Source organism: Diadema setosum, chromosome 21, assembly GCF_964275005.1.
Source record: "Diadema setosum chromosome 21, eeDiaSeto1, whole genome shotgun sequence".
NCBI classification, from domain to species: domain Eukaryota; kingdom Metazoa; phylum Echinodermata; class Echinoidea; order Diadematoida; family Diadematidae; genus Diadema; species Diadema setosum.
This window is the reverse complement of record NC_092705.1, coordinates 25,489,522-25,554,831: the sequence shown is the minus strand read 5'-3', so window position 1 is coordinate 25,554,831 and position 65,310 is coordinate 25,489,522. Positions and strand designations below refer to the sequence as shown.

General features: G+C 39.1%; 3 protein-coding genes across 3 annotated transcripts; 2 read left to right on the top strand and 1 right to left on the bottom strand.

Annotated features, from left to right (window-relative positions):
* Positions 1–4,762: 4,762 nt before the first annotated feature.
* Positions 4,763–23,791, bottom strand: LOC140244560 (cullin-4A-like). Its single transcript, XM_072324186.1, has 19 exons — positions 23,411–23,791; positions 22,226–22,445; positions 19,431–19,500; positions 18,805–18,878; positions 17,799–17,961; positions 16,825–16,914; positions 14,820–14,970; positions 13,343–13,461; positions 12,763–12,955; positions 11,667–11,771; positions 10,838–10,948; positions 10,250–10,335; positions 9,738–9,845; positions 9,082–9,198; positions 8,242–8,353; positions 7,143–7,216; positions 6,716–6,814; positions 6,172–6,324; positions 4,763–5,269 (listed from the first exon to the last, which is right to left on the bottom strand). Exons 1-19 carry the CDS (start codon positions 23,700–23,702, stop codon positions 5,174–5,176), a joined length of 2,433 nt encoding a protein of 810 aa, XP_072180287.1. The 5' UTR covers positions 23,703–23,791; the 3' UTR covers positions 4,763–5,173.
* A 3,215-nt stretch (positions 23,792–27,006) lies between these two features.
* Positions 27,007–50,466, top strand: LOC140244559 (peroxisomal ATPase PEX1-like). The gene is made up of 21 exons (XM_072324185.1): positions 27,007–27,108; positions 27,605–27,763; positions 28,611–28,694; positions 29,489–29,603; positions 30,063–31,396; positions 32,228–32,354; positions 33,647–33,872; positions 34,173–34,405; positions 35,244–35,414; positions 36,174–36,328; positions 37,480–37,667; positions 38,548–38,767; positions 41,272–41,406; positions 41,961–42,085; positions 44,264–44,346; positions 44,996–45,099; positions 46,147–46,720; positions 47,313–47,554; positions 48,168–48,218; positions 48,828–48,958; positions 49,958–50,466. The coding sequence occupies exons 1-21, from the start codon at positions 27,007–27,009 to the stop codon at positions 50,040–50,042; spliced, it is 4,644 nt and encodes a 1,547-aa protein (XP_072180286.1). The 3' UTR covers positions 50,043–50,466.
* A 9,258-nt stretch (positions 50,467–59,724) lies between these two features.
* Positions 59,725–63,158, top strand: LOC140244435 (ribonuclease P protein subunit p38-like). The gene is made up of 5 exons (XM_072324075.1): positions 59,725–59,874; positions 60,469–60,519; positions 61,386–61,514; positions 61,927–62,146; positions 62,651–63,158. Exons 1-5 carry the CDS (start codon positions 59,750–59,752, stop codon positions 63,119–63,121), a joined length of 996 nt encoding a protein of 331 aa, XP_072180176.1. The 5' UTR covers positions 59,725–59,749; the 3' UTR covers positions 63,122–63,158.
* The last annotated feature ends 2,152 nt before the right edge of the window (positions 63,159–65,310 follow it).

Here is a 65,310-nt window from a genome sequence, read left to right as displayed (position 1 = left end):
CATACACACTGGTTTGAAACTAGCCAACATGTGACTACACCATAAACTTTGGAAATATTACTCCGCTTTTGAAAGTATGCCCAGCAAACGCCAAAGTGTGAGTTGGTGAATACGATTATGGTGTCTTCTTTATCATATTGTATAAAATGGTCTCTGAAGAAGAAGAAAAAAAGGGCTGCCCATAGAAATGTATAATACAGACATGAATAAAGAGGAACCTTAAAAATATGACAATTGTCATATCAGATTCCTCACTATAACAGTGCAGAAAAAACAAATATGAAGAGCTGGGACTTGCAAAATCACCTTGTTATCAGAGGATTTAGTTAGATCAAACCTCTTGAAAACAAGGTTCCACGGTTTAATGACTTGAGGGAAGGCAGGAGATGATTACTGTAAATGTGGACGCTTTTGTGTGAGTAATTTTTTTCACTTGGCTGGGCACGGACCAATTTTGCTTGTTTTTTAATCCCGAAGAATCTATATATGAAATAGTTTTACATATAACAAGCGAGAAATTTGTGTGCTTTTATTTTCACACAAGTTTCCTGTCGCATTAAATGTGCAAAAACTGTCACTTTTGCAGTAAGCGAGTTTGATCCGTAGAAAATTTTGGATGATACGCCTACGACATGTCTTCTTGTAAACCAAACAGAACAGGAGATCGAGTTCTGAGAACGGCATCATATCACAATCTGTAAGCTTTGTGGGCAGGTACAACAGACTTGTTTGGACTTTCAATTGCATGTTCATTTATTCGGTCATGGATACACAAAAACCTGACACACATAGGTTTCTATTTGTCTCAGAGAGAGAAAGAGCATCGTTAACAAGTCATTTGTACAAGATGGCATCAACAATTTTTCTTTGAAAAGTGACCAGTGTTTCCGCAGAATACTTGTTACCACTGAGACATGCAAGATGCTTGAGTTATATCTTTGGGTTTATATGTGACAAAAACAGAGCAGATATAAGTCCATGCACTCATATCGAGCATAAATGAAGAAGTGAAGAGGGAACTAAAGATAAATGAGAACATTCCTGGTGCAGAACTTGTCAGTCAAGCTGCTGTTTTGCAGGTCTAAAAACGGTTTCATAATTTACAGATCGGGCTAGGGGTTCTCTACCAGAACAATCACAAGAAATTCACCTTGGATGTGGGATGTGCCTTAGAAGTGCTTCAGAATCACGTACGTATCCATTAGAAATGGCGTACCCGTTAGGCATCCACATTGTTGACAATGATAGATACGAAGTACGCGAGTATAGATGTTTATATCATCATTGCGAACATATTTGTTAATCTACGGGACAAAAATAAATTTTCGGGTTTCCCTCTTAAACATCACGCAAGGAGTTTGCAAAGTTATCGACGAGTGCTACATTAGTGAACTGTTTGATCGACACAAAAACTTTTATATCCGTTTTCATGTAGCACAAATGACCAGGCTAAACTGCCCTCAAAATAGGACAAAGGGGGATCTTGTTTATTATGTTTAAATAGATCAATATGCTGCTGCATAGCCTGTACAGGCTTGCGAATAATGCCTCGTGATTACTGCAATAATATTTGTCAAAGACAGTAATATACTGCAAGACCAGAAATTTTTGTGTGCATGAAACTTTCGTGACTTTTGCGAGCCAATATTCGCAAAAGTTAAGTGGAAGTGAAAATTTTTGTCTACACAATTCACTGAATACCAGTACAATGCTGTACACTCATAATTTTGTTTCTTTTTCACGGTTGGCAATTTGCAGAGTTTCGTGCCAGGAAAAAGGCTGTCGGCTCCAAATAGTGAAAGTTTCATACTGTGAATGTTTCTGGTTTTCTTCTTTTTTTTTGGGGGGGGGGGGCAAGGGAAGGGTCATATGAGTCTTTCTTTTTTGGTGACATAGCATTTGCTTCTGTGACAATTGCTCCAGTCTCATTTTCTCCTTTAAGGACTTAGGGTTAGGGTTGTGATAGGATTTGGGGTTTAGTTAGATGTGAGGATTAGGATAAGGGTTAGCGTTATGTTTGTGGGTAGAATTTATGTTTGGCTTAGCGTGCAGGTGTTTCATGGGAGCAATTGTTGCAGGAGCAAATGTCATGGAATCTTTTTTTATCCCATACATGATATAATGAACATATCATAGTTGCTTGCTCACACATGGACACAAAAGTTTTATGCAGAGTATTGACGTTACATGTATGACGTTACATGGCATGCACAAATTCACCCCTCTAGGAAATGATCCTGTTGTTGTTTTTTTTCTTTCTTCCTTTCTTACACCAGATCATTACAAGAATGTATGAATGTAGAATGGTAGCTTGACATAAAAATATACATGAGGAAATCATCAACATCCCCACCCACCCTTGACGTACTTAGCAACATTACAGATTGCAATATGAAGCCTTTTTAAAGTGTTTGGACACATATGATCCATCCTGTGTCATTTTCCACTTTTGCAGCTCATGAAGAAGTCTGCAGGCACTGGTCACATGATCACATAATGGAACTACATATTTCCCGAGTCTACAGCGACTCTTTTTTTTATCATATTTTGTCGGTTACTGTACCCCTAACATTTTCCTTTAGCAAGACTGCAATGCGTGACTTGTGGCATTTCTTTTGTAAACATACACTTTCCAAGAAACTGTCAAAGATACAATATACTGTATATTCTTAATTTTGCAAGAATTCCATGTATCTTGAGACATGTTAACCATCTGTAAGACTTGACACAGAATATCTGCTAGAAGACCATGTCTGCTATAAAACCACCAACATCAATGTGAGTATGTGGGACTAATATTTCGATTACAAGTTCCATTTGATCACACACACCAAAGTCCAGTCAATGACCGATTTTTGGTGGTTGTTCTGGACTATCGGTATATCTGCCCTTTGAATACTTTTCTCTTAGTCTGCAATAAGTGAAACTGCCCAGCCTGACATTAAGGTTGACTGTGGAAGCAATTATTTGAAGTGCATCGGTTGACATAGCAAGCTAATCTCCCATTTATTCATCAGAAAATGTGACACCCCCTAGCCCATTGCATAAGAACTTGAGTTGCGATTGATTGCAACTTGATACACACATCCAACAGCAGCCAGGGTGCAATGTTAGTGTAGTAACAAAGGTTTACGCATAGTTCTACGACCATTTCTCCTGATAATCTAAGAAAGTGATATACTGGTTGTCTGATACAGGACAGTCCTGTTACAATGAATATGGTTAAATAGCAAACTATCCTTACAACAAAGAAAAATTCCAGGTCCAAAACTTACACTCACTAAAGTCTGTGGCATTAAATTCCCTTCTGTTATGACTAAATTTTGATATACAGTAAACCCTACATAAGTTGAATCTATTTGGACTGAAGAAATATCTTTGACTAAAAGAAAATGTGACTTCTGAGGGATTTAAATCAATAGAATATAAAGAAAAGAGGACTTAAAAAGACCTTCAACTCAGGTGATTATTTGACATAAGCAAGGTTGACTGTGATGAAAGGAAACTGTCAACCTCATGGACTTTGTTACAACTGGAGTTGCTTGTACTATTAAATATGATTCATGATAAAAGCCCAAGATTCAACTGTGGATGGTTGCCACAGAATCAGGTAGAACTAAGGTAGGTTCCGCAGGTGCAAATATTGATAACAGTATATAATGATACCAATCATTATAATAATCAAAGTAGTTATAACAATGATAATATATGAAATGAGTACCTGTAAGGTGAGAACTACAGCCAGTGTTTTAAGGAGAAAGGGGCTCAGTGTCATTGCAGTTATATCAAATAGAATTAAAAAAAATTGTTTCCTAAACAAATATTTTGGATTATTTTTGTATACTGACCCTCTCAGGAATTGGTTGGCTCCCATCTTGGATTGGTTAAAGTGATACATCATCGTAACGAGGACCTAAAAACCATGACAACTACCTTGCTATATCAGGCTTCTTACTACATCAGGGTACCAAAGAAATATAAAGAGTTGAGACCTGCAAAAATCACCTTGTTATAACACACTTTGTAATATGCAACCACTTTGAGGGTGGTAACATATGCCCTTCTTGCAACAATGAAAATGGACATGTTCACCTGGACAGAAAAGAGCAACTTTGAGCCACCTTTTAGATCATCATAACATCTCTGCCTGATATCAATATCAATCATAAATTAGGATTGATGCAAAACCTAACTCGTCAATGCAACAGATTTGCAAATCAACTCAAAGTTATGTTAAAGGCAGAGGACTCGACGTTTGATTTTGGGAGTTGAAACTGAACCTAAGTCTTTGTGCAACAAGTTCCAGGAGATGTAGAAATTTCCAGTGATCAAAAATGCAACTGATGAATCGTGTGGTACACATTTTTCACATATCCACCGCTATGTATATCAACCTAATATCGCAATCTGCAAACTTTTTCCACGTGCTTGGAAATGAGTCGGAATAGGACCAGTATGCATGAGGACAACAGGTAAACATCGTCAACTAGTCGTAAGGAGATATACGCATATAAGGGGGATAGCTATACACATATCTCCCTCATGCTTCCATCCACTATTACTGCCTCTCTGTAGGTTGCCATAGAAAAGAGAATGCCTATACTTGTATGTTTACCGTGATTAATATGTTCCTGTTTCTTTTATCATACGCAGTTGAGCTTCATACTAGTAGAACAAACCCAAATGAAGTGAGGCATACAAAAAAAATAAAGACAAACACGATACTGATAGGATCAGTCAGAATTCTGCAACAAAAAATAAAGGAAAGAAAAAAAATAACAGCACATGTTGTAGGGCCCCTTTTCCAGGTAGCTGCAGGGGAGATGGTCGGTGGTGCAGATACAAATACCAACCATCGATCCTACACTGACGGCTGGACGTCATCGTTCGACGGAGCGGTCGGACTATGCAGTGATTTTATCTTAAATTTTAACTTCCTTGGCGCAAGGCGCCAGCAAAACAAGCGAGCAGGTTTACGCACGAGAGATTTTCGACATCCACTGTCCCCGCCTGACATCCCCGGTCGTTCTCTCCTTTCCACATGGTAGCAAACATTCGCAGAAACCCTCTGCAAACCATACGCACTGTTCCTTGTTTGTCTGTTTTATGAAATCCTCTTCCATTTACAGAAAGATGTCCTTAACATCGTCCCACGTCCGAGCCGCAGTGAGGCTCACGCGACATAGTGGTACTGGTTCGGGTTGTCCTTGTCTCGCTCCATGTAATCCCGATCAATGAGACTCTCTATCCTCTTCTTGAGATCTGAAGGCTGTCGACGAGTTTATTGGAGGTAAGGGGGGGGGGGGGAAGAGAGAAGGGTTATACAAGGAGATAAGTTACACTAATTACAACAAGACATTCAATAATGCAATGATCATTCCTCTGCATAGGTAATGAGCTAAATTTACAGTTAAGGTATAAAATAAATGAAGTGAAAACAAAATGAGCATGAAACACAAACTACATATAAACAATAAACTGAATGGCCCGAATTCTCAAAGGTGGAATAACTTTATTACACCGCTTATTCCGCCGATTTATTACGCCTCTTATGCAAATCAGGCAATCGTGACGTACAATGATGCGATTCATTCCCCGGAATCTATTATCAAAGGTGGAATAACTTATTCCCCAGAATAACTATTCCTCGGAATAGTTATTCCAGCTTTGAGAATTCGGGCCAATGGGGATAAAAATATCCTGTAAACCCAGAAACATTTGCGCCATGAGTCTTTTGCGGAGAGGAGCCAACAGCTTTTATTGCAGCATAAAACGTTCGCCAATTGGCGACTGGCATTCAATGCACTGTATTGACAAAAACTTTTGCATGCATTTTACTTTCACGAATCTTGGTTCCTTGTGAAAATTGCGAAAGTTTTGCTCACACAAAAGTATTTGGCTCTATACAGTGGACTCCCATTATAACAAAATCCTCGGGACTGGCAGTTTTCTTTCCTTCTATCAAAATTTTACTATATTAGAAGAAATAAGCAATAATAATAATGATTTAAAAAAAAACAGCCCGTAATGTTGCAGCCTGAATTTTTATTTTGTTGTAACTGGAATTTCGTTATGACCGTGTTTGTTATAAAAGGGAGTGCATTGCAATAAATCAAAGGGTGGGATAGATCAAAGACCAACTGCGGAAAAGCAACCGCTGGTAAAACCTACCTTGACAGGGAAACGGATCTGATTGTAGAGCTCGGAGACGAGCAGGTTGTGGCTGAGTGTCTTGCGCATCTTCATGATGCGGACGATGGCGGCGTCGATCTGGTACTGACGGTCCTGGAAGACCCTCTCCTGTGTGTTGGCTTGCTCCTCCACCTGGCCAATGATACAATAGGACAATAAATATAACGCATGGCATTCACGCACACATCTATCATGCTCACATTGAAGTACTGCTGTCATTAGACAGGCCCATAGTCACCTATTAGTTGCATATTGGCAGCTTCCTTGTCACACTTACTTAATCTTACACCTTAAGCCTGGCTAACTCTAGCTAAATGTCTGTAGTGATTGAAAGTACTCATTCAACATAAAGAATCTTTATGTTGACATCCTTAAATTTGAAAATGATAGTAAACTGTTAGGTCCTCATCATAACAAGATTCTCCTGCACCATGATACCTGCTAAAGTTTCTATGTAGCTTTCCATGACATTTAACTATGAGCCATCACATGAGCAGACTCTGAGGCGTCTCCCCTCACTTACCGTCTCTTTCATCTGGACCTGGTTGATTTTGATGCGGAACAGTTTATGCTTGAAGTCCTTGGCGAAGGAAAACTTGTCACCCTCATTGATGTCACGACCCTGCAGGACAGAAAAAAAATAGCAGTCACACAAAATGATGATTGAAAACAATATGTATGTGTATATTCATTTTGCAAGCAGCAAAGAGCATTCTCGACATACAAGACAGAGAGTTAAAAAGTACATTTTGAAGCAACATTTCACTTCTCACATCCCAATAACTTCTACTAGACATGAATACCTACCACATTTCTTTCAAAATAAAAGAAAAAGAAAGACATAAATAATAAATGGTAATGGAAGAAATAGTAGCAGTAACAATGATGGAAACCACAACAACAACAGTGTAAATCATTATCATTACAGAAAAAACTAAGAAAAAGATTACCTTTGGATCTTTGTGCACTACCCTGGCTTTCCCACATGCTAATGACTGAAGTGTCCTCTTCAGTTCACTGTCCTCTGCAAGACAAGAATAAGACAGACCACAAAGTAGAGACACCATCTCTGCAGTCCAGTATCTCTCTCTCTCTCTCTCTCTCTCTTTGACTTTCCATGACAAATGAAGATAGTTGAAATGCCATGTCTATTCTCTCAAAAGCCTATACACTCTGTCTCACACATTTGTAATACTACACTTTGTAACAAGAACTTGTACAAGTTATCATTTTTCAAATACATTAAGCGTGACACGCTTAACTGAAATCTCTGTCTGCCATATTTCAAAATTCAGTGTAATGTACGTATCATACTGAAATATGGTGCGAGAAATATGCCTACCCACTGTTGCACAATGCAACTCTTATCATCATCATCATCATCATCATCATTATCATCACCTTCCATCATCACCATCATTACCATCACCATCATCATCACCATCACCATCACCATCACCATCATCACCACCATCATCATCATCATCCTCATCCTCATCATCCTCATCATCATCATTATCATCAACATTGCCTTCACCAAGTCTCAGTTTATAGAATCACAAGTATTAGACTAATCATCACCGTTCAAGTGCTACATTGTTTGTAAGTACAGATTCACTGTCAGAGCCACCTCACACAGGCTTTGGCAAGAGTGTGCTGTGCTTGCAAAGACGACTAGGTCTTTTAATTTCCTTTCCGTTTTCCAACTTACTGACACTGGGAGAGCACAGCAAGTCTTGACCACAAGAAAGGCAAAAAATTCCATGCAGATATCTTAGGCAACTCTCAACTTATTTAACTATCAACCAAGCAAGCGTAATTGTTCATAGAGAGCAAAAAAGGTCCTAACATTTCACATTAATAAACTGCACGCAACTCATCTTTGTATTACACAGATTTTTTTTTTTTCTTTTTTGAAAAATAGAAAGCTCTCAGTCATTATTTCACTGGACTAATCAACATTTAATTATGGATCACAACACACATTCAATACCCAATCCTGAATTGAAAGAGGAAGTTGATGCCACTTCCGGGTCAAAGTTCACTCACCAATATTTGTGGCCTGAGCGATTTCCTCCAGCGAGAAGACGTCGCCCTCGTTGAACATGAGGAGGACAAGGGTCTGGTAGAGGGAGACTTGGAGCTCCTTGACCGATGACCCCTGGGATGGGCAAGGAGTGACAAATTCAGACAGTCAACGTCCATCACACTAAAGGACATACAGTACACTTTAAGAAGAATTATCAATCCACAGTGAAACTTATCTCAAACACGCACACAAAGCAACACACACACAGACACAAACACACACACAAAATATGGATATCTCTGAAAAAATTACCTCAAGGATCTAGTTGTGCTTTATTATTTTTGGGTTTTTTGTTGTTGTTGTTGTTGCTCTGTATGTTTGTTTACTCATATATCACATGGGAAAGAGGTTGGGGGTGGAGTGAGAAGGCAGGTGTTTGGATTGAACAGATGTCTAAGGAAATGGACACACACACACACAAAAAAAAACAACAACAAACCCCAACAACCTAGTTTTGGGTGCACTTGTAAGATACTTGACTCCATGATGGAAGGGCACACAAAAAGAAACAGCCATCATTGTCTTTTATTATTTATGTGTGGAAAAATAGGACGAGGATTTTATTTTGGGGCAGGCAGGGGGAGACACACATATGAATTGAAAAGATGTTTACTGGCATTCAAAGAAAAGAAATAGATTCGAGTGCTCTTTTGAGATACGTACCACCAAAACATGAAAGTAAGGAGTTATATGAGAAAACACTTACTCTTTTCATAATCATCTATGCTTATAAGAAAAAAGAAAAGAAAGAAAGTTGATGAGGTTAGGGTGGGGGAGTGGTCTTCATCTGGGGTACTCACCTCTTCCTTAAACTGAGCCTTGACCAGGCAGTGTCCTAGACTAGGCTGCCATTGTAACTTCCTCCCGCTGTGCTTGCTGAGATAGAATCGCTTGAACTGCTCCTGAAGGTTCACCATCTGCGGGGAAGTAAGAGAGAAGTCATGTAAGTCTCAGTAATGACACGCCAAGAATTTCTATCATGTAGGGGAACAATGTAACACAGTTTTGTTACAATGCCATGCTTCCAATGCTGTCCTTTTTCTTTTAAAATCAAATCATCAGTGAAACCCCTTAAATTCTCTGTTCATGATAGAGGAAAATATAACAACAGAAACAGTGATTTCACTGGTACTGGTGCTTGCTGCAATATAAATGGAGAATGGTCCCACTGAATAGATGTAAACACGACAAAATGGTAATAGACGTGCCATCAAAGAGCAGTGAAGACTTGCAATATAAAATATTGTTTGCATTGATACAGATATGCATATTATATACTCACAGACTTGGCACCAACACTGCAGTCACAAACAGTCACAAACAGTCACAAAGTGTCAGTGGCATACCCACTGCCCCGTTTAGCAGAAATGATAGCAGTACATAAATTGTCATTAAAGTGGGGCAATATGTTTTCTTTGGGTCAAATGTCAAGACTTGCTCCACAAGCCCTACTTACATCGGGCGGTAGATGAATTTCAACTGGAGTGTAGGTGGGCCAGTACCCCATGGTTAGAATGTTCACTGTCAGGTCCATCGGGCCGGCGTTGTTCTGATGTTGTACATGCTGAAAAAAGGTGCAAGATTGTGGGAAAAAAATGAGTCAATTCTGACATGACCCGGAAGAATACATATATGTTCTCATCAAGTGAATTCATCCAAACATGTTCTCAAATTATATTGATAATTTCAGTTTTGATTTTACATGTGCCAGTCTTGGTAAATCAAGAGGGAGCCAATTGATTCTGAATGTTGAAAATGGTGAGTAAACACATTTCCTAACTTAAAATAAATCAGCCGTATGGAGTCCAAAGATTACATTAATGACAATCCACATCAAAATGGAAAGGACCAACATCACATTCAAATTGGGCAAGAAGAGATGGAAATTATTCTTTATATACTTTTGTATATATTTCTTGTTGTTCCTCCATTTCAGTGCTAATAACAAGAAATGGAACTGGGACTCACCTGCTTGAATGCTACCATGATGTCCTTGGATAGTTCCATGTCTTTGAACATCCCCTCCAGTTTGGATGTGAAGGCACCACCACACTCTGTGTTTGAGACAATGCAAAAAAACGAAGCCCCGTTCACATTCCTGCATTGTTTGTTCTTGTTGAATACTATAAACACAAGCATATCCACTGACTAATGAGGAGAGGCAGAGAAGCAGATCTTTTGCATTGAAAAAAAAAAATGAAAATGAGGTGTTGCAAACTGCATCTGTGTTGCAAACTGCATCTCATTCACATGTACACTCTTTAAAAGCTGTCGTTGTTAATGCATTCAATGCAAAACAGTGAAATGGATGCTTCCGTATGTGCTAATTGACAAACCATTCTGGTCACCAAGGAGACATACGTTCGTTCTTATTTGAACATGAATTCCATAAATTGTTATATTGGGCAGGCTTATGCATTGCTGCTTTTGAAAATGAGTTACATACCCAACTGAAAAGAAACAAAGGTCTTTTGTACAAATGCACACATGAGGTAATTATGAACTCACTTATACAGTGTACATCATATGACCTTATAAGTCGCGTGACTTTCCTACCTTGCTTGAGCTTGGACAGCATCGACTTCTCGGCGTCGACGGACGCGCTCTTTCCGACCAGCAATCTCTTCGCCAGGTCCTTCTTGTAGAAAGCCTCAAACACGTCCTTGCCTGTTGGTGATACATGGAAAGCATGAATATCGCTAGACTTGGTAAACTCTTTCCTCAATATTCTCAGACGCAAAACTGAAAGTGAACCTTGGAAAAATGCTGGTGTCATATGATTTGTATAAGCTGCTCTGCATTCTTTTTGTTGACGTTTTTTAAATACATTTTGTACTGTTTTACGTTCTCTTTCAAAGTATACAGTGTCAAGTCTTCATTAAAAGCTAAGATTATAATCAATGTTTATTATAGAATACAATACTGCCACTTTCTTATATGGTGTCCTATTTGGGGCAATTTTGACTGTGGTTAATAAAGTTACGTAATCGACAATTCCACCTCTTACTTTGTTAGCATACTTTGCATTTTATTTGTTACTTGATGAAAATATGATACAGAAATAATACCAAACCAAACTCAACAAATATGTTGCTTCAATTCATGCAAAAGTAAGTTTTTGTTATAACTAGCATAGATAGATAATCCACAAATGTTTGCAGTTTCATCTCAATATGCTCAAGCCATTGAATGCTATGCAAATATGTATCAATATTGACCACAATATTGGTGGTCAATATTGTGGTCATGAGGATCATATTATCATGAGGATCATATTATCTCCTCAGCTTATCTGGAAATCCCTTTTCTTTGCCAAACTAAATGGGGGCATTATGGTCCATATCTGCCCCAGCAACTTCACTGTATGTTTACTACTGGAACTCACCATGAATGAATCTGAATAAAACCATGATTTTGTCCAGCAGCCTTTCTAACTCCTCCTCCGTAGCCTCCTTGTTTCCTGCCCTTAGCTTGTTGTCAACGTACTTGGCTGGAATAAAAGAAAGGCCAATACAAAATGAGGTAATTACAGTATACACCATACATTTAACAAGTCTCATTTTTTGAGAATCAGGACTTTCAAACATTTTGCGAGTTGTTAAATTCGCAGTAATAGAGTACAGTAATGAATTGAGGAATGTACCCCAAAACACATCCGATTCATATTGAGACTAGAGTTTATAATTTCGTGTGTTGTTAAATTTGCCAATAGCATCCGACTCGCAAAATTTTGGAAAAAAATAATCTCGCGAAATACCTGATGTTTACAGTATATATCAGACACTCTGGACTGAACTCACAAAGATGGGCATGCACACACAATTCCATTCAAACATCAATTGATCGGGAATATCCAAACTTTTGTAGGAAGTGTGCCAGAAGAGTGCCAGAATATTGCAGGAGTGTTAGCATGGATGCAGGAAGTGAAAAAAACAACTAAGGATTCTCCTGCTGTACATCTGCAATTGTACTGCACATTAAAACCACCGGCCAAGCTCACTGCATTTTAAAAACTACTAAGAGTAGCAACACTTGTGGTTTGCCATGGCAGATGAAGTACACAATTATGTTTGAACATGAAATGCAAACTTGACATGTCCCTGGATGAGTTTAACGCATGAAAGTGGGAAAGAATGAGTGCATACCTTTGAATCCATTTGTGATGACAACAATCATGATGCACAGTGATATATTTGTTGTAAATCTTGGTGAATTAAAACGCAATCTGATATATCTGCTACATAGCATGATTTCAAAACCACACACACTGGGTTCTATTTCCATAGTACGAGAGATTCTCTGCAACAATTGACAATGTGACATTCTTTTCAAAATCACATTACTTTGGTTTGATACCACTCAGCCATAACTAGCTTTATCATGCCATGGATAGTAAAATAAGCTGCCACTAATGAAAAGGTCATTGTCTAATCTTGCAGTGTAGCCACCCATCCCCTGGGAAATGAAAGAACCCTACTCACCAACAAGCTCTGCAGGCTTGTTGAGACGCTTGTTGATGAAGTTCTCGAAGGCGTCCTTGAGGGCGATGGAGAACTTCTGCTTCTTGCCGAAGCACGTCTCCAGGATGTTGTCGAGCTTGTCCTTGAAATCCAGGAGCTCCTGTACCATCGTCTTGTCCTTCTCCGAGTCGATCACAATGGTGGTGCCCGTTTTCTGTATGCGGACAAGACAGGGAAGATAGTGAGAAGATGAAATGCACTACAGAACACATGAAGGAAGCTATCAATTTTGATGGATCATCTTTCCTGTATATTATCATGATGAATGCTGGTGTGTCAGACGGGAGGATGTGAGAAAATAAAGTGCATCACAAAACACAAGAAGGAACCATCTATGCTGATGGGTAATCTTTGCTGTGGTTTAAGACAGCAAAAACAGAAGTTTAGATGTACACTTCACATTACGGTAAGAAGTCCTATAGTCATATGACTAACTGTGCGAGACTCTATGCACAGGAATAGGAGTATCTTTCCAAAGGGGCCTAATGCTGCAGACAGCTGTGATGCATGAGACTCAAGGGGGGTGGGGGTACCATCTCACCTTGATGTAAGCGCTGAAGTACTGACAGAGTTCTGAGAGTCCGTTCTTGGTTCTCTGCAGGAGTTTGAACAGGAGGGAGAGGTCGTCCACACGGTTGGCGTCCAGTAGACTGTCCAGGCCTAGCATTGATAGGAAAGAGAGAAAAATAGGTTGAGCCAATCAACAGAATGCGGGGTACTGCCAACCAACATGCCTGCTTGCAAACTTGCCCACAGAAAATAATACTGTAAGGCAAGATATATTCACGGCATGACTCTTTTTGCGAATTGGAGATGACGTCCTTTTTTGTGGCATGAAATTTCAACGAACTGCCACTGGTATTCAATGCATATAGTGTAAACAAGACCTTTCACATGCATTTTAATTTTGTGAATCATGGCTCTCGTGAAATTTGCAAAATTTGAATTCATGCAAACATACCTCATTTTACAATACTCACTACTGAATATGGCATATATTTTGCAAGATTTTTATCTTCCATTAATTTTTTGTGTCGATTGCTTTTCGCGAATTTGACAACATGAGAAAATATCACTCTGATCCTGACTGAAAACTGAGTCTGGAAGGAGCAACACGAAGCAAATCTTGGCAAATTCAACAGAGTTTAGAATGAGCTCCTATTGCCTGATATAGGCATGTAAGAGTGATAACGAGCCTTCTCTCTTAGGTAGAAGCAAAGAAGGCATAATAGCGTTCACTCTGATTCAATCTCCTTTCTGTTTTCCAACTTTCTAGCACGGACAAACAGCTAGAAAGTCTTGACCACGAGAAAGGATTCTAGTCTGGACTGAAAATAAAGCAGTCATAAAATGTTTTAGCAGATTAAGAATCTACAGATTTTTCAGAATTTTTTCTGAATTTGACTGCCTCATCAAAGTGCTCTGTAAACTAACATAATACTCTTGAGGATATGATAGGAGCTAGTTCCACTTTCCTCACATATTTTCAACATTTCTTCCATGCTGTGATCCATGATGATTATCATGACTTAGAGGTCAGTATTACCTGTTTTATATTCTGACCAAGATGAATATCAATAAGACAAAAACCAATGATTTAACACCTTTCTGCCTCTAAATTCCCATTATTCTCACATCTACTGTAAAAGTGGAAATGTTCGCAAATTTCATATGACCAGAAACTGGCACAAAAAAAGCACGCAAATATTTTTGCTTGTTATTGTACTACTATAAATGCCTTGATTCCACAGAATTAAAAACATGCGAAATTCATCTTACTTCATACTTGGCAAAGTGCGAAAAAATCAACTTTTGCAGTATTCAAAATCTGATTTCTTCCTCCACAAATCAACAAAAATTACTGCTTCAAAACAAACAAACAAACATACATATATACATACAAACAAACAAACAAACCAAAGAACCAGGCTTCACTGAACTGAAGGAGAAAGATTCAGAAAATGATGATTACTCAAGTTTCATCACACGATAAAAGTATGGAATACACTGGCGTTTACCTTTCTGTAGTATAGTGCCAATGTGGACTTCCAGTAGCTGCTTCTCAACACATGCTATGAGTGACTTGCGGGTGGTATGGTCTAGGTAGTGCAAGATCCTCTGTGACTCCTCCTCCAGCCGCTTGTCAACGTGCACAAGGTACTCAGGAACCTGATGGAGGATTGAGAGAATAGGAAGAGTTACCATGGCAACCACACCAAATTCTTTCGTATGGTATCAAAATGTGACTGTCCAGCTAAAAAAACCCACACAAAGTAGGCCAAAGTGAATTTTCATTTTTCTACTTCTAACATGATCTATCTCGCTTTTGGTTCTGTTTAAAACCGCAAAATTTTGACAGCAGGTAGAAAAAAGAAAAAAAATCACTCTCCCAGGGAAGAAAAATTTTAAAAAATTTGAGCCGGTCAACCCTAATGACATATTTTGGTCCGTCACAGAAAATCCTAATCTGCAACATTTTAATGGGTTTTGAACTAGGCAGTCACACATGGAGTTTACTGTCACATTACTTCTTATTCTATCTGCTTTATTACAGCCAAAACAAGAACTGAAAACCAATCTACAGGCACATAAAAAGAATGAATCCAAAAACAAGAAAGAAGCTAATTATCTTTCATTCATCATCACAAGATATGGGGGGCATTTCATGAAGTGTTTTGCCTGACATGCACATAAATTTTGCGGACAAATTTGCTGTCAGCCAATCACATGCAAGGATTTCAGTAGCTTATAACAGTTTCCGGGAAAAAAAAATCTGACAAAAAGCTTCATGAAATGCCCCCATAAAATAACATCATAGACTGCCTAGGCCGAGTATGTGTTGATTTGAGAAAGCCTACAAAAAGAACACCCCCCCCCCCCAAGAAATGATGGTACACCAACGTAGGAAACTCAATAGACATGGGACAGCCAGCAACACCTACACTCCTTCACTAAACTTGAAATCAGTAGCCTGGAAATTAGTTTCACTCCCGGGTCTCCTTCACACAATGCACAAGTGCTTTTGCATCAGCGAGCACATCTGGGCACAAGGGGCAGTGTTGACCAATCGGATAAGACCTTCTTTTACACCACAACCAAAGGAATAGGTAGCAACCAAGTGTACTGTAATCATACAGTGTGATGTGGCCTTGACATGCTGCAGCGCACAGAATCACTTCAGACCATAATATCTACAGGTACAATGGTTACACAATGTACGAGAGACCATGACATACACTGTACAACGGGAATATGTACAGTTTATTGTGCATAGTCTTTCATTTCCTTTCCTTTCTGTTTTCCAACTTGCAACCACCAGACACAAAATAGCAAGTCTTGACCACGAGAAAGGACACATCCTTGTAATGTATAATTTATCTCATATAACTTTTTTGTTTCTATACATTCACATGATGGCTTACTCCACTTGAATGTTACCTTTCAGGGTAACAGACATACACAGATGTAAAACACACACATATGTGTGCACACACACACACACACACACACACACACACACAAACAAGCAAACACACAAATCCCAAACTTATGTTCCAATGTATGTCAGAAATAAACACACACACACACACACACACACAAACACACATATTTTTACATGCACAAATGTGCCTACAGGTGTATTGATATCACTATGCTGCCTATCCAAACCAAATTGAAGATCTTAGATTTGCTGGATATAAAGTCCCATAGAAATAATATAACACTAATGAAAACACAATGCAGAATATGATATTTTTCATTTCCTCTTCCCCTAAAACCCTCAAAATATACAAAATTATCAAATAAGGAAGTATGATTGTTCATTCTTTACAAGAGCTAGCAAACTGATCATTCCCTAAGCTTAATTGAGAAACACTTTGAACAAACATCCTTCACACACATAACAGCTTTATCACACACACACACATATTACATAGAACCACTCTTGTACTGGCTGTACAGTTGGTCTAGTATCAAGACTAACTGGCGCTCTGCTGCTCAATGTACGTGTACCGTACTCACCTCTCTTTCGTGGACTAGTCTCTGTCCTTCAGCCGCATACAGACTCTTTGTTGCATCCAGGAACTTCTTCTCAAATGCCTCCTCGTAGATCTGACATCACAAACAATCAAAAGAATGGCTGTGACATCACACCAATTTTCACACTAATTTTACAAAGGCAATATTCTCTTTCAGGCATGAAACACTTTGTATCAAGCTATATCGTCTGAGGAAAACTAACCTGAATATTCAATGGAACTAACCTAGTTGGAAAACTACTGCTTTGATGATCTTCCTGTAATGCTCCACAAATTTGAAAAGCACATTTAAGACTTCAAGGATGTGCAGACTGCGTAGAATAAATATCATAATCAGGTTGTGAAGAGGTCCTGAACACTTATTCAGATTCATATATTCACATATTCAGATTCCATGCATACCGTTAGTATATGGTTCAAACCATATATTTTGCAGGGTTTTTATTTTCCTGAATGTCGTAAAATATCCTGAGGTGAGTGCTATTCGCCAATTTCAAAACACACAAACATATTAGTTCTGATCCCGACGTGAATGCAGCATGCACACACACATTGCTCCTTTCATAACTGCACTCAAATATCCTGAATTTAACCACTTGCAAAATTGTTGGGTAGTCCCATTTCACAAAAAAAAATAAAGACTCGCTAAATACATGCCATATACAGTGGCTTAACACAAAAAACAAGAAAGCTTACTTTCTTGCCAAACATATCAACAGCCAAAGCAAGCGAAACTGGATCTCATGTTTCAAAATGTATTCTGATGAATAGAAGAGTTCTTTTACAATGTTCACATGGATTTTTTTTTTTTTCATAATTTGAATACATTAGTAAACTCCCTTTTTCCATCAACACACACACAACATGGCAAAACTGCAACAGACGCCACAGGAAAATTTTTCGCTCAGGGTTGAACTTAGCAACGTCTTTTCATCTTTTCATCTTTTTCTCTCCTACCTGCAGGTCAGACAGCATCCGCAGCAAACTCTTCAGCAGACTGTGCTCCACAAAGTCTCCCGTTCTCTCCATCTCGATGAGGGTCAGCAAGCCCGCTACCGTTCGGTTCTGGACAACCCTATTGCTGATGATGTGCGAGCGAAACAGGTCGAGACCCATGTCCCTGCAGGAGACAAAGAATGGGGGAAAAGGGGAGGGGGAACCAGTAATAATGAATTGTGTAAGAATGCTTAAAATCATTATGATTTAGAATTCTTCAGAGTGTCCCATGTGTCTATTACATAGTCTGTCAACATGTGAGAATTGGACATCGAAATGGGCTAACAACAATGCCAAGTGCTGCACAAATGGGATGAGACATCTGTATATTCACTGTAAAGCGAGGAATGTTCGCGTGCATTTTAATTTCACGAATTTCGCGAGCAGCAACATTCGCGAAATTGAAATGCACGTGAAAGTTCTTGCCTACACAGTATGCTTTGGATGCCAGTGGCAAGTCACGAAAATTTCATGCTATGAGAAAGTCCATCGGCTCCAATTCGCAAAATTTTCATGCCGCAAATATATCATGTTTTACAGTATTTTCAAATACAAGATGCAAATACCATGTATTCACATTATCACTCACATACATCTGTATACTAATGTAAATTATGCAAGACATTTGAAATCAAATTAAAGTGAATGCTCTTCAAACACTAAATGCATGTGATTAATTTCTGACAAAGTTCATATTCTACGCCATTAGCATTTCTATCTATCATAATCATAATTGTTGATAATCTAACGTTTATACGGCGCCTTTTCCACTGGATACAAAGCGCTTTGAGGTGTAATCCCTGTGGTAGCATTAAAATCAAACTATGTAAAAACAACTCATCTCTCAGCCTATTTATAAAATTGAACCTCAAATTGGCTGGCAGTCATAGCAAACAAATGACTTACTCAAATTCATTTTTTCCACATAAGAACGCTACTTATTTATTTTTGCCAACACCATACTTACCAAAGTGAAGAAACTAATGAATTCTGGAGTACGTACGTCCTATCCAGAAACAAGAATATACTCCTAATCATAATCTGTTAACAGAGAGAGGAGAGTGAGCAAATAAAAATAGATGATTAGATGATCCACAGGATTCACAAAACACAATACGCGAAAATATAAGAATTTGAAAATAAAAATCTAAAATGAAGCAGCATGTCTCATTTGAGGAATTTTAAATCTAGTGAACGTCACTTTTACATCTTTGGTCCAATAAGACACCTCAAATACTCATGATTATCTGAAATCACTGCCACATGTTTTCTTTGCATGGAATGAACACATCTTTTAATTCAACTTCTTCTTTTAAACTTTAACTTGTAATTATACCTTTATCTTACCCGCCATATCAACACCATTAATAATAATGTAACAAAATTCTACACAAAGGTAGAACATTAAATATTTATATTGTAAATGAGCCTTGATTAAGATATTCATCATTTCTTAAGTTTGTCAATCATTTCCAACTGAATGAAAAATTGATACATGAAAAAGTTGTCTCCTCTTCCCCCCCCCCCCCTCTCTCTCTTGTCAGTTCTTGCTCCCTCTCTTCTGCTAGAAGTTGTCCTGTTACAGTTGCTTACCATTTGTCTACAGTGATCTTGCCAACATCTGTCCAGCTGTTTCAGATAAGACAGACTGTCCGTCATTTCAGTGCAGGGAAGTCAAGGTTACAACACTGTTGATCATCAACTTGAAAAAGGCAGAACTGCTGCAACTTATTGCAATCTCTTTGTTGTCCACGGAAACAGTTTCTACCCCACAGTTGCTTTCACATTTCAAATTACTTCAATGATATCCCTTGAAACGGAATTTTGCAACATCATTATAAAGAAATTGCATGTGGATATAATTCTACACACATGAATGACAAGCCCTATCCATACACTACTTGTTCTTACCTCCCTCTAACAGAGTGACAACTGCTATACCAGGGGCAATATTGAGGTTTGTTGACAAAATCAGAAATCAACAATTTTCAGGTGATTTTGATAAATGAAAAAAAAGCAAAATGTGTATAGATTTGAGAAAAAAAATGAAATCAGATTTAAATCTACAAAATATCATGCCTGTATATAAAAACAACAACAAAAATCTTAAAATTTCAAGGTTTTTTTTTCCTCCAAATGCAGTAATGCCCCAGTCTCAAGCATGATACATCAGACTGATTATCATTTTGAAGTTATTCAGCCAGGAATTACATCATATCTTACACTTTCATGGTAGAAGAATTGAAATTTCATAATCTTTTTCTTGTTGTATAAAATTATTTAAAAAAAAATTGGGAGTTGATGACATCATCACTTCACTCAATTGCTTATTCAATCAACTGTCCAAGAAATATTTTGCAAGCATTAGCAAATCTGTAAGATTTCATTTTTTTTTTTTTTTTTTTTTTACTGTTAATTGATAGTTTGATCAATTTTTCACTGTTGTGCTTGTAAAACTGTACTCCTCCTTTGAGGCTGGAATTAGACACCACTGCTCTACAAACACCAAAACACAAAAAAAAAAAAAAAACTATAGCTCAAGTACATTGGTTATAAGCTTGTCATCTAGAAATGCTAAAGATCAGGTCAGTTATCCCTTTTCCATCATCTCAACAGCTGCAACAAGAATATCAAGTTCACTGTACCACCATTCCTGGTGTCAGTCAAAAGATAATGGCCCATCATAAACAGCAGCTAATGCCCAGGCAAAAATCACTTCTGCCAAGGTTGCACTTCCATTTATTTGAAAAACAACTCTCAAATGTCAGCACACACACATGCACCAGTCTTTGACAATCAAAGTCAGACGGTGTTCATCAAGTCAGTTTCACTCAACTTTTTACTTCCATAAGGTCTATATAATGGTCTCAGGGTGGTCCCCAACTTGAAAGTTGAGCATGTTGAAAGAGCACCTCTCTGAATGTGACAATACTGCGGAAGTTGTACGTGCATAGAATGCAAATCATGAGCACCTACGGTGTAGCGCACAATATTTTGCAACTTATTCCTCATTGTGCTGCTTGTGTTTGATTTTTTTTGTCTCATGTTTTGTGCGCAAATTTTCTAAGCAGTTTGATATTTCTCAAGTTTTGCACATGTTTTTCACATCAAGTATGTTTGAATACATCTCATTTTGAGCATGTTGTCAATTGTTGAGGATGTTGTATATAGATAGCATGTTGCTGGCTTTTGAGGATGTTGCATAAGAATTTGAGCATATGTTGCAGTGATATGCTCAAACCCCTCATGGACCACCCTGGCTGTCTACACAAAGTAGAGTAACTGCGTCAGTAAGCGGCCGTGCAGCCGTTCGCGGCAGGTACAACATACACGGTAATATACAGCTAAACACAGCATTGCACTGTTACATGCACACCACACATATACTAACACACTAGCAATCAACAAAAACCAACCAATAAAATGGGCACAATCTCTGACGAAAGTGAAATTTTCTCACCTAAATGACAACATATCGCATCCAAAATGAAATTTTCGGTACTTCTTAACATAACAGTTAAGAAACAATGGTCCAAGAAACTGGATTTTTTGTCGTTTTCTTGATGTTCATGGATTTTGAAAACATATCCTCACGTAAAATAGAATTTTCGCGAGCCGATGTGGGCCGCCATTTTTTTTGGAAAGTGGGATGTTACCACCGAAAAAAATGAGAAAAACACGAGAAAGACATCAACAACACCGCCAGAATTGCGATCTTGTTTGCGGCCAATGCAAGTGCGCACGCTATTTTCACGTACTTTCGCAATGGGAATTGGCGCTTACGCAATGTTCGCGAGACATGTAAAGGCGTTCAGCTAAAGATCGCGGAGCACGCGCGTATTGCGTAGGGATTGTACATCGTGCCGCAAGCAGAAATACTACGTCGCATATCGCCCTTATCGGCGAAAATTGTGCCGGGTTTTGCCCTCGTAAATCATGAAAACTGCGTTGGTCAATGGTAAATTTCTTTCATGAAAACAATTGCGTTAATGAATAATCTTGCCTATGATATATGAAATGGTTGAAAATAATTTGCCTGATTTGTTTACAAGTTGGAAAAACCCTTAACAATGCTTAAACTGCCGCAAACGGGATATTTTACTCTAGTCCACAAGACAGCATGTGAATGCTGAGACTTATAAGAGGTATACATTAATGACTTGGGGAGGGTCTTACAGTCTGCACATTACACATAAAAACAAACAAACACACAAACAAACAAACAAAACAAAACAAAAACCCCGTCTTACGCACAAAATCAAGTGGGAAGTCACTGAACATCTCTCTTCAATCCAGCAGTGCCTCTGAAACAGTGATACGAAGCTACATCGAAACATATAAGACTGCGGCCTTCAGAGCGACCTACTACGATAGTATGACAAGGATATCTTGAGAACTGTCCAGTTTGCGATTCTACATGCCGCTCGCAGACCTCTTTGAGCTGGTCGTAGAGGGAGGCAGACATCTTGTGCGAGCACATGTTCTCCACGGCCTGGTAGAGCTCCTCCTGGCTGTACTTGATTGGGCGGCTTTTGTGGATGGCTTGGACGGCTTCCTTTAATCTCTCCCATGTCTGCTGCTGGTAGTTGGCTGGGAGCTCTGGCTTGACTGCAAAACACACAGAGAAAGATTAAAAGTAGTGCATCACAATTAAAAAAAAAATCTGAAGAAAATACACCAATGGTAGATTATCTCTATCAATATTTTCATGACCCTAAATTTCAAAGTTAAAACCTGCAATATTATTGCCAATAACAGAATATCAATAGTAAATACTGTGATTATTTACCAGTGGCGAAGCCAAGAGGGGGTGCATCGGGCGTGCATCGCCTTTATTTTTTCTTTTAAACAAAAGAAATAAAAAGAAAAAATGGGGGATGTGTATGCCCCCTTTAATTTTGTAAAGGCGCCCCCCTCTAGACCCCCTCTATGGATTTCCTGGATCCGCCCCGCCCCCGTTTACTGCGAGTCATAATCCATAAAAAGCTGCTGCTTGACGTCACTCTTCTAAAAAGTCCTCACCGTGATCGATTGAGTGAACTGATAAAGTTCCTTACAAATATGAATCAAGGAATCAAACTGCATTAATTTCTTGACCGAAAGATCATATCTGGTCGTCGGGGATGTGTTCTGCAGAGGCTGTGTCTGGCTTCATGGAGGAGAGCCGATAAAGTCAAAAAATGACAGAACACTCCTCCGGACGAACAGATTTTTCTGTCTACTGAACTTCCTACTTTTTTTAGGCCCCTACCCTACCGCTTTGAAAGTAAGAACTGCTGTGCCATTTTAATTCGTTTGTAGAGTCTATTACACTGCGACTGCAAGATTTACTGCGCCTTGAATGAATTAACCGGTTCGACTATGATTTGTTTGGTCTCTCTGAGCTGAACCGCATGTAAGTTCATACACGATCATGAGATAAATCAAGAGTGGAGTGTGTAAGCATGGCATGCAGCATGCACCTTGTCCTCAGCAGCCTCATGCGGGTGATTGAAATTATCACTGATCACTGATTATGAAACAGCTCAGCAGTTTCAATAGCAACATTTTTACTAATTGTTGGAAAACCATACCTTTGAAATTCTTGATCACAAGCTTTTTGGAACCACCCGGTTTATTATTAACAAGGGGAGAAGACCTGCTTGTGAAGCCGTTATTTGACGGGTTTAGAGCAGAAAAGTTTTGTCTTTTGGGCGTCGCTTCGCCCATGTTTTTGCCGTCTGTCTGTCTGTTTTCGCCGGTAGTCAGATCGTCCCTGGCTCGCTTCGAATGAAGGTGATTATTATCAGACGCTCTACGCTTTCGCGTGTTCGTCTCCAGGGTGGTCTTGCATGAGGAAATCTTGTCTTTGCTTGAGAGAGGCATGCATCACCTTGATATTGTCGAATTTGCGACGAAAGTTTTAAGATTCGGACCTTGTTATCACTTCGCAAACACAAAGTTTCACCTGTGCACTGGCAATATGGCAGCACGTACGGAACTCTGGGAAGACATGTCAAATGTCGATTGCATGTCACGTACAGAAACGCGTGCGAGAATAAACTCACTTCACCATTCTTTGTGCAGTCGATACCACTGACACACTGTGCGAGAAAATTAGTACCAGCTCAAAGAAAAAGGTTGTTGAACCGGATAGAGTTAATACCACTGTTTTGCAAGAGAACTCGTATTGAAATTCACCTTCTCCGAACTGTATGTATAATTATTGTATCTTATATCGGAATATTTATTGAGATTAAACATATGTGCCAACATATGTTTAGGGAATGTGATCTTGGAAGATGATGCTGGTATTTTGTGTTATCATGGTTATTTATTGAAAAACACCGGTACTAGTAGTAGTAATAGCACCACCGATTGTTGTGAAATTCCTTATGTAGTCCCACACGTTGGGATGTATGTAAGCTGATATGCTTCAGTTGATGTTGTTGATGCATGGATGCTGGTGATTTATTTATATTGTATAGAAGGTAGAACCAAGCACAAGACGTAGATAAGCGGTTTTTCACCCATTGTTGTTATTGTTGTTGTTGTTGTTTTTGCCGCTGCTGCTGCTTATTCAAGGTTGAATACAGTGTGTAATGGGCACAATGGCCAATTCGCACTGATTCGGCAATTGACATATAGTGAATTGATTCACATGCAAACAGCTATTTTTAAAAAAGAAAAAGAAAAAGAATCACAGTGAAATAATATTCTGGCACTAGAGAGAGCAAGAGCACCCCATGTAGAAAAGGAAAAGAGGGTCTGCCTGGCTCGGTATGCTGAGCTTGAGCAGGCTTCTCGCATCTCCATGATCTCGGTTGCCAATACGCAATAGTGACCTGACGCATCAGACACATGTATAATAATGTATGTCATAGTGTAAATGCATAGACCATTCATTTGTCAATGCAATGGTAATGCACTCTCCTCAAGACATACTAAGACAATGACATTATATGGTGAAGCAGATTCTGACAATTAAAACACCAAAACAAATTTATGTTCATTCTTTTTTCAACAAAAATATTCATATGAACTTTTCTAGGCTAGCGGATGTTCATCAATTATAATTTCAATTTTCATTAATCAGATATTGCTTCATAAATGACAGGAATGCACAGTGTTAGTTTGACCTCATTTGCCTGTGAATTCCAGAGTTATGAAACCATTTGTGTCAATATCTTGTAAAAATATACATAAAAATAAATATGTCTTTAAGTTTCAACAACAGCTAATAAAAGTTGATTTTGTTTCACATTTTTAAAGTACAGTTTGTAGAACAAGTTTGTCATTAGGAATATGAGTTAAAGACATTACTCAATATTTTGATACCCACACAGCATTAGCCGGATACATGTATGTCAGCAATTAAGGCAATGATTAAAGGACAAGTTCACCTTCATTAACATAAGAATTGAGAGAATGTAGCAATATTAGTAGAACACATCATTGAAAGTTTGAGGAAAATCGGACAATCTGTTCAAAAGTTATGAATTTTTGGAAGTTTTTGTGCCGTCTCCGCTGGATGAGAAGACTACTGCAGTGTATGATGTCACATGCGTACAGCAATATAAGGAAAATATAAAGAGAATTTCACAAAATTTCATCTTTTGAAAAAAGTACACATTCCCTTGACTCGTTACTGACATATGTTATGGGTAATATTATTCCCATTGCCTTTAGAAAGAGGCAAGTCAAGTGCTCTTTTATTATGCGAAAAAAGTGAAAATATGTTGAATTTTCTTAATATTTTCTTTATACTGTTGTACTCATATGACATCACGAGCCTTAGTAGTCTCCTCATCCAGCAGTTCCAACACAAAAATTTTAAAAATTCATAACTTTTGCATCGATTGTCCAATTTTCCTCAAACTTTCACTGATGTGTTCTACTAATATTGCTGCATTCTCTCGATCCTTATGTTAATGAAGGTGAACTTGTCCTTTAATGATGAATATGCCATTGTGATGAATTTTCAGAGTGTTGAATGTTGCATTAAATTATTTTCTATCAGTTTAGACAGGTAGAGCTCTAAAGGTCTAGTCCAGCTACATAGACACACAAAATAGTAAATAGCTGCAATGTTACATCAATGCACTGCTAGTTTTTATACTTTAGACCTAAACCTAGTTTGTCTTTGGCTAGGCAAGTGCTATGACGATATCATTATGATAAAATTGTTGTACATTTGTAGTGATATGGCATTCATTATTTAAAGGACAAGTCCACCTTCATATACATGTGGATTGAGTGAATGCAGCAATATTAGTAGAACACATCAGTGAAAGTTGGGGAAAATCGGACATTCCGTTCAAAAGTTATGAATTTTTAAAGTATCTGCACAGTCACTGCTGGATGAGAAGACTACTACAGTGTATGATGTCACATGCGTGCAACAATATAAGGAAAATATAAAGAGAATTTCACAAAATTTTGCTTTTTGAAAAAAATGCACATTTCCTTGACTCGTCCCTGACGTATGTTAAGGGTAATGTTATTCCCTCTTGCCTTCTGAAAGAGGGAAGTCAAGTGTTCTTTTATTATGCAAGAAAAGTGAAAATATCTTGAATTTTCTTTAATTTTCTGTATATCGTTGTACACATACACTGTATGACATCACAAGCTGTAGTAGTCTTCTCATCCAGCAGTGACTAAGCAGAAACTTAAAAAAAAATCATAACTTTTAAATGGCTTGTCCGATTTTCCTCAAACTGTAGCTAATGTGTTCTATTGATATTGCTGCATTCACTCAATCCACATGTCTATGAAGGTGAACTTGTCCTTTAAGCTTTTAAAATTATGAACATTTGAGTCAGACGTTGTTATACTTGTTGATATCACTTTAATGCAGTGTATTCAGTATTTAATGCAGTGTTTTTATGCAGTGTATTCAGCCACATGCGTGTGTCTTTGCCATCCAGCCACATGCATGTTGTAATCCATAATGTTATGAAAATTATTGGTGCAAAAGGAAAAGTAATCATGAATTGAAAAAGAATAATAAAGACATTGAATTACCATTGTTACCCTCACCATCCAGACCACGACATGAGATGAGAAGAGCCATTACTGGAGCAAGTTTTCTCACAGTCCTTGCGGGACCGTTCTGTGAGGGATGATCTACACTAGGCAAATGATGATGCTCTGACAGTGTAAATGCGGTACATGAAAGACTGGGGGAAAGATGTTTGGCACAACGAAGATAGCAACGGTGGACTTTGGTTCTGCCAAGAACTGTTTCATGAGTCTTCCCAGCTCATGGGCGCACGAGTACAGACGGAAAGAGGCAAGTGCATTTTTATAGCTTGGTCCTTATGAGTCTTTCTTCTTCTAAAGTCTTCTTTCTCCCCCGTCTCTCTTTCTCTTGCTTTGGTGGGGAAGGGGGTAGGCATAACAATGTATTCCTAGCAAAGAGATCAAACCATTGCATTAGAGATTGAATAAAGTTATCTGTAGTACAAACATTGAATTCTTTCTTTTTTTTGTGACAGTTTATTTTCAATTATGTTAAGTTTTGTCCTTTTTATGGAGCTTGCCTAAAGTTCTTTTCCTTTTAAATCAATGTGTTATACATTTTAGTATGTATACAAAAAAGAAAGGAAGGAGAAGAAGACATGTGAGGAGCCCTTTTCAATTTCTAAGTGAGGGATTGTAAAATGTCATTTTGATGTATTGATAGTGTTGTAGTTATCTTAGAAATTATGCCTGTAGACAAAGTTTTGTTGTTCATAAATGGCAGATATACCATAAATCTAAGTAACTACCATCAATCACCATCACAGGTGTCTACCTTCGAGATCCAATGGGGGGAGAATGGCAAGGGGTACCTGAGCTGGGCTGGAGAGGTCAGCCGCTCCCCACCAGGGGCATCTCATGGCGATGTCGCGATCCAGATCAACGGCCTGCTGGGAGCCAAACTTGGTCTCAGACACGGACAGGAGGTAATTTTGGTGTTCATTTTTTTCGCTCAAACTTCTGTCACGTGGGTCCTCAGTGGAACATCTCGCTTTTCTAACATTGCCCCAGTCCTTACAAGTCTTCACTGGCTACCAGTTTCTAAAAGAAAAATGATAAATTTCTGCTCCGCGCATGGAAAGTTATACATTGTTTGACTCCACAATACTTGCAAAACCTTGTCTCAAAATATGTTCCTGGCAGAAATCTCTGCTCTTGTAAGCAATATAAAACAGTCCAGAGAACTATGACTCTTGGAGAAAAGACTCCTCTTACTGCAGCCCTGTCTCTCTGGAATGCTCTTCTACTGAGGATCCAATATGATAGACTCCATAGAAACATTTAAAAAGAATCTGAAGTCATATGGGTTTGCATCTTGTTTTGGTTGAATATTGGTAAACACTGGTAAAGATTTTATTGTGGTTTGTCTGTGTTAATTGCATTTATAAGACTTTGGAAAACATGCATTGTGTCTTCCAACCAAGTGTTTGAAGGTATGTCACTCATCTGTCACTCAGTCTCTCAGTGGCTGGAGTGAGTGAATATAATCTCTACAAATTTCAATTTACTTGATTAGCATAGTGTCCTCCATGTTGCTTATTGTGAACGATATTAATATTTCTTCACCCTAGAACCTGAAATGTACCTTTTCTGATTTGTCAGTTTTGTTTCTGCAATGTATGTTTTGAATTTACATCAAACCCCAATTTACCTTGGCATTTTACTTGCGATTCTAGACCATTTGGTTGTCAGAAGTGTTGCTCCAAGCCACATATTATATGCATTATACCAATGTTTATTGTTTTTGTTAATTTTTTTTTGTTCTTTTGTTAGGTCCTGATGAAGCCTGTAACTTCAGTTTGGTCTTGCTACAAGTTGACTGTTGAACCTGCCTCTGTGGATGACTGGGAAATACTGGTATGTTGCACTTACATTGTAACTCTTCATGAATGTGTTATAAAAAAAAAAAAAAAAAAAAATGGTTTCACAGCAATTTGACAGTCAGATGGCTCTTCGAGTATGACTATGAGCATGATTGTTAGATGCATGTTTACAATTAGGTAATCATTATATCCATTTTAATCATTTCATCAGTCAGTTGATTGGAGATTTGTATAAACATGTATTTGTATCATCACCCAACTTCTACTAGACTGTAAAACTGAAGTGTCCCTGTCAAGTTCTGTTTATGCTCAATGAGTAGCAATTCAGATTTGATCTTCTTCAGAAGCTGCAAACTAAGCAGCTTTTCTCATCTGTTGCAAACCAAAATACACACATGTCACTCCCTCTCATTGATGCATAATGGAGCAGCTAGTGGACCAACATATTTATTTGGCAAAAACATACGCAACTTTAAAATTCTGTACTTTCTGTATTTTGATTTTAATGTCTGAATTTGATGGAACTTCTGTTGTTGTGTTTTTCCAATGTACTCTATTCATAGTTGAACGAGAAGCAGAATAGCAGTTTGAGTTTATCTTCTTTCTTTCAACACCTCACTTTCTGAATAGTTATTTTGTATTTCTGGTGATTACTAGAATATAACCAGTCATCACATTTCATTTGAGAGAGATGACGTGAGCTAAAACTTTTTTTTTTTTTTTTGGTCATGACACCAGCACAGATTTTCTTGACATGTGCATCAGAATTATACATTTCTTTTCAGGTGAAGCATTTCATTTTGTTTATGTCCTTTGTTTTCCCTTCAGGAACTGAATTCTTCTTATGTAGAGTCACATTTATTGGATCAGATCAGAGTTGTATGGGCGGGGCAGGTACTTCCTGTGTGGATAGACAAGAAGATGTGCATATTCATCAAAGTTGGTAAGACTTACCAAAGTTGTTGGTGCGCTATTAAGCAACATATTTAACCAGATGCTGAGTACAGATTTGTTGGAAGATAATCTTTGTAGAAATGCCTAGCCTTTGGTGGTATTATGATGTACTTTCTGTATATTTGCATGTTTAATGATTTGTTATTATTTTTCCATTGTCAAATTTCAGTAAAAGATGGTAGAGTGTTGTGTTGTAAATATGGGGATTATTGTGAAATGAGAAACTCAGTGGTACTTGAGATTGATAGATACTATAATATGCAATAAAACTTTTGAATTTCAATCAAACATTCAGGAAATTTGTAACCTAACTCAAAGTGTATTGTTAAAGATGTTTTTGTGCCCAATAAACCATGTAGGACAACCTAAAATGTGGAATCATGTCATATATAAGCTAAGAGCTATTCTTCTGTGATGTTATCTTACTTTAATGATCTTTCCCCTTCAGCTTCCATTGAACCAGATGCGCCATGTGTTCGGCTGGAACAGAACACAGAGATGATTGTGACACCAAAGAATCGCCTCTCCTCAGTCAGATCAGCTTCACCTGTCAGGGGTGACATCCGGCCGGGTGTGGGGGCACTGCAGACAAAAGCCCGCTCAGACTCCGGTTCCTGCAGCTCATCCTCCGACGGAAGTGGGAGCTCCTCCGTGTCGGGCTACATCAGCGACTTCGATTCGATGAACTCCATCTCCAGCAGCTTTGAGCACGTGTGGAGCCACAACACGGGTCAGGTGACTGGCGAGGCGGAAGCCGGCAGCACTCCCAGCATGCCTTGGGAAGTGGATCCCCTGGTCCTGGACGATGCTATTCCTTGGTCCTACAGGATGTGGAGGAAGCTTCTGTCCCTTGTTGTCAAGGAGGAGGATGTGAAGAGACTCCGGGAGGACTGCGCGAATGAGGAAGATGCTCGGCTCAAGATGGCAGCGAGATTTTGGAAGGAAGTTCGCATCGTGGCGCGAGTCCAGCCCATGTTCAACCACCGGAGGAGCCGGAAGGCACCCGGAATACCTCGCAATATGTCATCCAGCTCCATCAGCGAGGCCAGCGACATGTTGCAGAAACGGAGCGCATCTCCAGAGACGACGCACCGGAAGACCAGCAATCGCTTCACCCGCCAGATGTCCCTGAACTCCCACGTGGTAAAACCTCGAGATGCAGGCGGCTCCTCGAATAGCTCCACTGTGATGAGCCCGGACGACTCGTTGACACATCTCATGCAACCCACCACTGTCTACCTCAGCTCAATGGGAGACTCCAAGTTCCTGTGGCAGTACGCTGCCAACATGGACGATGACAATGTACCCTCATCGGAATACGTCACCTTCCTTGCCAGGATGACAAAGCAGCCATCCCCAAAAGAGATCAATGAGGACCTCAAGAAGAAGCTGATTCAAGAGGCGAAGAAGGAGGCCGAGGCCGTGAGAGAGGTTGCCCAGGGCGCTGGGAACAGGACTGGTGTCAGAGCAAACACCGAGGGGAAGCCCCCTGAGGGTGATGCGAGTAGCCCTGCAGAAAGTGAGAAGCAGCAGGGACTGACCTCTTGTGTCGTCAGAATCATAGTCCATTGCCACGAGCTGAAGTCCCACTGCAAGAAGGACTCCAGGAACCCTTACTCCTCCACCGTCTTCCAGGAGAGGCCCACCGAGTGGTATATCCAGATCCCGGACCTGTTGCGCAGGCAGATGGGACTGGAGCTCTCCGCCCGGGTCCAGCTCAAGCCGGTTGTCAATCCACCCCTTCCCATCCAGGATCTGACCCTGTCTCCCGCCTTTGACCTGGTAAGGCCACCTACAGCCTCCAGAAGGGAACTCATTGTTAGTAATACCAGTGGAATTGATGCAGTCATTCTTGTAATTGGTCATTAGCAATTCTCTTTAGCAACTGACAAAATGTGCTCAAATTCTACCCATGTGCTGTAAAAAATATCTCCATTATGTGATTGCAGCTGGCATGAGAAAATCCTACTTGGGAGAGAAATATGTTAATAAAGGCAGATTAGTGCTAAAGTAGTCATGACTATCCAGGGCCATGTTACATAAATAGATGCAATCAAACATAGTCAGAAAATCAAACATAAAGTAAAATCAGCTACCAGCCAATCAGAATTTGAGTAATCACAGAGTTACACCAGGTATTCGATTTTCTGACTTAAATTTGATCTCAACTTTATTGCATCAGGGCCCTGGTCTACTTGTGAAGCTCTCATGTGGAATGTCGTGCAGAATTTTGAACGGTACTTTATTTTCCAAACGAATCACTTACTAGCTTTAGGTCAATAGTTTTGTTGTTAATGTTGTGCTACCAAATCTGTTGATACCAGGGCACCGTCTCATGAAAGTTGTCAGCCCTGACAAGTTGTCAGTCTCTGACAAGTTCAGTAAAATCCTTGGTTTTGATTGGCTGAAAAGCTCTGGTTACTGACTGTTACTATGGTAATTGTCAGACACTGACAACTTGTCAGGGCTGACAACTTTCATGAAACGGTGCCCAGATATGTTGATGTCAGTGGCATCTTCAGTCTTATTTCAAATGCTCTATGGAGCTCATAGAACAAATGCACCTAGGCATCTGTATTATCAGAATTAATGTCAACTGTACTTTCCTCTCAGGCTGTTAACATGGATGAGACACGGATTCTCCGAGCCTTCTCTCAGTGGCTGACATGTGTTAGCTGCATGATTTCCCCGATACCCATCATGCGGTACAGCAACCTCCTCAGCTTTCCCATCACACCTGGTGAGTTGTTGGTTTAGATACCACTGCTACCATCACCACCATCATCATCATCAGCACCATCATCACCATTATCATCATCACTACCACCACCATCACCACCATCACCACCATCATCATCATCATCATCATCATCATCATCATTATCATCATCACCATCATCACCATCATCATTACCACCACCGTCACCACCATCATCGTCATTACCATCACCATCATCATTACCACCACCACCATAATCACTACCACTATCATCATCACCACAACCATCACCACCACCACCACCACCATCACCATCACCATCATCACCACCACCACCTCATCACCATCATCATTATCACCACCATCATCATCATCTTCATCACCATCATCACCACCACTATCACCGGCCACCACTACCATCATCACCATCATCATCACCATCATTACCACCATCACCACCACTACCACCACTATCACCACAACCACCACCACTACCACCACCACCACTGCCATCACTGCCATTATCACCATCATCACCATCATCACCATCATCACCATCATCACCATCATCACCATCATCACCATCATCATCACCATCATCACCACCAATATCACCGTCACCACCACCGACACAAACACCACTATAACCTCCTCCATCATCATCACCATCATGATATCACCACACCCACAATCATCACCACCATCACTGCTACCAACACCACAACAACAGCAAAACCCTTTTGACTACAGCAATGTTTACAGATGGGTAGAGTGGCTAATGTGGCAGGGGAGATTTTAGGATTCCTGTTTGCTGGAAGCAATGAAGGGCAGTGATAGAAAGAGGACATTCTCATATCAGGCTCTTTGATACGGCTGTCAAAACGTTTGCATGTCACATGAAGTTTACTGTCTTACCAGATAAAGAGAATTGCATCAAATAGAATGTTGGTTTGAATGAAAACATTGAAATTTGTTGATTTCTAGGCTGAACAAATCATTTAAGTATAAATAAAGTGTAGGTAGGGTGAATGGTAGCCATTTTACAATGCTCTGTGTGAAGACATAAAAAATGGCTGTATCTCTCATGACCATCACACACTAGATCAAAATGCAACATACAACTTGAAATCTTTCGTATGATACAAGAGATCAGACATATGGCTTTTTGAATCTTCAAGTTGCATCCTTTGTGTTAAAATGACATTAGGTTAGGCAAAACATATCAATGCTTGCCATGATATTTGCGGTGCATATCCCACAGGTGTTTGCAAGTAACTTCCTCTGTGGTGTGTCTAATTTCACATGGTATACAGAATTTTCGGGTGAGTTCCTGCTATCCGTGAATCAAGAAGTGGAGGAGTCTGTGGTTGAGCCGTACTACCTGCTACACCCGTTCGTCATCCGGAATGCCAAGATGCACGTGGCCCCCAGACCACCCAAAAGGGAGAAGACGAACGATGATGGGACACGGCAACTTCCTGCACAGGATGTGGATGAACTGGATGCGGTTGTCAGGGGTTACAGATTGAGAGAGATGGGGTGAGTTTCTGAGTTGAGTAAAATGTCTTGAGCTTGGATTCAATTCTTCTGTAGTCATGATCTTCTTTTTCTTTGTCAGGGGAATTTCTGCACCTATCTCCAAAATTCATTTACAAATAATGATAAAAGTATGCAAACTTTTGATATGAATGCCAGGAAAAAAAAAAGATTTCATATTATAATAACTTCTTCAATCTGAAATTTTGAGTGTGAAACTTTCATTTCATATGATATCATTGTTATATGCATTTCTCAATCTGAGTAATCTTGTACTCTTTTTTTTTTTTTTTTCATTTCAAGAATCATGTCAGCAGTTGGTCAGGAGGCTCTGGAGCACCTGACAGCTTCCCTGACCGCCCGGCCCCTGGGGCGCCAGCTGTGCGCCTCAGTCCCAGGTCAGAGGCACGGGGGCGTGCTCCTGTGCGGGGCCCGGGGGAGCGGGAAGAGCACCCTGGCCAGGGCGGTCTGCAAGGAGGCGTCGGAGTGGCCGCTGCTCGCCTTCATCAAGGTTGTGGAGTGTCATTCTCTAAAAGGTTAGTGCGACGTTGGGAACACTGCTCCTCTTTCGCAATTTTATCTCATCCCATGGCCAGGTGAAGCCTCAACTAATTCTGTACCACACTTTGGGCAAGGTGTACAAGGCTATGGGATTTTCTGTACCAAATTGGCACTGAAAATACACAAATGATTAATCGTATGTTATGATGCTGATTGAAAAGGAAATTCCAGTATTGAATGCCCGAGATGTCACCTTCACATGTTGTGTATGAGCTATGCTTTCTGTCCCTCTTTCTGTTATAAAAGTTAAAGGGATCGTACACTTTTGGTTGAGACCTAATTTCAGGTTTCTAACATTTTTTTGGTGAGATAATGAGAAACCTCTTATGAAATATGAAAGAGCATGTAATTCTATGAGGAATTCAACGTGCATTTGATGAAAATTGGTTTTGAAATGGCTGAGATATCAAAAAAGGTGTGATTCTGATAAAGTGTGGGACCCACACTTTATTACGATCGCTTTGTTTTACTTTGTTTTTGGATGTTTCAATCATTCCATACTCGATTTTCATCAAATAAACTTTGAATACCTCTTAAAATGGTATGCTCTGTACTTTATCGTAAGTGTTTTCTTGGTATCTCGCAAAAAGTTAAAAGCCCAATTCTCATCTCCACCAATACTGTACCATCCCTTTAAAATGTGTGTTAATCTCTTGCATATCTAGAGTGTGTGGCAAAATGCCTTGAGATGAATAGAAATTGTTATCAATATTTCTGTCCTAATTTCAGTGCTTTCAGACTGAACAGATGTTGTATTGATGCATGTGAGAGAGAGTATGCTTTATATTACATGGTTCTCTTGGTTGCTCCCAGGAAAAGGAGTTGACGCCATCCGGAAGATATGGGAGGAAGCGTTTAATGAAGCTTCGTGGAGGGAACCCTCCATCGTCCTATTGGACGATTTGGATCATGTGACAGCGGCCCCACTGGGGCCCGAGCAAGAAATGGGTCCAGAGGCCATCTACAATCAGCGACTGGCCCAAGGTACTAATGCTGCTTCAGCTTTATTTCATTATTAGTTTCAAGAACTGCTCTTGACATGTACAGACTACTTAGTCAACTACCCCTTTAATCCAGGCATGATTGTTAGGACCATCCCATTAACGCATTGAGGATGGACTGATTTTTCTATAACATACGTTTGCCGTAGACACCTGCCCGAGTGTACTTGGGACTTGTCTTCAACGGGTTATAGAGTATTCTGATATTTCATAGGCATATCAGCTCTAGAGAGAAAACGACCTGCCCCCCAAACAGTCACATTTGTGCAGTCATGCTGATTGTCTTCAGGGAACTTACCATCTTTATGGAGACTTCTAATAGCTGTAAATCAATCTAGTGCGTACATGTGAATGAAAGTTCCATTCATGACCTGGGTATCTGATACTGTAGATAGTGTGTTTAAAGGCAACTGGACAAGCAGGATAAGGACAGTGGTCAGTGGTCTATGTAGCATGTGCATGGCTACCATACTGTAAAGCAAGATATTTTAGCGGCATGAAATTTTCATGAATTGGAGCCAACAGCCTTTTTCACAGCATGAAATTTTCGCAAATTGCCACTGGCATTCAATCCGTATAGTGCAGACAAGAACTTTCACGTGCATTTTAATTTTGCAAATCTTGGCTCTCACAAAAAATCACAAAATCAAAATGCACACAAACATTTCTGGTTTTACAGTACATTGTATGAAGTCAGATGCAGTGCATGAAGAAATTCTTCCCTGACCTTTCATCCCTGCAGTTCTGAAGGACCTAATGACCAACGAGGTGTGCGAGAAGAGTCGCATCGGAGTCATCGCCACCTGTTCCTCCAAGAAGTCCATCCACCAGTCCCTGCTCTCTTCCAGGGGCATCCATCTCTTCCAGGCCTGCCTCGAGATCAATCCGCTGGACAAGGTCAGTCCAGAATGTTTTGATCGTTTGTTTGTTTGTGTGAACCCTAATCGTGGTCATTTGTGAAAGCTGCCTGGCACTGCACAGAATATTTTCTGAACAGATTATCCAAATACATTGGAACTGGTACCTTCTGGGCCCTGTTAGATAAAACTTAAGATCAAACATAAGTCAGAAAATCAGACATTAGTCTCTGAATGCTCAGCTGTGATTTGCTGATACCTGATTTAATTTTGATTGCAGTTTTTTTATGTAACAGGGCTGTGACTATGTATTTGAGCATGTAAGGCATGTCTGTGGGTGTACACCTCTCCAGATATAACAGGTTTTGTAACCAGCCAACTGAATACATCCAGAGCATTTATTTTTGCCTTTCTAGAATTTCTAGAAGAATTTAGGATGCGATGTGAAGAAATGCAAGCAATGATTACAGAGAATACATAAGCTAAAACATGTGGCAAACAGGATACGCAAGGAAACAACCAAAATTCACTTTAATAGTTAACCAACAGGAAAGATTAAAAAAAAGAAGCAGACTTGAAGTTATCAAGATAGGTGCATCGTTTGACACTGTCAGGGAGTTGATTCCAAAGGAATGGAAGTGCGTACCAATAGCCAAGACATAGTACAGTTTGCTCTTGATTAACCGGCCACGTTGGGACCGGCGGGCATCCGGATAAGAGTTTGGCTGGATTGGAGAGATATGCTCAAATACAGCACTTCCTAGCATATCATGAAACTGAGACAGACCTGAATTTATTTGGGTATCAGATCAGATCACTCAAGCATTGTGACAGAGCGACAGGCTTTAAACAAATAACAGTATTTACCACTTCCTTGATACCGAGTAGCTGTCCTACGATAACACTGCCGATAAAGGTGTCTCAGATACTGGCGGTAACTATAAATCTTTATAGTCTCTACTTCCAAAGCAAAGTGCTGGTTGTTGTATGTCCATTTGCATGGGTCTATTTCACTCCCTGTTTGTTTTGAGTAAAATTTGACACTGAAAATACATGAAAACGTAAAGCAAAAACTGTCAGCCTGTCCACGTCTGGATAACAGAGATATCGATGGCCGTATAATAGAGGTGGGACTAATTACACCAAAAATGTTTTCAAATTGCAACGCTTCTCTTTGTTTGTGTTGTGCAGATGGACAGAGCGTCCATCCTGTCCTCGGTCATCCACTCCAAAGTGGAGGTCAGCCTCCAGACCTTGAACCAGGTTGACCTCAACAGGCTGTCCGGCCAGATGGATGGGTACGTGGCGGCCGACCTGGTGACCATCACGGAGCGGGCAGTGCATGCGGGCAGTGCGCGAGAGATCGCGCAGGGCCAGCGGTCAGCACCCGTCACACCATGTGAGTCGAGACAATTTTTTTTTTATGTCCTCGTTTCTTTAGTCTCCTTCCAGAACCATAAGATTACTTCTCATGTGACTGGACATTGTCATTACTATAAAAGTGGAAATTTTCACGCATTTCATGAGACATGAAACTAGTGCGACAATGGAAGCGCACAAACTGTTTGCTCATTGTTTTCTTTGTTTGCTTTTTTTGTCATTCGTAGACTTTATCTTCATGTTTACTAGTCCTGTAGTGTGAGTGAATTTAATTTTATGATGCAAACTAGTTACCTTTATACCATATTGTGTGTGCCAATACCTTTAACATTGTGGCAGTGGTGAGCGTTTATTAATTCACTTAGACTGCAGTCAAAACAGATACAGGCAAATCTTTGGGTTCTGCACAACTCCTTTTGTCTGTATATTCTGGCATCTGCAGTAATTTTCTTTTTCTTTTTTCTTTTTTTACTTATGTTTTGTGTGGTTGGTTGTATAAGGTTGTTTTAGCACATACACTGTGAAAAATGAAGTTGGTAATGCTCAACTAACTTTATCTTTTCTCACAACCAGCTAGATTTAACCAGCTGTAACAAAACACATGTGTAAGGACATGAAACCCAGTACAGAAAAGTCACAAACAGCTTGTCAAGATTTGTTGTAATTTCATTTGGGTTTTCCTGCAAAAAAAAAAAGAATGGCATTGGAAAGACATAAAGTTGATTGTGAGATAAATATCAGTAGTGTGTCAGTGACTGGAATAGTAACCAAACTTAAAACAACATGCTTGTCTTTGTTATACAGAGCCCTGCTCTTATTTGTAGAGCAAAAATGTGAAGATTTATGTTAAGTGCCGAATCGTCCACTCCATTTCAGCAGTATATCACTATTACTATGCCCCTCAGCTCAAGATGGTCAACCCCCCTCCAAGGAGATTCTCCTGTGCCAAGAGGACTTTGAGGTTGCATTAAACAACTACTCTCCGGCCGCCCTCAGGGACGTTCCATTGCATAGTGCGGGGGAGCTGGGATGGGAGGATGTCGGAGGGTTGGGGCAGGTCAAGCAGGACCTTGTAGAGACTCTGCAGCTTCCTGCCAAAGTGAGTTAAAGTCTGTGTGTGAATTTGTGTGTGTTTATTACCTCCGCCAAGGGAGGAGGTTATGTTTTCATCAGCATCTGTTTGTTTGTTTGTCAGTTTATTTGTTTGTCTGTGTGCAAAATAACTCAAAAAGTTGTTAACGGATTTAGATGAAACTTACAGGAAAAGTTCAGAATGACACATGGAACGGGTGATTAGATTTTAGTAGTGATCTAGGAGTTTTTATGGATTTTATTAAGGATTTTTTTATATTTTACTAGGTAGGGTCAATAAACTTGGGAGTTCAAGCTGTGCATTTTTTCAAGGTTTTCCATATGCGCACTGAAGTGCATGCTCTAGTTTCCTGCTAAGATGAGGCGCGCCGTGCAGCTGGAAGTGTATGACGTAACAAAGGCTTCTATATTGGGAAATTGGGCGATTTTCAGCATGCATACGTATGGGTGGAAATCACTGATCTCTATGGAAGAACAAGATCCAGTGGTGGAAATGAGCTGCTTGGCAGAGGTTTGTGCTCTCAGAGTGCTTCTCTAGTTGTGTGTATGACGCATTAACCCGTTGAGGACGAGTCCCGAGTATACTCGGGCAGGTGTTTATGGGAAATGCGTGTTGTAGCAAAATCAGTCCGTCCTCAACGGGTTAATTAAAAGCATCTATCAGGATTGCCTGTCTTTGTATGCTTGTGTGTGTATGTGTGTATATATGTACGAATAGTTGGAATTTTGTACATGTCTTTCATTTGAAATATGCTAGGAGTAATTGTGTTTGTTTGTGTGGGTGAAATTTTGTACATGTCTTTCATTTGAAATGTACTAGGAGTAATTGTGTTTGTTTATGTGGGTGGGTTTGTGTGTGTGTGTGTGTGTGTGTGTGTGTGTGTATGTATTTGAATAAATGAAATTTTCAAATGTCATCCACATGAACTGTGCTATGACTGAGTGTGTAGGTATGATGTGTGAATTCCTTTGACATACTTCTTACATCCATACATGTGGTGTGTATGTGTGTGTGTGTGTGTGTGTTGTATTATTTTGTAACTTGTATTATTTTGTAATAAACTAATTTGTGTATTGGTTTCTTGAAAAAGAAAGAAAAATAAAAGATTGACAAAAAAATAAAAGTGTGTGTGTGTGTGTGTGTGTGTGTGTTTGAATTTTTGAGTGAGTGTTCTGTTTGTGTGTTTGTGATGCTTTGGAATTGACTTTGATTTCGACCACATCAGGATCCTGCAGTGCCTTGTGTTTTAAATACCCTTAAACTGTAACAAGAATGATATAGGTGTATGTACATTTGATTGTGTTAGGCAGAGACAAATGCAATTGATATGAATGAAAGATGAAAGCATGGCTATTTCATCACTGCGACTTTGATGAGTGTCATCAGCTTTTATAGTCAGCTGAATCATACATCCGATCATAAGACTAGCTATTCTGAACGACAATATTGTTAACCACATCCGTCTTGTGGAGTAAGTGGTTTCAGATGAAATCTGTGAAATCAAAGAAATCAGATGGGCAAATGTTTATTCGAGTGAAGTAAGACACACATCGGGAAAGTTATTGTGGTAAATGTTGTGAGACAAATGGGAAATATATTTGTCACATGGCAGGCACTTGGCTTGGCATATAAATATAAGTCCTTGCATAAGAGAGTTGTACAAAAGAGAATTGATATGGTTTCTATTTACATCATGTGGTGAAGTGACTTCCTTTGTCTTCAAGGATGCGTGGTGATGTAATATCCGGGACACTTCCTGCGCAAAGTGTAGGAATGATCGAGTCTTTAGGCAATATGAAACTGAATATTATGAAACTGAAATATGAATTTCATTCAATAAACACCTTCGAAGCATTGCACATGTCATGGTCAGAGTCAGATGACAAAGGTGATTAATTTCAAGGTAACTTTGCACTTGATGACTTGCAACATTCAGACTTTTACAATTTGCAGCATTATTGTCCAAATGTACTCAATTTTTTTTCTTATTTTCTGTTCTTTCAAAGTCTTTGTTACTTCAGTGCAATATGCAATATCAACTTTTGCCATGTTACATCCCCCCCCCCCCAAAGAGTAAGGCCATTAGTTTTGATGAAAATTGTGTTCCAACGCTCCATCAGTCCATATATTCCAAGAAGTCTACTGTTCATATGTGAATGATTGAAATGATTATACTGCAAAACCAGAAATATGTGCACGTGTGAAACTTTCACAAATTTCCCATGGAGTAAAGATTTGCAAGAAAGTAAAATGCACTGAAAGATTTTCCTCTACACCTTGCAATGAATGCCAGTGGCAAATTGCAAAAAAAAGTTTCATGCTGTGAATGTTTTTGTTTTTACAGAAATGTTTGTTGTTTAGAGTTCACAGTTGTTGGCAAGCTGCTCCCTGTGTCTCTACTCTGTATCTGTAGAGATTATTCTGCCCCCAGAAATCTTCAGAATGTCTGCATGCAATTGAAACATATATTTCATCATTGTATTCTCTTTTTTTCCTCTGCTTTCAAACAGTATCCTGAGCTGTTTGCCAACTGCCCGCTGCGTCTACGCTCAGGCCTCCTCCTCTACGGGCCCCCTGGTACCGGTAAGACCCTCCTGGGCAGCGTTGTGGCCAAGGAGTGTGGTCTGAACTTCATCAGCATCAAGGTGAGTTAGCCATAGCACTCCCATCTACTCTTGTAACTTGAAAAGTATGGCAAATACAGTATAAGCATCTTTTTCTTTCTTTGTTTGTTATTTTCTGAATATATTTTGTGAGAGAAAGATTCGTGGTTTTATGCAAGTACATGTGTGTAATGTGTTACCTACTCAGGCATATATACATGGGACTAACATTACTCTTTCATTTTAAACGATATACTCACTGGAGACATTAGTTTTGTAGGGGACACAGTTGAGTATTTCTCCTTGTGTGAAATAAGGAGATCCCTCTCTCTGCCAACTTTACAGTCAAGCTACGTACCCTATTAATGGCAAAAGGGAACAGATGCAAATACAAGACTTTTCATGAATTTGCATGTTGTCTTTCTGCTCCTCTGTATTGCTAGGGACATCATTTTTTATTCCTTTATTTTTTAACCCACAAAGGACGAACTGATATTGCTTTAACACACATTTGCCACAGACAAGTGCCCAAGTATACTCGGGACTAGTCTTCAACGAATTAAAATTGGAAACCATTTTTATGTCTTGTCTTGCAGGGACCGGAGCTGCTGAGTAAGTACATCGGTGCCAGCGAGCAGGCTGTGCGGGATCTCTTCACGAGAGCAGTGAGTGCCAAGCCTTGCATCCTCTTCTTTGACGAGTTCGACTCCCTGGCACCAAGGTGAGTAGCAAAGAGAATAGGTCTTGCCTCTGAGCTCTGGATTGTGATAGATAATGTTACCTCCACCAAGGAAGTTGGTTATGTTTTCATCTGTGTTTGTTTGTTTGTTTGTGTGCAAAATAACTCGAAAAGTTATAAACGGATTGGGATGAAACTTACAGGAAAAGTTGATAACGACACAAGGGACAGATGATTTGATTTTGGTAATGATCCAGGAATTCTTATGAATTTTTGAAGGATTTTTTTGTCTTTTTGTAGATAAGGTCAATGAACTTGAAGTTCAAGCTGCGCGTATTTGAGCTTGCATGCGTGCACTAAATCGCATGCTCTGCTCACATTTTGTGCCGCACAGCTGGAAACTGATGACATAAACAAAAGACCTCTATAATGCAAAATTGGGCGATTTTAAGCATGTGTGTGCATGTATCCATTGGTGTAAATGAGCTGCTTTGCAGAGGACTGCGCCCTCAGAGTGCTTTTCTAGTTTTATATGGAAGTGATAGCGATTAGCATGTGATGAGACTTATGATGATGGTGCACAGGAATATTATGGTGGTTACGATGGGGATGTTGGTGATAGCGTTGGTGGTAATGATGATGATTTTGGTGATAATTCAATTCAATTCAATTTAATTTATTTTCATACTTCTCAATGAAGGAATGTACATCAAATATAATAAAAACATAGTAAATCATAATATCCGGCTTGGATGCACAGTAGATTAATGTAAGCATGTAAAACATATAGCGGTCAATTATTGTACGTTTGGTTCTATGTATAACGCTAAAGAAATATGATGGAACCTACTTAAAAGCGAGCTTGTTAAGCGTAGGTCCCAAATTCTGAACAGAGTGTAAAGATGAGGAGCACGGATGCAACATAGGACCAAAATAAAGGAAAACAAAAATGAAAGGCAAAAATACCTGGGGCACTAACAGAATAATGGAAGTGGACAAGTGATGGTGGGGTTGGATGTGGGAATGAGCTTGCCGATATGATAATGTTAGTGGTGGTTGTGATGATGGGATTGAGGGGAAGAAAAATCAGGATTGATTGCACAATTATTTTCCCCTTCATGTTACTTTGACTGCACATTACTTTGATTGAACTTAAAGGGATCGTAGAGTTTTGGTTGAGACCTAATTTCAGGTTTCTAACATTTTTTGGTGAGATAATGAGAAACCTCTTATGAAACATGAAAGAGCATGTAATTCTATGAAGAATTCAATGTTTATTTGATGAAAATTGGTTTTGAAATGGCTGAGATATCCAAAAAAGAGCGATTCTAATAAAGTGTGGGACCCACACTTTTTTAAGATCGCTTTGTTTTACTTTGTTTTTGGATTTTTTAGTCATTCCAAACCTGATTTTCATCAAATAAACTTTGAATTCCTCTTAAAGGGTGTGTACAGTTCTGGTCAAGGTGAGGATTTAGCTTTTAACATTTTGCAAGATATTCAGAAACCACTCTATGAGATGTCAAAGAGCATGCAGTTCTAAGGGGTATCAAAAGTTTATTCGATGAAAATCGGTTTTGAAATGACTGAGATATCCAAAAACAAGGTGAAACAAAGAGATCCTAATAAAGTTGTGGCATGTCGCCTTTTATTATTAGCACTTTTTTGGATATCTCAGCCATTTGAAAACCAATTTTCATCAAATAAACGTTGAATCCTTCTTGAAATTACATGTTCTTTCATATTTCATAAGAGGCTTTTCATTATCTCACTTAGGAATGTTCAAAACATGAATCCCCACCTCAACCACTACTGTACAGTCCCTTTAAAATGGTATGCTATGTACTATATCATAAGTGTTTTCTTGGTCTCTCGCAAAAAGTTAAAAGCCCAATTCTCATCTCCACCAATACTGTACCGTCCCTTTAATTCAGACACCAGTTTCTCATGTCATCCAAAATGTCTTCCCGTTGTGATTCATTCTTTCTGTTTTGTTATTTTGCTTTTGATGAGACAATAGATTCATGAAGTGCAAAATTTTATGGACTCTGTAATTTAGTGCAATTTTGATGTTTTAGTTCAATTTTGACTGAGTTTTGAGTCGTAGAAACTATGTTTTTCTGTGTCATTCCCTCCTCCCAAATCACATTGCTATGTTCTACAATTAGTAGAGTTTTATGTTCTATGTGTTATATATTTTTATTCAATTTCTGCTCACAGGAGAGGTCATGACAGCACAGGGGTCACTGACAGAGTGGTCAATCAACTCTTGACCCAGCTCGACGGTGTGGAGGGACTGGACGGTGAGAACAAGGACACTGTCCACAAATCAGACAAAATCAGCTGTTCTCGATCATTAGCCATTCAAAATGTTTAATGAAGTCATCCTACATGGACACAATAAGTAGACCCCATGGCCATACTACTGTATTTTTCATAAATTCTAGTATTAGTCTGATTTTGTTCATTTTTGTTGCTTAGATGTTTTTGGCTTTTTTGTTGAGATACTCTCCTTGGCCATTTCTCCTTTAAAGGGGATGGCTAGTAAGTGATCAGTGGGAATCAGTGGGAATGCTGGGGGATGATTGTTGCAATTCTTGTGGGATTCATTTAAGAGTACATTATATATTTATTATTGGGTAAAAATTTTTTGCTTCAGAACGGTCTCATATTCAAGTAATTCGCAGTTTAATGCCCCGTCACTGTACAGGCATGCTAACCTGGAAACATTAAACTGCACATTACTTGAATATGAGACCATTCTGAAGCAAATAATTTTCACACAACAATAGATATATAATGTACTCTTAAATGAATCCCACAAGGATTGGAACAATCATCCCCCAGCATTCCCACTGATTCCCACTGATCAGTTACTAGCCATCCCCTTTAACTGTTTGGGTAAAAATTTGGACTGTCTTGTGACATCATCATCATACGTGATTCTTCCAGGAGTGTACGTGATCGGCGCCACCAGCCGTCCGGATATGATCGACCCCGCCCTCCTCCGGCCTGGACGACTGGACAAGTGCCTTTACTGCCCCATTCCAACTGCTGTAAGTTGATCATGGTCATGTCATGGACCATTTTAGTCGTACATGTGTATTCTCTGGCATCATGAAATCTCTCATCAGTGTCTGTTACTGCATTAATGCCGCAGCCACAAAATAGTGTCAGTGACACGTTCTTACAGGTTTCCTGTCTGTGTATTATTATCTGATCTCACATTAAAGGGACATTCCAGACGATTTTCATAATTTCACATCATGTAGTACATAAATCGACAACTCCATGTATAGATTTGTGGAATTTATTGTGGTTCTTGAGCAGAGAAACAGTACTTTGAAAAACCTGAAACAAATTACACTGAACAAGGATGATGACATAGGAGGTTCACATATTTCAGAAATGTAGAAGTGTAATTCCATTACAATACCGCTTGCTTGCGAGTTCACCTGTGTATAATCTATGCATGCCTTCTTCTTTTGTTCTGCTTCCTTGAGCCCCAACTCATGCATTCTTATGGTGACTCTGCCATGTCATCATCCTTGTTCATTGCAATTTGCTCTAAATGTTGAAAATATTCCTATTCTTCATCCCAATTACCACAAATTCTGAAACTCTGTCCTCAGTATAACTAACTTATAGTTGTTCAAATGAAAAAATCTGAAAATCATCCGGAGGTCTCCTTTAACAAATTACAGTGTAGCTGAAGAATTTGAAAGTGAGGACCAAGCATCTCTTGGAAACTTAGAAACATGAGTATGATCATACAAAGATCAAGTCAAAGATCATACAATCAAGTCATAGCTAGATGGTGACACAAGAATAACAAGTAAAGTTCATCAAGATGAATGCTGTGCATGTTTATGTATTAGACAAAAAATATGTAATGGTAAATTCAACACATTGCCTCAAGGGTTGTTAAAGAAGTTTATGAGAGTCTTATTTGCTACAACTGGTTGCACACATTTGAGAAGAAAGATGAAAAGTTCTAATTTGCTTGAAATGAGCGTAACTAGTGATGGCATGACCACAAAATGTCTCGATCACATTTAGAGTAGAGCGTTAGTTTCTACTGTTAATCATAATTTGTTTGACAGAATGAGAGAGTGGAGATTCTGCAGGCCCTGGCCCGAAAGATGACCCTCGGGGGTGACGTGGACCTGGTCCAGGTGGCCCAGCGCCTCGACCACTTCACCGGGGCTGACCTGAAGGCGCTGCTCTACAACGCACAGCTGGAGGCCATCCACGGCACGCTGATGCAGAGCGAGCGGCGCGACTCCACGGAGGGCCTGCCCCAGCTTAGCGCCCTCAAGAGGCGGAGCATGGACGCAAACGAGTGGAAGCTGACCTTTTTGGAGTCCGTGTCCGAGAGTGAGTACGGCCAGTACTTGGAGGAGAGCAACATCAATCAGCGACTGGCCAGTCTGTCTGAGGCCGAGCGGGCCCTGGCCACCTCCATGAAGCTTACGGCAGTGGAGGATGACCTCGATGATGAGGGCGACATCGAGAACGGCGGGACTGACCGTGACGACGGCGTGGTCTGGAGGTACATGGACCCGTCTCACCTCAGACTGGACCTGCCCAGGGGGCTGACCAACGCGGACCTCAATGGGAATCCCGCATCTGCAGGGGCCATGTCCAGACTTCTACTGACCGAACTCATGAGAGAAGGCAAGTGATGTGAAATACTGATGGAAGAATGGATGTGCCCTGCCTGTCTTGTTGGAAATATGATTCTTGAAGTTAGAACGTAGTTCTGAAATTGCTCGAAGAAGGTGCCCAAAAATAGTAAGAGTCAGTAATTGTGGACTTTACAGGGAGATTCAGATTGGTCATGGAATGATGTCCTGATTACCAGTTAGGATTACTAATAACCTTTTAAGCTTTTACTTTTATATTCAAGCCATTATAAAAGTGTTTGCGAGAGAGCTACTGTAAATGCCATATATTTCACAAGGTTTTTATTTTCACAAATTTGGGGGGTCGGGTGCTATTCACGAATTTAGAAACACATAAAAATATTGACTGTGATCCCATCATGAATTTTCATTACTTTGTACTCAAAGATCACGAAATTGTAGGGTAGTCCCGATTCACAAAACATTAGACTCGCCAAATATATGCTGTATATGATAATCTATTAACTTTTTTATTGGAAAAAAAAATGTAAAGTAACATGTAGATTTGATACTGCAAACTTATCTTTCAATTAACTTATCCATTTCATATGTCTTTACAATCTTATGTTGTCCTGTTCTTACAGACTCAGAGTCGACTGAAAACGAAACACCATCCCCACCCGAGGGTAGCGCCATGGGGGATGCGAGCATGCCTCCAGCCGGCCACACCCCCTCTCAGCCAACCGGGCGTTCCCATCCCACCCCTCAGCCCCAGCTCCCTTCCCCTCCAATCCCCTCAACCCAACAGCGTGTAGTCTTCATGCCCAGCCTGAGGGACGGGGTGGTGGACCCCACCCCCGAGACTAAAGAAATGATTGGCAGCGAGGTAAAAATTGTGAATTAAAATGCTTTTAATTTGCTCCATTATTTTGTTATAAGAATGCACAAGACAGGAGAAGCACAAGTATGTTAGTGATTTAAACTTTGCAATGTGAATGAAGTTAGTACCCTTTTTACTGTAGATGATCCGTACATTGTAATATACTCTATATTGAACCATGCACACTAAATTTAGGAGATACTTGTCATGTTATGCTAATGTTTGATAATATGGCTCCAAAGGATTTGGTAGTATTGTTATGTAATGTAAATTTTGCCATTTTTTTTTTGGCTGGATATTCTCTCTTTTTTCCCCTTCAAGAATTCTTGTATCATAAATTGTCGTATACTGTATTTTTTTCTTATAGTTGGGCATCAAGTTCTGAATATTTTTGAAATCACATTTCAAGTTTGTGTGTTTTGTTTTGTTCTGTTCTGTTTTCCTTTGTTTTTTGTTTGTTTTTTTGAGAGGGGGGTACGATCATGTCATTTATCACTGATGAGATGATGGACATTTCTTGTGATCTTAAATACCAGGAATGTGCATGTATTGGTGAAAAGTACCTGAAGGTTGTAGATATATCAGTATAATCATTTCTAATTGTTCTCGTTATATCTAGGTTGAGGTGATTGTGGAGAATTACCTAAGGAAGTTGAATGGTGATCACACAGTAAGTTTGAGAATGTTGTAACTGATTGTCTCTTGCCTGCCATGCTTGGCTGTTTGATTCAGGGACAATTGCTTGGTCAAATTCAATTTACTTACATGTGCCCTTCCTTGTGCTAGAAAAGTGAAAATGTATTGACTTTTTCTCTATATTTTCTGTATATTGCTGTCCACATTGAGATCTTGAAGTGTATTCAGTCTCCTTGTCAAGCGATGACCGCACCGAAAAAAATAATCACTTTTAAATTGATTGTCCGATGTTCCTCAAGCTTTTACTGATGCATTCACTGATATTGCGGCTTTCATTCAATTGACATATATATTAGGGTTTTGGTTTCTTGTAATATGCCTAGACTGACTGTTGACGTACATGCATACTGTATATGACGATCCATGGAATGTCATCCAGTGTTATTTGAATAAAGATACATTAAGATTATGCTTTGAGTTGGACTGACAGATTATGCCGAACTATTTATAAACATTCCTTTCAAATTTCAATCAAAAAAATGTATGTAATCTTTGGCCAGTGTACTAGTAGTGGAAAAACTTTGATCACTAGATATTTGGGAAATGCAGCCAGTGGAATGTTTGGTATTTTCCTCCCACTCAGGGCGGTCAGTTGGACGGAGGAGTGAGTGATGAGACGTCGGTCATCCGAGTCAGTCAGGCCCACCTGCTGCGAGCAGCCCAGGGCATGAGGCCTTCTGTCACGGCCTCGGAGAGGCAGAGATACCAGTCCATGTAAGATGATGATTAAAGACAGTGATGGTGATGGTGATGGTGATGGTGATGGTGATGGTGATGGTGATGGTGATGGTGATGGTGATGGTGATGGTGATGGTGATGGTGATGGTGATGGTGATGGTGATGGTGATGGTGATGGTGATGGTGAAGGTGGTGGTGGCGGCGGCGGTGGCGGTGATGATGAAGATGATGATCATGATCATGATGGTGATGGTAATGGTGATGATGATGAAGATGATGGTGCTGATTTTGATACAGGCAGTGACAATGATCAAGATGGTAGTGAGTTTTACACTAAGTTTGATTAATGAAAAGGATGATGGTAATTAATGCAGATAATCAGGCATTTTTTGTGAAAATGATTATAGGATTTATACTTTAACAACAATAACTATAAACAAACACTTTACTCTGGCAAAAGGAGAAAATTGGAGAATATTTTGAAGGGACAAAAAACCCAACATACAGCTTATCTTTGAAAAAAATCCAGTTTTGTTTGTTCAAGAGTGTGTAAATATTTTGTCTCTTTAAACTAGGTTCTTTCAAGTCAGAACTTTCAGGCATGTTTCCATGGTATCTAAAAAATCTTAGTAGGGAATACCTCTGACAAATTGCACAGCCATCTCATTGCATGGTAACTATCATTTGTTTTATGAAGTGGTAACATGGATTCTCAGTATTTAATTATCTCTAGTATTTCACAAATCTTATTCTGCAAAGATGTTCACTCATAGTTCATAAAGAGCAAGCTACCCATGGCTCGCCATTAATAAATGACAGGTAATCAGTTACTCTTTGCTTTGTTGGCTAAAAGGTTGCCATGTTGACTCTCCGCCAGTCATGTCATCATAATCATTGTCAACAAACACCCTAAACATACTCTCACATGAGGAACACTGTAAGATATCACACTCTTCGGTCAAGTTTTGTTCTTTGGTACTTTCACGTGAAATGTTGCATATTGTGATGCCATGCGTTTTCATGTCCTGTCTGCAGATATGAATCCTTTGTGAAGTCAAGGGGCGGAGACTTCCCTCAGAACCAGTCCCTGAAGACTTCGCAGAAGGTGACCCTGGCCTAGAGACCTTTTTTGCAGACTTCCAGATGTAAGAACTCTCACCGAAGGACTACAAGTGGTAATGTGTATCACATTGGCTAATCCGAGAGTGGACATGGACCTCAGCCTGTCAGTGTTTAGCGTGCTGCAAAGTGGAAGGGTTTTGGAATCAAAGCGTGACGAAGATCGTGTTGAGATTAAGATGGTCAGCCGTTTCTATATCAATTGGTCAGCTTGCTAGACGGAAACTGAAAAGATGGTCTGTCTCATTCAGGAATTTATCATCTGCTCCGAAGAATCCCATTGAATGACAGTGGGATAGGATTTCCGCATTCACACCGCAAGGAATTGGGGCAGAAGTTAATGTTATCTAGAAGACACAGGCCTTCTACACCAAGCAGTGATACAGGAATCAGAAACGATGCAGTACACTATTACATATGTAACAAGTGGGAGAGTTTTGTGCTTGAATAAAGTAGCATTTAATGTATAATGTGCACATCTCTCACCCATCAAGGACAAAATGTCTGCTCTTTGAGACAATGCAAAACCTTTTTCCCTGTACACGACATGTTTGTCGCTGTGTGTTTTGTGTGCCCTCCCAAAGGAGTTGATCTTGTATCGGTACTATGGACGTGTGTGGCTCGTGAGTGTGTGTGGTTTAATTTTGTACAGGACACCTCATGCTCCTTTGTTCTTTGCAGCTGCTTGTTTGTGTGTAATTCTCATGTTATTTGCAAAATTTCTGCAACTATGCCCACCATATCCATACTACCCAGAATGTGTTGGTTGTTAAATTCATTTTTTCTTCTTTCTTTTAACTCTGAAATACTACCAGAAGACATTATAACATTGTAACATTTTTGGCAGTTACCTCAAGCATTGAGAATATTGTGGTTACTGTTAAATTTGGGCCTCGTATCATAGAGAAAGTAACAGGAAGTTTGAAACTATGTCATATTCAGTCAGCTATACCTTGACTGATACAATCAAAGTCATCATTACAAATTATTACATCTGTATTATTTGGGGCCAAGAAATGATATTTATTTCAATCTGATTGGGATTTGCTGCTGCTGTGCTGTTTATTTTTGCTTACAAACTCTGTAAACTGTATTTATCTATGTGGAACTTAAATGTCATCTTCCATGGTCTTCTGTACCATCTTCGGTTTATTCATTAGTATGGTCAGTCTTAATTTTTGTGACCGTAACCCGTATAAACCCATAGCTGGGCAACTTAATGATTGCATATACCTCGCTGTGTTGTGTCATATTTTTTGTCACATTTGCAATATAATTTGTTCACTACCTGCATGCTTATCTTCCTGGTATATCAATATTTAGCTTCTGTTTTTTGTTTTTTTTTTTGCCGATGTTCACAGATCGGGACTATGAATGAATTGTATCTGATGCGGAGGTGTACATATTCTTCAGCAATTTCCGCAAACTTTCGCAGATGTGCAGATGTGCAGTAACTACCGCTGATAAGTGTTTGACCTGCAATTTGGGGAACACTGAGCAAAAAATTGTCGAATCATCAAGCAACGTGCACATGCAAGTTCACAGTGCAATAGATTGGTGTGCTGCTTTGAGATATTATGTGCTGTGCAAAGGTTAACTTGCAAAGCTGTATGTGACAGCTATCTGTGTCAACTGCTTGGGAAAGAAAAAAAAGAAGAGTTTTCTTGCAATATGCCAAATGGTTTGGTCAGTTTTGATCTCTGTGACAACTCACTATGTGGTAGTTTGTACCATTTATCGTGCTTTTGGTAAGTTTTTCAGGAATTTTCACACTCGTGGCACTCACGCAGGTGTATGTGATGTTTTGATGGGAAATTCATTTTTTAATTACTGTCATACAAATTAAAGCATTGTATGAAAAATGTAATTGTAGAAACATAACACTTGTGATAAAAACACTAGTGGGTTGAATTGAGTTGTCTCGATAATTTGTTGTTTATGTTAAGTTGTACGTGCCTAATTAGTTATTCTTTTAAGCGATAATGCCAATTATGAAGGGGTGCATTCATGTGTGCACCTGACCATGTCTTCCCAGTCAAATTATTTTGTGCTATTTCCTTGCTTTTCCAAGCAAATGATTTGCATATTACCCCCTGGGGATGCTAAGACAACTGTTTGGCCAAACCTCCTCCATAAATCACCCCTGTTTGCCAAATGTACCAGACAAGGGATACAAGCATACACTACTGGTATAGTTTTCAATCTCTGTGTGATTCAAAGCAACGCAAGCAACTCGCACTGCACGGACAAGCTTTTAGTTTATGTGTGTGATAGTGGATGTTAATGTGACAAGTGATTTTTGTTGTCCTGGTTTTTCAATTATTGTGAGCTGCCTGTGTAATATTAGACGTGATATTGCTTGCCATCAGTTTTGCTGTGTGATTGCTGCAGCCATAGATGAATGAGAAATTTGCATCCCGTTGTGGATATATCAGTTGATGTTAGCTGAAACTCTTGATTACTTTTATTTCAGAATTGATTGCGTCATCATTTTTGTTCATGCAGCTGTATTTAGCTGCAGGGAAGTAGCAGTGTTTTTAGCTCTAAATTACAAGATCCTGTGTTGAAATTATGCTTTGTTGACAACTCTTTGTGGGGTTTCTGTTTGTTTGTTTGTTTGTTTGCTTCATTTCCAACTGAGAAGATGGCTGGATAGCCCATATTCAGCTGCAATAGCTGGTCTTCCATGGGGTCCAGTTAGATTTTAGGCAGAACCACTTCACCAGGTTAAATACCTTGCTCTTTGCAATGAGTGAATGAAGCGGGATATTTTGCTTGCATGAGTTGTGACTCTCTCATACACGGGACCTCCATTTTATGTCCTATCCGAGGTGGCAGACGTGCTACCAGCTGAGCTAACTGCTGTCTTATTATGTCCAACTGAGGATTCTTGTGTCTGCCTTTAACCCCCTAACAGCTGGCAACAAGCACTCTTTGGCTGAGGGTCAGTGGAGACTGTGTGCTACTGCAAAACATAATACTCTACAGTGGGATTGAATGAGTTAAGCTATGGTGTATTGAGATAAGATTATTAAGTAGTCCTTCATGTGTCTTCCAAACAATTTGATGTCTTATTCATTTTTCGGTTTCATGGGAAATAGGATACGAGTCTGCTGATTCTTTTGAGGAACGTGCATGTTTTTCTTATTCAAAGCTAAAAAGGAGTTACTTTTTCAAGGAGTCACTCATCACTAATTTTCAAAGATCTGTATTTAACCAAATTATATTTTGCCTCTGGACATACCAAGAATGTACTGAGAGGTTTAAATTATGTTGAGAAATGTTTTTATACAGTGTACCTCACTTAATGCATTATTTACTATTTAGCCTATATGACCTAGAATAATGTAGACTGACAAAACCCAGTGATAACATGTAATATGTTTCCGATTGATTCTGCTTGCCATCCTATGGTACTCACAGCATGATGTGAGATTGAAGTCATAAATGTTTTATATCTTCTTGAAGCCTGTGCATGTCATTCCCCACTAAACCACTTAACTTCACTGAAGCAAATGCAGGTATGTACGTGTGCCAGGAAACCAATGTGTGTGCATTAGTAGCATGTGTGACGATGCGAGTGTTTGTATTTGCAAGCAGGGGTTATTTGCTAAATATGTAAATGTTTCAATGTATGGTGAAGGAATGTTCATAGAAACCTTATTTTGATTCATTGTTCAAAATCAATTTACCGCATTTAATTGCACATTTTCTGTCCAACAGAGCAAAATTCAGAAGAAAACCAGACACAGAAATAACATTTGTACTGACTGTTTGGCAGATGCGTCATTTTTCAGCACATACATGTATACATTGCACAGTGCACTCCCGTTATAACGAACACGGTTATAACGAAATTATGGTTACAACGAAGTAAAAATTCAGGCCGAAATATTATCGGCTCATTGTATATGTATTGTTTATTTGTTCGGTTATAACAAAATTTCAATATAACGGAAGAAAACTGCTGGTCTCAAGGTCTTCGTTGTTACGGGAGTCCACTGTATCTGTCCAGGTGTCTTTTTGTAATGATGTGTGTGTATGTAAGTTTGAAAATCTTCTTGAAGTTGTTATTGTTGATTCTTGACCTGTGTGTACTAGACTCCGATACTATCTGACAGGGTATATCCACCAGGATGCATGTGGAGATGTTGTGTATGGTATAAATTTATGTCGCATTCTGTGATCCTGAGTAAAGGTCCTGTTTACCTTTGGGAGCAGTGATTTTAAAAATGTTTAAGATATCATATTTCATGCATATGTGTACGTCTGCTGTACCACAAAACATCCTACCATATAAAAATTTTGCAATAAAGCCTAATAATATAAGGAGAAATCAGTATTTTTCTCAATAAACCATAACTGTAGACGGTTAAGTCTGGAAACGTTTTTATCATAACTATTGTTCACATTTTGTATATTCGACAATACTTAACATCGACTTAACCGATTCAAATTTTACAGCGGTTGTTTCTATCCCAAACTCACATTTTAGAACTGATTTAAAGCATTAATGCTGGGTTTTTGTTTCATCTGCAAATGGTAAATTACACCTTTAACACTATTTGGTGTAATTACTTGATTTTCCCCTGCAATGAGAGTTGCTCTCACTTTGCTAAACATTGAGAAGATTTTTTTTTTTTTTTTTTATTTATATGTTTTATTTCGAAATCACATAAAATCACAATATTTACAAATAATCATCAATCAGCAAACACGAGAAAAAGAAAAAAAAAAGAAAAAGTGACAAGAGCAATTCAGAGATAAAATAAAAAGAGAACCACCATGATTCATCAATAAGTAGTAAGGTAAAGCTTCCTCAAAGACCCCCGTCTCATAACACACCCAGGGAGAATGGCTCCCCCAGTGGGGTCCCCAGGTCTGAAAGAGGACCATACCCTCTTATTCAACGACAAAAGTCACACCATATCCTACACAATCAAAATTTACTCATCTAATCATCCCTCAAAACTACACATTCTCAACTCATCTCGAGAACATTGAGAAGATGTTATTTGAATTAAAATGTTTATCAAAAAAAAAACTATTTTTTTTCACCATTTGATTCTTGCTCATTTTGTCGAGATTTCATACCAAGTCACACTTATGAGAATTGATGTAGCTGGAGCATCTCTTCACCAAGGAGTTGGAAAATATCAAGAGCTTTTGATGAAGCCTTACTTTGTTGTTGCTCATTAATTTGGTTTAAACATCTTATTTCTTTCATAGTACTCGGTGATATATCAACAGGAAAAACATTGGAAGTATATGTAGATGATTTTCTTTTAAAGTTTTTGTTTTTCCTGGTGGCCAACTGAACTCCAAGAACCATGGTTTTTCTTTGTTGTTGTTCCCATATTGTTCTCTCATAGTCTTTCTGTCTCTTTCACTTTTTAGTCTTATGCTGAAATTATCTTTTTCTTTTCCTTTTTTTTTTTTTTTTGATGCCCGCTTTCAGCAATTCTGCTCTGTACCCTTTTGTTGTGCATTTCTGCATCAGTTTCATGTATGTGTGTGCGTTTACTTCATTACATCATGAGGAAGCTCAAATGATGTTCATACCAGAGTAAGATTCGTGATGCTAAAAACCTACTCAGTACTTCTTTTATCTCATGACGTGATACCATTGTTAACTGCTGTAAAACGTGATATTTTCACATACATTCATATTTTTGTAAATTTCGCAAGAGCTAAGATTTGCAAAGGTAAAATGCGCTTCAAAATTCTCGTCTACACTGTATGCATTGATTGTCAGTGGCAATTTGCAAAAAATTTCATGCTGCCAACAAGGTTGGCGACTCCAATTTGCGAAGAAATTGGAGCCGCCAACCTTTTCGCAGCATTTGCCGCGAAATTTTCTTGCTTAACAGTATTGAGACAAAATGGGAGATTAAGGGCTGTTTAATGAATTTATCAACTAAGACCCTCTCTGAGGTGAAAGCTGTTCCGTGTAATTGTATTGCAAGCTCTTGGCTGATATTCAATTAAAGCTAGAGATTACCAGCATGTATTTCTTACAGTTTGAGACTGTTTTGAGAAACCTGCTTTATCCTTCTGTTTTATGTAATGTTATCTTGTATGCAACATCAGATTTATTTAGAATGACCCTTGTATTGATTTTGTATGGTTAAATTCTATTCATATGCCCCATATTGTGCTACTAAAGATATATGCAATGGAGTAGGCCTCGTGGGCATTTGTTAGTATACTATATTTTTGTTTGTTTATCATACTTGTCTGTATTTCACTTATAAGACTCTACAGAGATCAGATGCTAAGTACATGGCAGTCATCTGATGAAGATGTGCAGTTTCCCCTATTCACTTTTAAATGTAAATTCTTGATTTGCCGTGAGGTGCGTGCATTTCTGATTTCCGGGAATTGATGTGGGTGGTACAGTCATTGCAAGTGAGAAAAAGGTTGTATAGTACAATGACCCCTTCTTAGTTGAGAGTCTCGAGTTCTAGGCCCTTGACATTTGTGTGTGTGTGTGGGGGGGGGGGGGGGATCCCCAGCAAAAAATAAGAAAGATAAGAAACATGTGGGGGGGGGGACCCTTTGCCCCACTAGGAGCAGTATGACTACTCTTCACACCACCACCACCACCACCACCGAACATATTCAGTGGCCCCTGATCTTGGGCAATCATGACCATGGTATCATTGTTATTTCTAAGATTATCTCATATAGAGCTGTACATGTATGTTATAGCTTTATTCATTTCTTTATCTTTGTGTTGTTGTTGATTTTGAATGAAATGGACTGCTAAACATTATGTATAGATTTGTATTGACATAAGTGTATGTTCAATAACTGGAATGTTCATTGTGCAATCAATGATTAAATGAAGAGATGTGATATGTTGTCATTTACCTATTTCTCAATGAAGTTTGTAAGATCATATTGTAGATGCAGTTGACTATGATAGTGGATGATTGTACCCTGTGTGGTGATGAAGACGAGATGTAGGAATGATAAAACTCTATTTGCTCTGTTACAAGAGTTGTAGCATCCAGCATGCAAAGTTGTCCAATGCCATGTCTTCCAATGAAACTTTTCATTTCCCATAGGTGTTTACTCCACCTGTGTCATATGCATTTGATTAGAAATTGTGTGACACCATAAATTGTGAAATGTGATATTATGTGTAAGAATGAATGCAAATTGGTATGACTATGTTGGCAAGAAGAGTTGCACTTTCTAGTATGAGTTATGGTATTTCATGAAAGTAACATCATTTAGAACATCTCATTTGAATATTTTATTTGTAATTATCAATGATGTTGCTTAGAATTGGCAGGTAATGTCACATATAAATTTGTACTCAACTCAACTTATTGTGTCAAACTGGAAACACCTGCTGTCTGTTGTGCTGGACTTAGACACCATGTTTGTCTTGCTTAACACAGTAGGTGTCAACTTTGCACGAATGTCATACGTTATGTGCCGGACATTAGTTCTACCAAAGAGGTATACTTCTCACCAATTAGTCACCCAGAAGCAAATTTTGATAAGCGGTCACCACATGCACATTTTATTCTCAAGTACAGTGTTTCTGTCACTTATTATGTGGAGACCCTTAAAAACTTGACGATCCATTCAAACTTTATTGTGTCTTTTTTTTTTGTTTCAGTCAAATAGGATCAATAATACTTCCAATCATAACTCCATTGATATGGAAAGGTCCATGCATCAAACTTTTAAAAGATCTTAATCAGCCAGTTCGTGTATCATGTTCATCAGAATATATTATCTCTCCATTTTTTCCTTTTGTGTGTGTGGTGTGTTTTTACACAGAAACTTGGTCCATGTTCCCTGAATAAAAAGGAAACAGATTTTGCCATGTGTGTAGTTAGGCTGCATAGAAATCACAACAAATCATGCCATTTGTGGTGGATAGAGCTACACGGGGCTCCACAAGATACATGCTTGCCATTTTGTCTGAGTTGAATATAAAGCTATGTTCTTAACTGCTTTTGTGAGCATTTTTGTGAGCATCGGTAAATGTTTGAAATCTGCTGCAAATTGACAACAAACGACAGCAAGATATAACTCAAAATAGAGTAAATTTGAACTCATGAATGTGAAAAGAAAGTATATGTTTGAATGGTGATAATATAGTAGTAGTCACTGTTGCCAATTTTGCTGTGATTTGAGTAAATAAAGAAATCCAAGAGTTTGTAGCAGTTTGCATTTGATGGTTTGTAAGCCTCATCTAAAGGGCTGTTTTCATGGAGCACGCGAACAATTTATGAAAGAATGTGAATGTCAAAACAAAAACAAACAAAAAATTGCAAAGTCCACCATTTGTATTTTAATCAGCAAAAGATTTCCAAACCGTCACAGGATCGATCGAGTTTGAAAGCATGTCAACCGGGGTCTTTGTAGGTGTCATTCTAAGTTCGATGGGAATTTCACGAAATTTCTGGACAAAGTCGGAGGAAAACTTCTCTGAATGTAGGACTCTGCCATTTCTTTCAACATTCGCGTCCTTTGAAAATCTTTCGCCTGCCCATGCAGTGAACAGCTCCTAAGCAGTGGATGTTGGCTCGTTATTGGTGGTATGTTGCGGTGTAACCATTATTATGTGATTTTTTTTTTATGATATTGATGCATGATTTTTGTTTCATGGGCATGTCTGCCTTCCCTCATTGATCATGTGAGTCAAAGCCAGTGTTCATCATTGTTGATTGAAACAATAAATTGGATGATAATTTAAGCAATCCTTTTTGCTGTGCACCAAGTTGGGTTTTATTCCTTCCTGTATACCTGTTGGAGCTACAGTAGAAGACAGTTTAACTGCTAAAATCTGTATGTTGTGTATGTGTGGAAGAGAGCTTGAAGGGGGGGGGGGGGGGATAGGGGAGTGAGAGCAAGCAATATGGAGAAGGAGAGAAAGATAGCCTACATATTATACGGTAGTATCATAAGTATGTTTTAATACAATACAGTGGACTCCCGTTATAACGAAGTCCTCGGGACGGGCAGTTTTCTTTTGTCATCGAAATTTCATTGTAAACAAACAAATAAACAATGAAAACACATAGAGTGGATCATAATGTTGTGGCCTGAATTTTTATTTCGCTGTAACTGGAATTTCGTTAATTATAACAGTGTTCATGATACTAGTAACTGGAGTGCACTGTACCACACAACACACAACATTGAAAGCTGTCTTTAATGAAAAGTATATTGGACCCAGTGCCCCGTTTCAGATTCAAAAGAAAAGATCGATTTTAAATTTCCTTATCACACAGGCTGCCATAGACTTACAGTTGAAATCAACTATATAATCAATTTTAACTCTTCATAAAACAGGGCCCATGTAAGAAAGTTTGATATTAAAATGAGAATAATCTTATGAATATTTTGTAATCAATTTTATTGCGCATAGATTTCTGTCGCTACAACGGGCGACCGGGGGGTGGGGGAGGAACTGCGTTGGGAGTTTCCCTTTTGGGGGAAGGGAGACGCCTTATTCTTGTCATTGCTTGGTAAACCGAGTTACACATGTGCGACAGCCATGCAGTGCTGCGCGTCATAATACGCCGCAGCAAGCAGCCGATCTACAAGCGGCGAGCGCGGGGGCACTGGCGGCGTGGAGATATCGCCGCCGCCGGTACAGTTGGGATGAGATAGCTTGGGAAAACGTGAGCTGACTACGCTGGACTGTGCACACGCTGGACTGTGCACACGCTGCAAGCAAACATGTCAGAAACTGTGGTATCTGAGGCTTCGGTGGTCATTGACGGAGCCAAAACTGTGAGGAAAGCTAAAGGCAGGGAAAGAACGGTGACAAAGAATTCCCTTTCATCGCCATTTGGCTGCCAGTGGTGAGTGAGAGGGTTACAGTTCATGAACTGCGCCCGTAGCATCCAGTGTGGTCCCATACCTTGTAATTTGTGGTAGTAGCTGTTCAACCATTAATTGTACCAGTCCTTCTCCTTGGACTTGGTTCTTCAGGTTCTATACTAGTAGTTGTATGGTAGAAACCTTGCCTTGTAGTCGAAAGTAGACATATAATTTCACCAGAAAGAATGAATATATAATGTAAACTTCATGAGTGAAAGAGTAAAATTTTAAAGATGTTGAAATTATTGCCAAATTCAGGAGGAGACTATCGAGATAGAGTAGATTTCTAAATTTTTAATGTAGACATCTCGTCATCGTCATCTGTTATGCCATGGTAAAATAAAATGGCAATGCAATGCTGATATGGTCCTGGATCAGGTGGATGAAATGTGAATTTACCAGGGTAGACTAGCTAGTCCTCTTGCCATACCACCAGATTGCCAGAAAGTGTAAATTAAGTTGGATCTTAGTAAGATTAAAACACTCGCTGTTTAAGAATGATCTGCTTTATTTAGGAGCAATCATCAGATTTGTAGAATATCTTTTTCATTTCAATGTGTCTACTTCTTTTTCAGGCCAACTTTACCCAGTGGTGTTACACCAGAAATTTTGGCGGAGATCAAACGGTAAGCTCTCTCAGAATAACTTTTCGATATTATAGATTTTGTAGGTGGTCAGCTTTCGTATGTTCCCTGAAATTATTGAAATTGGTGTCTGTCATATGTGTCAATCTTGTGAGTGTGTATCTCGATATGCTTCTTATGAACACTGAAGGAACTTCACTCATATGCTAAATAAGATATTGTAACTTGGATCTTCATCGCAGAGTAAAGAAAATCATACCAAGTACCAGAGTACAGCAGTGATACAGTCATTAATATCAGCTCTTCCTTTCACAAAGCATCATATGTTTATTGTTGTATGCTTTCGTGTCTTATCTAGATTTGACAATTTGTGAATTTGTTTTTCAATTTCCTCATGTAGACAAAACAAACAAATACACTGTACACAGACAGCAGGGGCGTATCCAGGAATTCCGTAAAGGAAGGGGGGGGGGGATGCCTTTACAAAATTAAAGGAGAGGGGGGGCACATGCCTGGTGCGCCCCCGCCTGGATCCGCCTCTAGACAGACAGTTTTATAGTTTCTACATTCTTCTGTTAGATCCACAAATCGCTTAGCTCATCAGCTCTATGATTGTTGACTCACTCTTTGTAAGTGTTTGAATTTGACTCGGTATTGATTAATCCTCTATTTTTACAACATCGTGCTTAAATGCCTCATAGTTGTTTTTTGACAAATCTGTTTTAGCATGTAAAACTTAATATGACACATCTTGCTCCCTTTAATTCTTACTGAGTACAGTCTTTGTCATAGAATGAGAATATCATTACAATTCTACAATATTATCAAAGTTGTAAATTGACTTGGGACTAGGACGACCTATTTCTGTGCATGCGTAATATTTATGTATGTGATCAATGTCATCCTAGGACATTTGAGCCTCTTGTCAGTGTGCTTGCCAAGAAGAAATCCAGAAATCGAAAGAACACAGAGAGGAGGAGGAAAGAGAAGGAAGAAAAGAAGGAAACTGATGAAGAGAAGAAACAAAAAGCCTTGAGGTATTGTCCACCACCACTGCCTGTTTGATACAATATTTATTCTTATTTTTATTATTGTGTTTCATTTTTTACAGAAAAACAAACATTTATTGATCTTTGTCTTTAAGATTTATGAGCACAAAAACAAGGAGTTAAACAAAATGCTGGAAAGTCTGTGTAATTACTTCTAACATCTGTTGATGGTTTTTGTGAATACTTTTAGGTATTGTATTTGTGAGTAACAAGAAAGAATTGATTTAATTTTGTATTGTTACCTAATGGTTTGTATATAGTTTTTTTCTAGGGATGCAAATGAAAAAAAAAAATCAAGACAAAATGCAAGTATGCTGTGTGTTCTATTTAATTAGTCATTCATCTCAACTACTGTAGAACAAGCCATTATTTGTTTCTTTGTGTGCTCTGGTTTACAAAGGCTGCAGCTAGCCCTTGGAATTAATGAGGTCACAAGGTCACTGGAGAAAGATCGTCTTAGGCTGCTGATGGTCTGTCGCTCAGCGAAGCCCGAAATCCTGACCTCTCACCTCTGTGCACTGAGTGCTACCAGGCAGTGCCCCGCCCTGGCTCTGTTCCACCTCAGCGAGACCCTTGCACCCCTCCTCAAGATGAACACGGTTCTGGCAGTAGGCTTTAGGGTGAGTGTGGGGGTTCCAGGGGCAGATCCAGAAATTCCGTAAAGGGGTGCGCAAACAGTATTTCTGGTGCTACTTCCGGGTTTCATCTCATTTTTTCCTTTTTATTTCTTTTGTTTGAACAACAAATAAAGAGGGACGCGCGCCCGTTGCACCCCCTTCTGGAACCACCACTGGGTTATGTGTTACAGAAATACTTCCATATTGCAATCCACCAGATTATGCACACATAAAAGTTCAAGATATTGGCTTGTTTGATGTCCGTAGGCCCTACAGTAGAAACTTGTTATAATGAGGTCCTTTATAGAGAGATACCTGATATAATGAGGCAATTGTGCAGGTCCCATTCTTTTCATATTCATTTGTTTTTCTCCCTTCAATAACCAGATACCCGATATTTAATAAGGAAATTTCAATGACCCAGAAAGTTCATTGTAATGAGGTTTTCTGTATTTCATCCCTGCCACTTGTTATATTTGGGCAATGGCTGTCTTTTAACGCTTACAGAAAAAGTCAGTGCAAGGTGGGGCCACTGAGGGTGCTGAGGTCTCCGACTTTGACAATCTCGTGGCGCTAGCGGTTGAACGGTGTCCAAAAATCCATGTCCCCTGGTTGAACTTCAGGGACTGCACACCAGATGAGGTCGTGCACAGCCTCCCGTTGCAGAGGATCAAAGGTCCTTGGCTGAAACCGGAAGACCAGCAAAAGTTACACGGCAGGAGGCGGTTAAAGAAACAAGTCCCAAACAAAGAGCCTCCAGAGGACGACAGACTGTCGAACAGTCCAGAGATGCCAGAACAGTCAAAAAAGCGCAAGCATGAGGATGTGGCGGCTTCCCTGGATGAAAATGATGGGGTGAGGGAGAGGAAAAAAGTCAAAAAGATGCCCTTCGGACAGACAAGCATCAAGCAAATCAAGATAATTAGCAAGACACTCAAAGGAAAGACAAAGAAAAAGAAGGGAAATAAGAAAAAGTGACATTTGAGTGCAAAAACCAGCAGCATGGATGTATAATGTGACATGACAAACTCAAACACAATGACAGTACTACTGTAGTGGGCAGCATGTACATGTATTTTAAGCATGAGCATTGAATGCCAAATGGAGCACCATGCAGCAAGGATTACAGTTTTATTGCTGGTGTTGATGGCACTGCCATATAAAATGTTTCATCTTTTGCAAACTCTCTCAGTCACAACCGTAGTTTTTCTGAAGTTGTGTAGCTGTGTCAAATTGTAACTGGACTTACTCTCAGCTAAAGTAGAGAGAAATGAAACCATTTTTAAAACATTTTCCTCTTTTATTTAATGTTTATGATATCTTCCAATCCTCTAGGATTATGTTTATCTCTTGATACATGTACATGTATTACAGTTCGTCATATGACCTGCATATGTGCCTCCCCTAATTACAAGAGAAGATGACCTAAGATAAGGTTTATCTTTCAAGAACACAAAGATGAAAAGACCAATCACATTCTTTAAAGGAATTGAAGGAATTCAGGTTAGACATACAGGTTAATCCATTTTAGCAATGTAGTTGGGACCACAAGAATTTCCTCTTAATTATGAAATATCGTTCAACTGGACAGAGATTGCTGTGTTTTTCATGATGGCTCTTGCCTGTAGTACAGTGTATGTAAATTGAATCTGACATTGCAAGTGTAACACTTCTTTCTCATTTGTTGTAACCCTGAAATGTCTCTAACTTTGGAATAATGAAATTATTTTTCTCAAAGGACATATTTCCGTCACACCTCTGCTGAAGATCATTTGAGAATGTTGTGTCAAAAATCCTTAAGTTCTAATCTTTCATGAAAATTTGAGATGTGCTATGATTTAATCCTCGTCATAGAGCGCAGTGGATGTCACAATCATGCGTCCACAATGATCATCTTTGTTTTTCACCAGAAGTCTATTTGCTCATTAGGTGATCCGAGTATCCTCTCGGATCACCTTCTGTATCTGTACTGATTCTTTGTTCTTCTTCTTCTTCTTCTTCTTTCTTTCTGGACAAAATTTGTGCATCTATTAACTCAGAAAGTTCTCAGAGCATCAATTTCAAACTTATAGCATATATGTATCATGTCCCAAAGACAACAAATCTAATGTATCATTGTGATTGGTCAACCATGACGTCACTATGACGTCATTATATGAAAACACATTTTCATTCATATCTCATTAATGGAAAGGAATTTTTAAATGAAATTTACGTCACATATATTTCAAGTCAAACGCATTCTACTCATATTATCAAAATTCATATTTATTTTTAAGAAGCGTGTGTACGCGCGCGTTGAAATATTTGTATGCTCCAATCGAGCTCAAATTTATTTTGCACACGTTTCAGACCATTTGCAGCATTTTTTGAAAAATTGAAAAAATTGGACGGGCGCGTACGTGCGCGCACATATACGCACGCACAGCTCATCTTGCAATAGAAATTTCCCGTTTTTTCACTTTGATCGGATGCCAAAGTCAAGGAATATTTCTACCAAGTTTCAAGTCAATCCGACTCAATATGACGTCATATGGGCCCGTCAAAGTTGAAATTCCGCGCGCGCGTCAATGGCGATATACAGTGCAACAATGCAAAAAAACCGCCAATTTTAAATCCGACTTTACTCGTCAGGATGGATGGTGACCCCCCATTTTCTTTACATATTCTGAAAGCTGATGAGTTGTACATGTCATTTCATGGGTTGGTTATGCTGAAATATCAAATTTCTTAATAAAGTAAAAAAAGTAAATTTTCAAAATGACATCATCAAAATTCAAGTTTACTTGAGCGTATTTCACTTATCCTTTGCCGATTTTCACACAAATTTCAAATGCTCTTTCATTAATATAAAAACAGCATTTTGATTGGATGACGGCATCACCTTGTAAAAATGGATTGAAAGTAATCTTGTCAAATTTGACCAGTTTACGTGTTATCTCTATGGGAGTGCAGTTTTTCTGGAAATGAAAATTGACATGACTATCTTTCTCGAGCACTAGCTCACTTATGCTTCGGTGAATTTCTCCCAAATTTTAATATGTTGTAGCTGAGACTTTGGGCTATCGGAAGTGTCCCATTCGTTTTTTCATACGACGTCGGCATCATGTCAAAAAATTTGGTTGAAATTAAAGCTTATCTTCGATGTATTGAGATATTACTTTCTT

What these genes read in the sequence shown, in the direction of transcription:
- LOC140244560 (XM_072324186.1), bottom strand. Translation starts at nt 23,702, where the DNA reads ATGCCTCTCTCAAGCAAAGACAAGATTTCCTCATGCAAGACCACCCTG. An exon ending in TCATGGTAGCATTCAAGCAG is followed by an intron (nt 9,846 to 10,249) that starts GTGAGTCCCAGT and finishes ACCTTTTTTCAG; the next exon opens with CATGTACAACATCAGAACAA. An exon ending in CGCTCAGGCCACAAATATTG is followed by an intron (nt 7,217 to 8,241) that starts GTGAGTGAACTT and finishes CTTGTCTTGCAG; the next exon opens with AGGACAGTGAACTGAAGAGG.
- LOC140244559 (XM_072324185.1), top strand. Translation starts at nt 27,007, where the DNA reads ATGTTTGGCACAACGAAGATAGCAACGGTGGACTTTGGTTCTGCCAAG. An exon ending in TGTCTCCCGCCTTTGACCTG is followed by an intron (nt 31,397 to 32,227) that starts GTAAGGCCACCT and finishes CTTTCCTCTCAG; the next exon opens with GCTGTTAACATGGATGAGAC. An exon ending in AAGAAATGATTGGCAGCGAG is followed by an intron (nt 47,555 to 48,167) that starts GTAAAAATTGTG and finishes CGTTATATCTAG; the next exon opens with GTTGAGGTGATTGTGGAGAA.
- LOC140244435 (XM_072324075.1), top strand. Translation starts at nt 59,750, where the DNA reads ATGTCAGAAACTGTGGTATCTGAGGCTTCGGTGGTCATTGACGGAGCC. An exon ending in TCGCCATTTGGCTGCCAGTG is followed by an intron (nt 59,875 to 60,468) that starts GTGAGTGAGAGG and finishes CTTCTTTTTCAG; the next exon opens with GCCAACTTTACCCAGTGGTG. An exon ending in TTCTGGCAGTAGGCTTTAGG is followed by an intron (nt 62,147 to 62,650) that starts GTGAGTGTGGGG and finishes TAACGCTTACAG; the next exon opens with AAAAAGTCAGTGCAAGGTGG.